The 65,132-nt window shown below is 38.5% G+C and overlaps 2 protein-coding genes and 2 long non-coding RNA genes across 4 annotated transcripts; 2 read left to right on the forward strand and 2 right to left on the reverse strand.

Moving 5' to 3' along the window:
- The first annotated feature begins 1,070 nt into the window (after positions 1-1,070).
- Positions 1,071-2,725, forward strand: LOC145547530 (snake venom serine protease rhinocerase 5-like). The gene is made up of 6 exons (XM_081605283.1): positions 1,071-1,176; positions 1,407-1,593; positions 1,676-1,861; positions 2,181-2,242; positions 2,345-2,469; positions 2,563-2,725. Exons 1-6 carry the CDS (start codon positions 1,137-1,139, stop codon positions 2,701-2,703), a joined length of 741 nt encoding a protein of 246 aa, XP_081461409.1. The 5' UTR covers positions 1,071-1,136; the 3' UTR covers positions 2,704-2,725.
- An 8,199-nt stretch (positions 2,726-10,924) lies between these two features.
- Positions 10,925-12,705, forward strand: LOC103462834 (snake venom serine protease KN13-like). The gene is made up of 6 exons (XM_081605284.1): positions 10,925-11,112; positions 11,332-11,518; positions 11,601-11,786; positions 12,106-12,167; positions 12,268-12,395; positions 12,480-12,705. The coding sequence occupies exons 1-6, from the start codon at positions 11,076-11,078 to the stop codon at positions 12,618-12,620; spliced, it is 741 nt and encodes a 246-aa protein (XP_081461410.1). The 5' UTR covers positions 10,925-11,075; the 3' UTR covers positions 12,621-12,705.
- A 44,320-nt stretch (positions 12,706-57,025) lies between these two features.
- Positions 57,026-58,293, reverse strand: LOC145551117 (uncharacterized). Its single transcript, XR_014086934.1, has 2 exons — positions 57,711-58,293; positions 57,026-57,643 (listed from the first exon to the last, which is right to left on the reverse strand). It is a non-coding gene; the product is annotated as an uncharacterized LOC145551117 (long non-coding RNA).
- Positions 58,294-63,421: 5,128 nt separating this feature from the next.
- On the reverse strand, positions 63,422-64,287 carry LOC145551118 (uncharacterized). Its single transcript, XR_014086935.1, has 2 exons — positions 64,107-64,287; positions 63,422-64,039 (listed from the first exon to the last, which is right to left on the reverse strand). It is a non-coding gene; the product is annotated as an uncharacterized LOC145551118 (long non-coding RNA).
- Between the last annotated feature and the right edge of the window lie 845 nt (positions 64,288-65,132).

The following is a 65,132-nucleotide window of genomic DNA, read 5'->3' on the forward strand; positions in this document are numbered from 1 at the left end:
CTGTTCAATTTTCAAATCACTAACTTTCATACATCCTTGTTGGGCCTCCATTTCTAGAGAATTATCCTTTCTCTATTCTAAATTCATGATGTCTGAGTTTGAAGAAGAGTCAGTGAGTTGAATTCATGAATTCTATTTATTAATACCAAAATACAACTGGTCCATTTCTAATCCTACCTAAAAGAACTAAAAGGACAAAATGGCATCCAAGAACAGTTTGTGATCCCCTTTGTTGGCCTATATCTAAGCCACACCATAAAGAAAGCATTCCCTGGTGTAACACATACTCTAATCTTTGCTTTGAGGGGGTTTCCTAACATGTCATTTCCTTCAGGTTAGCTTTGCAACGAGCTAAAAGAGAGAGAAGAAAAACATAATTATTTATTTTCAATAGAGGCCAGCATAGAAGCAAACATGGAGGTTGGCTCTCCCACAGTTTGAAAACAATCTGTAGAGGGTCATTTTCACAGCTCATCAATAAACACAAAGATTCTAGTTTCAGTAGCAAAGGCATATGTAAATTCTTGTAGATTTTACACCAAACAGTTTTATCTTAGAAAACTCCCTCCCCATCAACTTGAAAACAAGAATGGGTTTCCCTTTCTTCAGAAAATCAGTTTTATTTAATCATTTTTACAATCAAGTTTTCCCTTGAGCAAAACTCTTTGCAAGCTTGTGCACTGCAAAAACAGAAAATTTACCATTTATCTTTAGTCTATTTTCAAGTGCAAATCTCTCAGTTCACTTGAGATAAGGTAGAACTAACTTGCAAGTAACTTCAATTAATAATATCCAATATAGGAGATGCTTGTTTTGAGTAAATTCCAGAATATTGACTCAAAACAAGAAAAAGTTATTGTTTCATTTGCTAATTATTAAAGTTATAAGAGGGGGAAATGTTTTGTTATAAGTGAAATAATCTGTTAATGGAACTACAACTTTTTCAAGATTCTTTAGAACAATGAGATGTTAAAGTTCCTCTGTATGCAGATGACAGAGCAGATCAGTGTATGTCCTGTGATTGGACAGATCAGTGTCTGTCCTGTGATTGGTGGCTTTCTTTCCAGCAGGAAGTTGTGAACAGAGTTTAAAAGCTGCTGCAGGACTGCAGACATTCACAGAAAGCTGGACCAGCAATGGCTCTGCTAAAGGTTCTGCTGCTGCTGCTGGGGCTGGGTGAGTCGGAAACACTGGACACACTGGGGACACTGGAGACACTTCCACTGGTTCCAGGGAGGCCGCTGCTCTCTGTGACTCTCAAACTTCCCTCTGATTCTGTTTCAGAATGAAACTTCTTTGCATATAAACTGTGATGCTTTTTGTTCTTTAATTGTTTATTCTCTTTCTGTTCCTGCAGCCATGTTTGCACTTGATTTCTGAGTAAAGTCCTCCTTTTTCTTCTTCAGGTGTTTCATTGAATTCAGGTGTTTCTCTGCAGAAGAGAATCATTGGAGGTCGAAACTGTGATGACAGGGATCATCTTTATTATGTTCGGCTGGACAGCAACAATGGTACTCATAGGATCCGCTGTGGAGGATCTCTGATCCACCGTCAGTGGATATTGACTACAGCTCATTGCTGGAAGCCAGGATGGTAGGAAAGCGACATGAAGACAGTTTTAACTGTGGATGATCAAGTTTTCTGACTGTTCATTATAATTTAACCTTTTCTTCAGGACTATGGCAGCAGTGTTAAAAGTTCATCCACGGACTGCTGGGGAGCAGAGGCAAGAAATCCGACGAGCTCCTGAGATTTATGCGCTCTTCGGCAAGCAGCATGACATCATGATGCTGAAGCTTGAGACACCAGTATCAGGTGTCCCACTTGCTCAGCTACCAGACTGCAGGCGTCGTCTTAGAAGGTAAGTCTTTCTCTGATCATAATATGACTTCAGGTTTTCTGTCCTGCTCCTCCAGTCCTGCTGCCTCTGCTTCAGCACACCTGAGTCAGGTAATCAGGCCACCAGCAGAACCAGAACCAGTTTAGCTCAGGTGTGTTGGACCAGAGACACATGTAAAGGATGCAGGACACCATCACTCAGGACTGGAGGTGGACACTCCTGTGTCAGTGGATGAAGTCCTTCATGGATTCATTTTATGTTCTTGTTCTTGTTTTTCATAACAATTAATTTTCTACATTGTTAAATTGTATTTTTACATTTTATTCTTATTGTGTTTTAGAGGTGATGTTGTTCAGCTGGCTGGAGAGGGAGCAACGACAACCCACCCCAATAATCAGCGATGTGAGAGAAATATTGAAGTTATGAGAATAAAATCTTTTATTTCTGTCTCTACAGAGAAGGTCAAGTGATGAACATGTTTATGATTCTCATGTTTCTCTACAGTGAGAATTTCTGCTATTCCAGCACATCTTCAGTGTGTCAACATGGATGTTCTTCAGGTTTCAGACGTCCTGCCGGCACGTGGGCATTTATTGTCTGCTCAAGCACCAAACAAGGATATATGCTATGTAAGTTCGTTTCTTCAATATCGCTCCACTATGATTAGAAGACTTTTCTGTTTTACAGCATAAATAAGAATACTGACATACATTTTTCTACAGGGCGATGATGGTGGAGCAGCGATGTACGACGGCATGATTTATGGTGTGATTTCTATTGTCAGAGAAGATGTATGTCGGAGTCCAGTTGCAATCATGGATGTGTGTGAATACCTGGGGTGGATAAAACATAAACTATCATGAAATAAAATTCTCATCAAATTTCCTCTCGCATATAATTTTATAATTGTATCTTCATCAGTTTAATCCACGTTTGTAGAATTAGAATAAATTATTTGTTTTGTTTTTTTCTCACCTGATCTTCACCTCCCTAATGGAGCTTTCTCTTCACCTCAGAAATGAAAAATAAATCAATAAATGCATGAAAAGGAAAAATTTCCTGGCTGATTGTCTTTACATTCATGGTTTAGTTTGTTCAGTTGATATTTTCCCTGAACTGAGTCTACAAACATGACATGAGTTTTAAATAACAAAAGGAACACCAGAAGTAATTTATTTATTCAGCTTTTGTCTTTATTTTACATCAGAAATGAACATACAGCATCTAAACTCTGCAGCTCTGGAGTTGCTATTCCTGATTTAGTTCTAGAGAACTTTAAACTGCAACACGACCAAAGCTGTGCGCAAAAATAATGAAACAGAAGTCACATAATGCAACTATTAACAAATCATAAAATCCTAAAAATTTAAATATAATAGAAAAAACATCACATTATTAATAAAGGTACAGAGAAATAAAAAGTTAAATATCCATCTATCCTTTTTCTTTCGCTTGTCCGGGTTCGGGTCGCGGGGCCAGCAGCTTAGGAACGGAGGCCCAGACTTCTCTCTCCCCAGCCACTCGTTCCAGCTCCTCCGAGGGAATCCAAGGCGTTCCCAGGCCAGCTGGGAAACACAGTCCCTAAAAAAGATTAATTAAAAACATCTTAAAAAGTCAAAATCTGGAATGAAACAAGTTTTAAGAAAATATTTAAAAACAGGTAAAATAATTACCTAAAAATATTTTAAAGTTATTTTATAAATTAAACTAAGAATATCTTTTTTCTGAATAAATCAAACAGCTGTTTGTTACAATCAGTAATAATATCCACTGTCACATAACTAGAAAATAAATGTCTGTTGTGTCATCAGATTGTAACTCATGTGTTTATTTCTGGTTATTAGTGAAGAAAATAATGGATTTCCAATAAATTATTAAATATATTTTTAGTTTTAAAAGCTGTTAAACTCATCATTAAAGAAAACTAAACTAAAATGTGCATCAGACAGTTCATGTAGAAAACAATAATATCTGCATGGATGTGTTGGATTTACGGGCTGCACAGTGGCGCAGCTGTTGTCTAAATAATTAGCTAGCAAGCTAAATATTATTTGCTAACTAAATATTTAGGTTTGAGATAAATAATTAGTTTGTAAACTTAATAGTAATGTAGTTGTTAACTAAATATTTTTATGGCAAGCATTAATGTTCAACAAGTTGTCAAGATCTGTCATTGTTTTGTATTTATTTGTAATTTCTTTGGAAAACATTTGGGTGTCTGATCAGTTTCTCTCAGCATTCCCTTATTGTTGTTGTTATTGTCTTTGTATCAGGAATTTTAATCTAATGTTCACTGACATGAAGAGCTGTTTGAGAGGAACCATTTATTCTGAATTAGTTCTGATTCACTTTTGCAGGTTTCCTAGATTTCCGGTTTGTAAATGCTCCATTTGTTGTGCAATCGTGAACAATGAACCAAAAACTCAGAGGAAATGGAAAGCCAAAAATCCCTAAAGTCTGAATAACTTCTTCACATTAAGTTGCAGATTATTGTAGCTTAAAGACTGAAAACATTGGCTGACAAAACGTTCTTTGATGAATATTAGATGCACTTTTAGATCTAAATAACAGAAACAATGGGAAACAGTCTTAATTTTGTTTTAAATAAAATGTTTACAAAAAAATGTGAGAAAATGTGATAATGTGTTTGTTGTACACAACTGTTTATCTGTTTCAGGAAGCGGTTCATGTGAAGATAAAATGAGAGAAGAAACCAGCTTCTTGGTGGATTGAAAATGGTTGCCTTTTCCACTCTACTGCTATTTAGTGCATATATCTGAAGACTAGGGTTGAACTAATTTTGAACTAACTAATTTCTGATGGGTATTTAGAGGGGAGGTTCAGGTTCATTATTGTCATTCAACCATGTTTCCGTCAGAAATAAAACATCAATATTATGCTCAGTGATGAAATCATTAATTAATAGAGCTTTAACACAGAGAGATCTGGGATTTAAAAGAGCCAGTTTAAGTGACTTTTAACATAAAAATTTACATAAATGGCCACAACAATACTGTAGCATTAATTTGAACCACAACACAATGCCAAACATGTCACAATTAAATAAATCAAGGTCTAAGAACATCAGCATTACTAACTGTGTTTATAGATTTAGTGAAGTCTGTCATAGGGAGGTTAATTGGCTGAGTTTAAAATCAATCACTGATTATTGGTTATTATTTGCTCTCATGTATTTGTGAACAAACCCAGCTCAAACACAAAGATTACACCATATTGTAGCCATGGTAACACAACAATCAAACTATCAAGATGATTGTTTGCATTTTACAAGATAAACGTCATAATTAAATCCTAAATGTACTTTTTTCTTTTTTCTTTGCTGAATGCAAAATAAAATTTAATAGCTCTGTCATTCTCAATGAATGAACATTCAAGTTTTAGAAATATAGTCTGTGTTACAATTCAAGTATTTATAAAGGCCCGGAATGGACCATATGTCAGCAACTACTGATATTTATTTACCCTGTTATCTGAACCTTACAATTCTAGATCTCAGAGGTGCCAACATAGAAAAATGACATAGAGTTAACTCCTTTGAGCTTTTCTGATCTTTAAAGCAGTCTGCAGCCAAGTTGTTATAGAGGATAAACAGTCAGATATTATCAGGGTTTATTTAATAAAATAGCAGCAAATTAGCTTATTTCATAACTTCATAACCAGTAATCTTCTCTCCTCTGGTCTGTTTAACAGCTAGAGTCTCATATCAGCTCAGCCCTCCAGAATATCAGCTGCAGAAACAGCAGCATTAAACCTATCAGGGAAACATAGACTACATTTGCTTTGCTTTGTCCCCACATGATGACAATCATACAGCATGATCCAATTATATATTAGATTCTTGACTAATATGGATTGTTATGTTGTTGCACGACATTTTAAGATCTTGTTCAATGTGCCCCTCTTTAACTTTGAGCCCCTGCCCCTCCAAAGGTCTCTGCACGGCCCTGTGTGAACGTGCAGCTGTGTGCATGTGAGCAGAGAAAACAGAAAAGGCAAATACAGAGTCCTTCTGTCCATAACAAAGTGTTCCTTATGAGTTTCTTGTAACATGTTTTGTATATAAAATCACAAGATTCATAGTTTCTTTTACGAAGGACATTTTAGTTACATTAGTCATTTTGTTTTTCACAATGTGGCATCAGGGTTTTTTTCTATTTTTAATATTCATGTTTGTCCTTAACTTGAACTTTTTTAGCACATTAGCTCCACTTTAAACCAAACTAACTTTTAGCCACATAAAACAGATGTTTTTTTTTTTCTTTATTAGCAGATTAATATGTAATCATGTCATATTACAGACTGTTACTCGCCGGTTCGTCTTGTTACTCCAGGCCACTGTTCCTCTTCCCTTGTCCCTGGTTTCTTCTTGGTCTCTCTGTGTCTCTGGTTTGGGTTTATTTTTGTTTTTGTAAATTTGATTTGTTTTTTTTTTAATCACATTGATTTAGATTTGAACTGCTTTATATTTGATACATTTTCCCTTTTCTTTGACATGTGAATTTAATTTTTTATTTCTCAGTTCCTGGTGACTCAGAGCCATCTGCACCCTCCCAGCCTGGATTGAGTAGAAGACTTGGCCTCGCTTCTGCTGCAACTGGCAGTCAACACTGACCCTCACCTGGGGCCAGCCGACTATAGATTTGCTGTAAACAACCTTCTTCATCTGTGAAGAGAAAAGTCCTGAGTCAAATGAGGCGGCTGTTAATGTCAATTAAACATTTGGAAGTGAGGCCAACACAGACTGCATGGTTTCGTTCACTTCCACTGATGCAGCAGCTAAAACCACAGACAAGTCATGGTTAAATAACAATGCACAAAATCGATGTTATTTTTACACGCACTAGGACTAGTGTCAGTGTTACAGATGCTGATTTTTCTGTAAACAGGATAGAACAATTAGGAGTGATGAGGCAGAACCAAATATGTGCTTCACAAATCCTCCTGGAATCTCTTTCTTGAACAGGTGGACGCCATCGATGTCGAGGCCTACAGGTTTCTTCAACTCAGCGATGATGGAATCCAGAGGCGCTGCCTGGAATCTTGGGCTCCCTGACAAAAAATTTGATTGGGCCCCCTGCGCAGCTGCTGTTACAATTTGAATCTATTTGACCCATAAAAAGTGGCACAATTTTGAAGGCTTGCAACTGACTTGCTTTCTTTGGTTCAAAACTAATAATTAGCACAATATTTACTGCTCATGAATTTAACATCCAACAGTCCACATCCATGCAAGTAGGTTGCTTAAATTTTTTCTATTAGGTTAGATTATGAAAATGTCTCTCCATGAGTCAAAAGCAACGTGCAACTACACATAAAGCAATCCAGACTTCTAAAAATGATATGTAGTTGCATTTTATTCAAGCTGCTGTACCAACATTTTTTCAGGTCAATGTTTTTTAAAATAAAACTTTCACAAAAACTGCAGGTGTGTTTCTGTGTCTGGTGAATGTTTGGTTCAAACAAGCTTGTTCTTCATTTGGTGAAGTTATTCATACTGGATAATGGATCCACAAGTTTTAATTTACAAGTAAGAATAGAAATACTTAATGATAAAATTATTCAAATTAAAGTACATTTATGTCTTTATGTACATTTATGTGGGATTAATCTTTGCTTTGAGATTAATCCCTGGAGATCGGCATCCTGAAATCTATTTTGATCAAAATCTTAATGGGTGTCTTAAGGAATCAGATGGTATTTGACAAAGATTTGTAGTTCTTTAAGTTTATAGCATTGTTTATTTCCTGGTTCGGTAAAGGGATCCTAAAAAGCCACGTTCACAGAAACATCTGCATCTTCCAGCTGCTGCTTTCCCTTGAGAAAAAATATACCGACACAAGTTGGCATATTTTCCCGTCTTGTTTTACTACCTGTATGTGTCATTAGCAGGTGAAGTTATATTGTTGGCTTTACCATGGGATAAACGCAAAACTTGTCCCCTAACTTGTTTCTTGCAGAGGCAGATCATATTTTTTTTTACCTCTAAGAAGCCTCATAGTTTCTTTTACAAAGGACATTTTTGTTACTGACCTTTTGTTTTTCACGTTGTGACATCAGGGTTATTTTACAATTTTTTTTATATTAATGTATGTCCTTAACTTGAACTTTGTTAACATATTGGCTCCACTTTACACCAAACTACCTTTTAGCCACATAAAACTGTTTTTATTAGCAGATGAATATGTAATCACGTCTCTAATTAGTCAAATCTCAGACTGTTACTCGTCGGTTCGTCTTGTTACTCCAGGACACTGCTCCTCATCTCTTCTCCCTGGTTTCCTCTTGGTCTCTTCATGTCTCTGGTTTGAGTTTATTTTTGTTCCTTGGACTTTGTTTTTATTTAAGTTACATTTCTAATTTAATCTACAACAGAACTTTTACATCTCCTGCCTGCTGCATTTGGGTCCACACTTCAACCCCACATCATGACAGATGATGGTAATGAATTGGACTTCAAAGCCACTCTGTCCATCACGGTCAGCTTGGAATGAATATATGTAATGTAAACATTTAAATATAAATAAAAATAGTTTTTTGAAGAACCACAATAAAGTCTAACTTTGTTACAAAATAAAGTGGCAACAATGGACTTTTTTCTTTAAGTTAAGAACTAAAATATAAAAATGTTTTATAGCCAAAATATTTGTTGGACATGATGCATATTGTGCATCTATAGTCAGAGTAATGATGTCAAAATATTGCCACTGATGCATGACGTCCACTTTAGTGGACAGGTGATCATTTGTAGTTTCTCCAAATACAAAGTTGTTATTTGGAAACTATATCAGTAGTTTTAGTCTTTGCTTCATGTCATAATATATTTTTTACCTGCAAGAGTTTCTACAGAAGGAGGGACGGGATATTCCTGAGTGGGTCGGCATGCTTTTCATCTGTCGGCCATATTGGATTTAACTGAATTTTTATGAACTTGCAGTGGATGGCCAGTAGTTAGCAGTGTATTGTATGATGCATTAGTGTCCAGTTCAGTGGTTTGTGTGCATTTTCAAAATAAAAAACCATATAAACACAAGGAAATTACTTTTGGATAGCTGGCCACTGCCCGCTATGCATAAAATGTGTTATTTATATAATGCATGGTCTGAGGGACTAAGAGGGCGGAGTTTCTCAGTCATGAAAGATATTTGGAGTCACAGTTGTGCAGAGGTTTGTGATAGATAGTTAAATCTATCTCAGTGCTATGTGTCCAAAACTGCTATCGTCATGTTTACAAACAGAAAGCTTTAGCGGGTTTAATGTTAAATATATTGGATAACATTTCTTGAGTGACGGGATTGTAGTGGAAGCTTAGGAGTTATGCTTAACTTAGCATTGGAACAATTTATACATGACAAAACCACAAGAATATCACATCCTTCATCTGAATATCCTACCGGTTTAAAATGAAAAGCTATACATGTATGCATTAATCCTTTTATTAGAACGTGTTACCGTTTAAAAATATTTTAAATAAAGAGGCGTTTATAAGAATGAATCAGTATCAGTCAGGGGAAACAGGTTTTTATTGGAATTAAATTAAAGACAATTACAGATCACCGCAACTCTTTTTTGCGCATTAATCCGTTGTATGACAGACTTTATTAAATGCAGCACAGCCACGTGTCCACCGAACTGCGCAGATCACTGAAATGATTGGATATGATTCACATATTACGCGGCTATTACACAGCTCCAATCTCACATAGTATCGCTACCAACATCTATGTATCAAGGTTATTGAACTAAAATATTTTAAATAATACAGACAAAAAGCCCACAAAACAGTGTATTTTGTCCTGATAAACCGCCAAATAATAACATTGCAGACAGCAAACTAAAGCCATTTATAAATATATTTACAAGCTGCCTGTCATGTAAGCTAAAAACATGAAGTAATACAGCAGCTTAATGAAAGCCAGGTATAAAATAAATTAAATAAAACTTACCGTAACAGGTAGGACGTCTTTAAAGGAAATCTGCTGAGTAAGCAGTATGTGACGAGGCATCGATATGCGCATTACCACAAGGTAGGACGGATTTACGGGTAGCACGGATAAACAGAACACCAGCAGACAAGTTGAAGTGTAAAAAAGGTCAACACAAATCTCCAATTCTATATGTTTCCTTGCAGCTATGAACCACATTTCACCACACACACCTACACAAACACCACACTACACACGTGCACACACACAAACCCACTTTTTTGCTACTCTGTTTTCTTCAATGGGAAACTGTGAGAAAGCAGGTGTTCATACAAGTTCTGACAGGAACCTTTTCTGTTCCCGTGTGCAAACTCCACCCACACTGAGTGGACACTCAGCAGACGTACGGGGGAACATAAATACTCTCTGCATGACTAATTTATCTTGATTTAAATCAGCTGGTCAATTTGACCCGGAACAGAATACGTGTCTCAGCTTCAATTATAAAAATCACCCACTGAAAAAAATAAATAATTCAAAATGTAATATAACATTATTTTCAAAACATCAATTTCAAGGATAATTATTGTTTGTTTGTGTCTAGGTTTTGAGTAAATGAGTAAATTGTTATAATTAACCATTTACTTGTGAGAAATAAAAAAAACATTACTGGACAAATATTGATTGAAATGATTAGTATTGGAGTTGATAATCAGATACAAGAATGTTTTCAAATATTTTCTTTGGTTTCTGACACTATTGCATGATTAAACACTTGAGGGTCAAATTGACCCAGGATCGTTATTGCCTTACCTGAGAAACGAACATAAGAGGAGGATTAAGTTATAATAAGGGGAAATGTTTAGTTATTAGTGAAATAATTTGTCAATGGAAGAAGAATCTTTTTCAAGTTTTTTAGAACGATGAGATGTTAAAATTCCTCTGTATGCAGATGACAGTGCAGATCAGTGTCTGTCCTGTGATTGGACAGATCAGTGTCTGTCCTGTAATTGGACAGATCAGTGTCTGTCCTGTGATTGGACAGATCAGTGTCTGGACAGATCAGTGTCTGTCCTGTAATTGGACAGATCAGTGTCTGTCCTGTGATTGGACAGATCAGTGTCTGGACAGATCAGTGTCTGTCCTGTAATTGGACAGATCAGTGTCTGTCCTGTGATTGGACAGATCAGTGTCTGTCCTGTGATTGGTGGCTTTCTTTCCAGCAGGAAGTTGTGAACAGAGTTTAAAAGCTGCTGCAGGACTGCAGACATTCACAGGAAGCTGGACCAGCAATGGCTCTGCTAAAGGTTCTGCTGCTGCTGGGGCTGGGTGAGTCGGAAACACTGGAGACACTTGTGACACTTCCACTGGTTCCAGGGAGGCTGCTGCTCTCTGTGACTCTCAAACTTCCCTCTGATTCTGTTTCAGACTGAAACTTCTTTGCATATAAACTGTGATGCTTTCTAATTTTACTGTTTATCCGCTTTCTGTTCCTGCAGCCATGTTTGCACCTGATTTCTGAGTAAAGTCCTTCTTTTTCTTCTTCAGGTGTTTCAGTGAACTCAGGTGTTTCTCTGCAGAAGAGAATCATTGGAGGTCAAAACTGTGATGACAGGGATCATCTTTATTATGTTCGGCTGGAGAGCAGCAATGGTACTCATATGAGCCGCTGTGGAGGATCTCTGATCCATCCTCAGTGGATCCTGACTGCAGCTCACTGCTGGAAGCCAGGATGGTAGGAAAGAGACAAGAAGACAGTTTTATCTGCAGATCATCAGGTTTTCTGTATTTTCTTTATAATCTAACCTTTTCTGCAGGACTGTGGCAGCAGTGTTAAAAGTTCATCCACGGACTGCTGGGCAGCAAAAACCGGCAATCCGACAAGCTCCTGAGATGTATACGCTCTTCGGCAAGCAGCATGACATCATGATGCTGAAGCTTGAGACACCAGTATCAGGTGTCCCACTTGCTCAGCTACCAGACTGCAACAATCGTCTTAAAGTGTAAATCTTTCTCTGATCATAACATAACTTCAGGTTTTCTGTCTCCAGTCCTCCAGTCCTGCTGCCTCTGCTTCAGCACACCTGAGTCGGGTAATTAGGCCACCAGCAGAACCAGAACCTGTTTAGCTCAGGTGTGTTGGACCAGAGACACATGTAAGGGATGCAGGACACCGTCACTGAGGACTGGAGGTGGACACTCCTGTGTCAGTGGATGATGTCCTTCATGGATTTATTTTTTGTTCTTTCATTGTTCTTCATAACAATTAATTTTCTACATTGTTAAATTGTATTTTTACATTTTAATCTTATTGTGTTTTAGAGGTGATGTTGTTCAGCTGGCAGGAGAGGGAGCAACGACGACCGGCCCCAATAATAAGCGATGTGAGAGAAATATTGAAGTTATGAAAATAAAATCTTTTTTATATTTCTAAAGAGAAGGTTGAGTGAAAAACATGTTTTTAATTCTCATGTTTCTCTACAGTGCCCCCCAATGGTGCTATTCCATCACAACTTCAATGTGTCAACATGAAAGTTCATCAGGTTTTGGACGTCCTGCCGGCACGTGGGCATTTATTCTCTGCTGGAGCGAAGAACATGGATATTTGCCATGTAAATTTGTTTCTTCAATTTCTCCCCACAGTCATTACTTTCCTGTTTTACAACATAAATATATTGATATACAATTTTCTACAGGGCGACTCCGGTGGAGCAGCGATGCACAATGGCATGATTTATGGAGTGATTGCTTTTGGTGGAGATGATGTATGTCAGAGTCCAGTTTCAATCATGGATGTGTGTGAATACCTGGGGTGGATAAAACATAAACTATCATGAAATAAAATTCTCATCAAATTTCCTATCACATATAATTTTATAATTGCATCTTCATCAGTTTGATCCACCTGATCTTCACCTCCCTAAAGGAGCTTTCTCTTCACCTCAGAAATGAAAAATAAATCAATAAATGCATGAAAAAGAAAAATTTTCTGGCTTAGTGTCTTTACATTCATGGTTCAGTTTGTTCAGTTGATCTTTTCCCTGCACTGAGTCTAAAAACATGATACGAGTTTTAAATCACATGAAGAGGAGCAACAGAAGTAATTTATTTATTTGGTTTTTGTCTTTATTTTACATCAGAAATGAATATGCAGCATCTAAACTCTGCAGCTCTGGAGTTACTATTCCTGATTTAGTTCTAGAGAACTTTAAACTGCAACACGACCAAAGAGCTGTGCGCAAAAATAATGAAACAGAAGTCACATAATGCAACTATTAACAAATCATAAAATCCTAAAAATGTGAAAATAATAGAAAAAACATCACATTATTAATAAAGGTACAGAGAAATAAAAAGTGAAATATCCATCTTATCCATTTTCTTTCGCTTGTCCGGGTTCTGGTCGCGGGGCCAGCAGCTTAGGAACGGAGGCCCAGACTTCTCTCTCCCCAGCCACTCGTTCCAGCTCCTCCGAGGGAATCCAAGGCGTTCCCAGGCCAGCTGGGAAACACAGTCCCTAAAAAAGATTAATTAAAAACATCTTAAAAGTCAAAATCTGGAATGAAACAAGTTTTAAGAAAATATTTTAAAAGAAGGTAAAACTAATTAAATGTATCTTCTGTTTGCCACAATTTAACATAAAAGTGATTCACTTAACATTTTTAATTTTAACACTTTATAGGGTGTTGCAACGGACGTCGTAAAGTTAATTATACAAACATGACTGTGCAGGTGCCTGTCCCTGATTGGCTCCCAGAAGACGACGGAGACGTCTAATTGGCTGCTTCCCGGAGGTGACGGATATATAAAGCGGCAGAAGCGGACTTCCTGTATTCCATCCTCTACTCGTCTCTACTGGCCATACCGTTTGTTTGTTTGTTCACATCTTGTCAAATTTCTGGAGTTGTAGAAGTGAGCTTTTCTCCTGTTTTTTCTTAGTTATGGAGGTAAGTTTTTGTCATTTGATTTATTTACTTTCGATTAGGTAAGTTTCGGTTAATATTCAGACAGTTCCCTTTTGTTTGTTGTTTTTGGCATAGCTGACTCTGAAGCCATATGCTCCACTTAAAACATCTTCATCAAAAATACACCTTTTAAAAAATATATATATATATTATAAACTGTTCAACTTTGTGTGTCGGTTGTTGAGATTTGAAGAGGATGGATCCTTCATGTTGCGATCTAGCCACCCCTAGACGGGCTGTAACAAGGATTACATAAAGCTATGAAAGAGAATTGGCTTAAAAACATTAATATAAAAATCGCCTGCAAAATAAAGGAGGAAGTGCAAATATATTTTCTTAAGATCAGCAAGTAAGCGCCTTGTAGGCAGATTGCAGTCACCTGTTGCAGCGCAATAAGTGGAACCTAACCGATGACCTCGAATTAGTGACTTTCTTTTAAGGACAATTACGGAACTCTTGGATTTTATATAAGACAAAAGAACTTTTGTAATAAAATATTTCAAATTTGATCGTTCCGCTGTTTGGGTTTTTGAGTTGTTTGCTCCCCCTTGTATCAGAATGAAGCGTGGGGCCATATTGGTCACATACTGCTAAAATATGTCATTAAATACTTTGTTACATTTCTCACTGATAATATTACATCAGATTAAACAGAAAAGGTTTGCCTCATCAAATAAGATATTAATTCAATAATCACCATCCAAACAATAGTATTAAGTAACAATTTGAACTTATTTCTATGCAACCAGGAATATTTTATTATGCTGTCATTAAATGATACAAACTTTTTCTAGAGTATTGATTTTGTCGTTCATTTTATTCTTCATGCATAACAGACATTAGTTGAAAGTTTTAAATTTATAATTGTACCAAAAATATGAATCTTGGATGAAGATGAGATATATTTCATGCAGCTCTGGATTATTTGGTGATTAAAGTTATTTATCTTTTTTCTGAATAAATCACACGGCTGTTTGTTATAATCAGTAATATTCACTGTCGCATAACTAGAAAATAAATGTCTGTTGTCAGGTCAGATTGTAACTCTTGTGTTATTAGTGAAGAAAATAATGGATTTCGAATAAAATATATTTTTATTTTTAAAAGCTGTTAAACTCGTCATTAAAGAAAACAAAACTAAAATGTGCATCAGAGAGTTCATGTAGAAAACAATATCTGCATGGATATGTTGGATTTATTCTGGTAAATTCTAACAGTTTTGAACACATTTTCTAATGATAACCTTTTCGGTTTTGGAAAAGATCAGAGGAAGCTGAACATTTAGCTTTGCGCTAAATATTTGCTAGTGTAAGAGAATAAAAATCAAGTTCTGGCTCGTTGTATTCTCTTATCCTACCGGATTCAATGATGCCATTAGTGGAAATACAAGCCACACAGAGTTATCAATCAGAGCTCCATGTTATGCATTTTCAGGGTTTATTCCAACATTCAAAAGTATAAAATCACATCAACAACACAGACACTTCATACACATGAAGACAGACCTTCATTCACCTGAGACAAATAGGATAAGGAAAAAATAAAAGCCAAGGCAGGAAAAAGGCAAAGACGTCTTTGGAGAGTTGCAAAACCAAATCCGACTCATTCCTCTGGGGCCTTATTTTTATTCAAAAGGGTGTTTCCTTTGTTTTTATTTTTGCAATTATGCAATTAAGGCATGTTGTTCTCCTTGTATGGATAGACCCACTTTCAAATTACTCAGTTTGGGCAATTTTATTACCTTCTGAGACCTGTTTAATTTCAGGGCTACGGCACTTCTATCTAGACAAGGGAGAGCAAAGGTCATGTACAGCAAGCTCTTCTCATGCCACTTTGAAATGTGATGTTACTCTTAATTCCTGGTTGGAACAAAGCCTCTAGTCTTTTACCAGAGTTCAACCAAAAGTTACCTTGTCTTAAACCTATTTTATTTCCCTGCCGTGTAATTCCTACAAATACAGATCAGTGCAGTAATTTTAAATTGACATGAAGCCTGGTACGCAAAGTGGTTCAGAACTTCGGCATCCTCTTGGACTCCATGTAGTTGTTACTATAAAGCTACAAATTAGACTACTTCAAGTCATGTTAATTTTAACTAGTATTCTACTAACTAAATTGCAATTATTGTTAGTATTGTGTTGTTAGTTTTGTTCTTAAGTTTTAGTGTTTTCTCTGAGGGAGATGACTTGAGATGTCTCCTCGCTCCCTGCTCATTTGAGACACAGCCTGTGTGCCAAAGTTAATTTATGATGTGGTTCCTTACTGATAACAGACATTCTTTTCTGCAGAGCTAACTTAAAGCCCTCTAAGATGTTATCCAAAGGACTCTTGCTTAATCCACTATTTTCACATGTCGTAAGATTTAACTGTATTAAACACCAAGAATATTTATTTTCCTCAAGATTAGCTAAATATTTAGTTTTGGGCTAAATAATTAGTAAACTTAATATTTAGTGTAGTTGCTAACTAGATATTTTAATGGCAAGCATAAATGTTCAACTAGTTGTCAAGATCTGTCATTGTTTTGCATATATTGATTTCTTTGGAAATGTTTGTGTGTCTGATCAGTTTCTCTCAGCATTCCCTGATGATATTGACATTGCGTCAGGACTTTTCATTTTGAAGACATGTTCACTGACATGAAGAGCTGCTGCAGAGGAATCATTCATTCTGAATAAATTCTAAGTCACTTTTGCAGATTTGCTAGATTTCTGCTTTGAAGTCATTTTTTAAAGAAATGCTCCAGTTATTGTGCAAACTAGGGGTTGCACCAATTAGTCGACTAGTCGACTGGTCGATTCTTTTCTCTGCAATGACTTTTTTTTCTGGGCCAGCAATCAGATGACAAAACAGATTTTTCCAAGGATATGAAAGAAGGTGGACTAGGTGAGTTCGTCGGAAAGCTCAAATTGTATAAAAATGTAAATAATTTAACAAAGACAAACTGTAAATTACAGCATAGGCTCCCGCAATAGGGGCGTTGCGCGGCGCCCCGCATATAGAGACTTTAGCAGGCGGCCACTGGGCCCAGGCCTCTCTCCCCCCGCTTCGCTCTCTCTGCCCCCTTACAGTCAGATTGCTGTCCAATAAACTAGTGCCGAAAAAATCCTTAAAAAAACAAACAAAACAACAAAAAAAACTACCGGAGTGCGACGACGCGTTATGATGTCGGATTCCTTTTTATCCCCCAACTGATCCCTGCGTATGGAAGTTTTTAACCTGGCAGCTTTACGCTCTCATAAAAATATGGTTTGACTACATCTGGAAACTAAGTCCAAGCTTCATCCGGAGGGTCTGATAGAGGCGATCTCGGCCGCCGTCTGCATGTCGGTTCAGAGCCGCTGCTGAGTCAGCAGAGCTTCCTGCTGCGCATCGGGCGGAAAAGCAGCAGGAGGTTTCGTTGAATTCAACTGTAACCAAACGGAATCCGTTCATAATACGTTTAGTTTGTGATGTTCCAAAAGCGCCATTGTGGTCAGTGTGATAATTTGACTCCTATACGAGTAACTATCCAGAGATCATCAGTATGAGCCGGTGTTTGGAAAAAAGGAAAAAAGTCAGACCCGACTTTGTGCAACGAACTTTTCTCCGCTGCTCACGAAGAATGATCTGTTTATTGCTCTTTTAATTCTGCATAATAGACTTAGTAAAAGCGGGAGAAGGGGAGTGGGGTGTCGATATTTGCAGTGAAAATAGCTGATAAAGCCTCCAAGTAGTTGTGAAGGGTTTTTGCGCTATGACGTCATTGCGACTAGTCGACATCGACTCGACTCATGATGTAGTCGTTAAACCCCTAGTGCAAACGTGAACAAAAATTGGAAAGGCCAATTAACCTAACAGTCATGTTTTTGGACTGTGGGAGGAAACCCACGCATGCACAGGGAGAACATGCAAACTCCATGCAGAAAGACCAGGGCCGGGAATCGTACCCAGAACCTTCGTGCTGCAAGGCCAACTGCGCCACTGTGCAGCCCCAAACAAAAACTTAGAACAAGAAAATATTTATGACATGCACAAATAAGTTTGTTTTGCATTAGACAAAAATGTGTGATTTAATGTTACAACAGGATTTTTAAGCAAAACTCAGTAGGCTTTTCTCATGGTGACATGCATTAACAATTCAATTTTTGCTTTTGTTTTTTTTCTTTTTTCTGCAGTTCCACGTTAAAGTTTGATGCAGCTCTGCTTTCCTGAATGGACCATCTTCATCTCCACTGCAAGTGTAGCAAACAGGCAGCTCTTTTTTTTATAGATTACAGACAAAATATGTCTGGTGGTCTAGCTCTGATTTACATATCTTGCTAAATTGCGGGTTTGAATATTGCAATACTTTCCTATAACAAAATAGACCTGCAGAAATAAATTACTAATAGAATATCTTACATATTTATAGTTGTATGCTCTACATAGATATTTTCCTTAGCTTTGATTGTATATCTCACAATTTCGTAATTTATCATTATTTATTAAACTCTGAAAGCTGAGTGGCTTTGTTAATATTCTATGCGGTTAGATGGGCCCTTTTTTTGTTGTTGAGTACCTGCCCCTTTAGTGGTCTCTGCATGGCCCTGTTGAGGAGGGAATCTGACATATTAACTAGGTTAAGTTTTTACTGGTTTTGTTTTTAAAACACCATTAACTAAGCAGTGTAACTATATATTGTATATTTGGTGTTTGTCATCTCATGTGTGATTAATTGGAGCGTAACCGTGGAGCATTTATGCGCATTTATTGCCCAGCGCACTGCGCTTGTTTCCGTCTAACGCAGTGGTCCCCAAACGTTTCCCTGTGAGGGCCGGCCGGAGTCCGTTTGTAACAGAAAAATTGTGACGATTGCAGGAGTGCCTAAATGTAAAAATATATTGTTTTCCAGAAAGCCCAATCAAATAACTCTCTCTGGGTTCTTCACAGAAAAAATACAGGAAGGATTATAGTCCGTATTTTCCGAACTATGAGCCGCACCGGACTATAAGCCACAACCCCAAAGGTTTTTTTTTTTTTAAACCAGTAAACAAACACATCTAAGCCGCAGATATCTCTGCCGGTTTTCCACAACGATGCAGCAGCATCAGAGGGGGGCGTAGACACCCATAATCTGAGTCATAACAGGTCAATTGAATATCACATTTATTAGGGTTGAAAAAGAAAAAGTTGCCAAGATTAGATTTAAAAGAACTGATTACGGTAGTTTCCGAACGGTAACTGTAACAGTAAACGTGCTGATCATTCGTGTTGCTACTAGCATGTGCTAAATCAGTGGTCCCAACCTGTTTATTACCGCGGACCGGTCAAGACTTGGAAATTTTGTTGCGCCCGGGGGAGAGGTGGAGGGGGATGAACAGTCAGATAAGGCTTCTGCATGTTGGTGTTCCCACTAAATACTGAATATGCCCTATTTGGGTTGTCTTGGCCCTTTTATCGCAGCCTGTGGGGTTTTTCCTGTCTGGGAACGAGAATACGACCTGTTTAATGGGACAGGTAGCCAATCAGAAAGCGCGGTGACGTAAGAACAGAGGGGAATCCCAAACAGCTGACATATCGCGCAACTGAGAGTCCGGTGAATATCGGAGATGTTATGTGGAAATGTTTATTATTAAATCTAAAGGTCATTATTATGTTTATTCAGTTAAAAATGTTAACTATGGAAAAAACATATTCACCTCCAAATTATAGTGCAGCAAATAGAGCGGCTGCTCCCGTCTCTTTTATCCACCGCCTTTTCTTTTTGTTACGTCTTTTATTTCTTAAAATGACTCCACAAACTATCACTATTGCTTCTACATAGTCATCCGTGTTTGCTTATTCTATATTCCCGCTATGTTGGTAGTTTTACTGGATTATCCTCTGGAATGGGGATGTTCGTGAGTGTAATCGGTTCGTGCCCCGTGTGGTTGAACACCAACCGATCGAACCTGTTGAACTTTTATCAGCTCTGTGGTCACAGAGGTTTGGAGAATCGGCCGATAATTCTTAAATCTTTCCGTCTAAACCAGACTTAAGACTCAAAAGCTCTACTCATCTCTCGACCACTGCCCAAATGCTCTGACTCTGGTCGCTTTGGTAACGTTTATATATCCCTTCAAAATAATATACAGAAAACGAACATTTTACTTTCGTGAAAATTTTAACTCACGATTATGACTAACGGAGCCCTGAGCTTGTTTCTCTGCAATGAGACGGTTCCATCTGGGAGTGATGAAGAGAGACAGTAACACCCGAGGTGTTGCTTATATCCACAGCCTGCTTGGTCTCTACATGGCTAAGACGCTTGAAGCTTCATTGCCTCATTAGCAGCCGGTTGCCGCATGTTACGCAGAGCGGGCTTGTAATGTGGGACTCACCTACCGGTCCAGGATAAATCCATTCTCCTGTCTCTTCTCTGGGCCTTTTCCCCATTTGCAAAGAAACTTTCCAAAGACATCTGATCTGTTTCTTACTCATTTTGCTGCTTGTGGGTTCAATGTTGGCACACAAGTAACCAGACTTCCAATGGTTCACTTTCTGCTAAAGAGCCCCCTGGTGGTTGAAGAAAATCCACATATAAACGGCGTCTAGTCCAGAAAATACGGTAAATGAAAAAAACTGAATGCTTTCTGGTATTGTTCAGGGGGCCGGACCAAATGTGGAGGCGGGCCGGATCCGGCCCGCGGGCCGTAGTTTGGGGACCAGTGGTCTAACGAATCTGCACTTTAATTTCTTTCCTCCCTCAACAGTCAGCTGCTACTCCTCTATTTAAACTACAATAAGTAGTTCAACACAACTTGATGACACATTCTCTTTAGTTTTTCTCTGTGTGTTGCAAACTCATTAAACGTAAACTCATGAGAAGCCCGAACCACCATCAGGCAAATAATTCTGGTCTGACCAGAATTACTTTTACCTGTCAAATTACCTGTCAAAACATACTAACGTAGACTATTTAGCTGCATTTTTATGCGGTTTAGTTAATATTCACCTAATTGAATCCAGAACCCATCACACATAAAGCAGATAAATGCATTTAACTTTTTCTCCCGTAGTGACACCAAACCACTGACTGTGGCTCCAATAACTTATAACAAATTAAATTAAGCGACTCCACTTAAATTACATCACTTCACCCGCTGGGGTCTGAACACTCAGCTTCTCAAATTCTTCCTGGTCGCATCTGCATCTGCAAACTTGCGCTGGTTTATCGACAGTTGGATCTGTCTGAACCAAACCGAACAATTGAACTCTGCGAGATTTTTCCTTCTTCTTCTTTTTTTTTTTTTTTTTTAACCCTGTCCGCAGTTCGGGCGTGCGTTTTTGCCAGGATTTATTTTATTTATTTATTTTTGCATGGTTTCGCTTCTCCAAAACGGACAGATGTTACGTCTGCTCCGCTCCTGAGCACCGCTCTCCTTCTGGGTGCGGAGGGTAACATCTTCACCTCCATTTGTTAAAACTGTGGGGCGAGTTACGTCTAATTCTTCGTAGCGGCGGAGCCTCGTCCGCATTGTTTGTGCAGTGCACTGCGCATGGATCTAATTAACTTCTGCACCTTTAATTTATTTCCTCAAAGTAAACTGCGGCTCCTCTGTTTAGACTGTAAATGGATAGCTTTACGTTGCATTCTCTTTAGTTTTCTCTGTTCTGTACTGGAAACTGGAGTTAAAGGCGTCGTTTCAACTAAAGGCTTGCAATGAGCCTAACCAAGGTGTCCATAACTCTTCAACACACTGTCAGCTCCCGGTGAGAAAGACGCATTTAGTTCAGTGTCCATGAGATGATATTCAGAAAGGATTTTTTTATTGATTGATTTTAGTTGCCTCTGTGATGAACTCTTTGCGTAAAGTCTGTCATGACTCCATGTGCACCAGTCAAAGGTGTTAATTATAACCTGTCAAATGACAGAAGGGCTTAAAAAAATAACCAAATATTCAGTTTGGTTATTTAAAAAAAATTATATATATATATATATATATATATATATATATATATATATATAATTGGCTGATTCTTACAAGACAAAGAGACATGGACCGGCCCGACGTAAGTCTAAGACATTACATATGGAGGCAATAAAAAAACAAAGACAGTATTTATTTTTTCAGACTGTCAATCATGCTAGAGTGGTCTGGGACCCTGCACTCAAGCCTAAAGGTATTTTTGGAGGACATTTAAATATAAGAAGTCTCTTACCGAAATGTGAGGAAATAAGAACATAGTTAATGGGATCTAATTTGGATTATCTAGGTGAAACTTGGCTAACCGACAACATTCCAACTATGATTGATGTACCTGGATACAAATGTTTAAGAAAGGATAGAGTAGTGGGGTGAGGAGGGGGAGTATTAATTTACATAAAAGACTCATTTAACCTCAATGAGAGTCATAGACGAGCATATACCAATAGAATCTATATGTTTAAATGTTTGTCTTTCACCTCGTATGAATTTTAACATTGTGGTGGTGTATAATCCACCATCAAGTTGTAGCACAACTTTTTATCATAACTTAAAGGAATTGTTATCAGGATTTAAAAATAACAGTGAAGTAATCATTTTGGGAGATTTTAATATAAACTGGATGGACAATAAATTGAAAAAAACACTGGGAGAACTGACAGCAAAATTTGATTTTCACCAGTTAATTCAAGGTCCCTCTCGTATCACTAAAAACAGTCAAACTTTAATAGATTTAATTTTTTCTAATAAACCTGATTGAATCATAAAATCCTATAACTTGGTGTGCGGCTTATCTGACCACAATATTACTCTCATTGCCAGAAAATTGTCTCAAAATTGCTTTGTTAATCGCCATAATACTCAAAAACGGACCATAATACAAATTCCTAGACAGAATGTCCCAAAATTTGAGGCAGAATTAGCCAAGATTAATTGGGATGATGTTTCCAGCCGTAATCAGATAAATGATTGCTGCAATACATGCATTCTCAAGGTTTGTAATACTATGAATACGTTTCTTAAAACCCATACAAAGGGCCGAAGAAAAACACAGCTACCTTGGATATCGGATGACATTCGGCAGCTAATGAGAAAGAGAGACTATGTTTTAAAATCTTTTTTTAAAAATAAAAGGACCACAGATTGGCTGCTTTTTAAAAGTTTGAGGAACAAAATAGTTAAAGAAATGTACAAATCCAAAGCTAAATATTACACAAAATTCCTTATCAGAAACTAGAGGGAATGGTAAGACGATTTGGAAACAACTAAACAGTTTACTGAATGTCAATGCACACACTAAACATCAATATGAACTTGCAACAGCAGGAAAAATCATGACTGATCCTGCTAAGCTGGCAACAATGTTTAATGATTATTTCCTCTCTTCAGTTAAAGATTTGGCATCTCAGTTTCAGCCACCTCCAATGGAAGCACACCGCATAAAACCGACCAAAAACTGTTCTGATCTCTTTGAGATTAAGGAAATTCATTACTCTGATGTTCAAAAAGCCATTAACAGTTTAAGTAATTCTCACGCAAAGGATATGTATAATTTAGACGCTATGTTTTTAAAAAAATACAGTAACATTTTAGTAGAACCTTTAACTCATATAGTCAACATTTCCATTAGAACAGGGCAATTTCCCGATGCATGGAAAAAAGCTTTGGTGAAACCAATATTTAAATCAGGAAGTCGACATGAAATCAGCAACTATAGGCCAATAAGTCTGGTTCCGGTCATGTCAAAAGTGCTGGAGAAAATTATTCTGGAACAACTATTACTATATTTAGAAAGTAATAGTCTTCTGCATCCGCTTCAGTTTGGTTTCAGGCGTCAATATTCCACAGAGACCGCTATAAGTTTGCTGACTGAAAAGGTTAAACTATCACTTGACAAGGGACAAATTACTGGTGCAGTTTTTCTTGACTTGAAAAAGGCCTTTGATACAGTGAACCACAATTTACTAATTTCTAGGCTTTCATCATTTAATTTCTCAGAACAATCATTGCTTTGGTTGAAATCATATTTGGAAGATCGTGAACAATGTGTTGTCATTAATAACAGCAAATCTGTCTTCTGCAAAATTGCTACAGGGATTCCGCAAGGAACCATCTTAGGTCCAGTCCTTTTTAGTTTGTATGTTAATAGTCTTCCTGACATTTGTCCTGACGTCAATTTGCAAATGTATGCTGATGACACCATTGTTTACACATCGGACAAAAGCGGTACTGTTGTCAGTGAAAAACTTCAGAGCAGTCTGCAGAGATTATCGACATGGCTAAAGAACTCTTGCTTAACTCTAAATACAAACAAAACAAAGTGCATTTGCTTTTCAATTAGGAAAACCGCATTACAGTTTTTGAATATTCAGATCAATGGGGACCCTATTGAACAAGTATCACAAGAAAAATATTTAGGAATCATTCTAGATGCTCAGTTAACTTTCAAGAGCCATGTCGATAAAATCTGCAAAACTGTTAGATCAAATATAAATTGCTTTAAAATTATTAGACATTGTTTGACACTTCACTGTGCAGAGATGTTTATGAACTCACTGATCCTCTCACATTTTGCCTATGGAGCTACTGTCTGGTCTCAAACTAATCAAACTACTCTCAAACTTATAGCAAGTCTTTATAATCGGACCTTAAAGGTTTTATATCAAAAGCCAATTAGATTCCATCATTGTCGCATTTTGGCTAAATTTGGAATTTTGGATTTTACAAATTTCCTAAATTATAACGTTTTAAAACTGATTTTTAAGTGTTTAAATGGTCTAGCACCAATGCCATTAAGCGATTGCATACATACATTGCAGGGCAATAGCAGATCTACCAGAGCAGCCTTGGAGGGAAATTGTAAGGTTCCCTTTCGAAGAACCACTTTTGCTCAAAGTGCACTGTCTGTGAGAGGATCTGCAGCTCGGAACTCACTCCCTGTTCACTTAAAGTCTGTAACCAGTTTTAGTATGTTCAAAAATCAAACAAAACTCTGGTTATGCCAAAAACAGACCTGTACTCATTTTTTATTTTTTTTACACTTCTCTGAATATATTATGTCGTGTTGTTTCAAATGATTTCACTTCAATTTTTAGAGTTATTATTTTTAGAAAAAAAAGCCCATCTAGGGACAAGTGCTGCGAATTACCTGTTGCTATTGCACCATGATGCTAACATGGACTGCTGTTTGTTTCATTCAGTTTGTCTATGTAAATGTGTGTCTGTCCCTATCAAAAAAAAAAATAAATATATATATATATATATATATATATATATATATATATAGTGTGTGTGTGTGTGTTGAAGCAGGGAAACATCTAAAACGTGCAGGTTAGTGTTCCTTGAGGACCAGGGTTGGGAAACATTGGTTTGGAGTTCACACTGGAGATCGCATTAAAGTCGCATACACGTTGGAAGTGTGAACGACCACGTTCACACTTCCAATGACCAGTGTGAAAAGGTGTTGTCAGTTGCTATGGCAATGCGTGTGTAGCGCAACTGTCAGAGAACGAGAAAAAACAAACATTAGGATCTGCTTAGTTAGGGGAGGTGTAAAGCTGGAAAAAAAAACGGAGACAATTAGAAGTCACTTATAATTCACCAGCAAAATGTTCCTCTTCGCTTTGGTGCTTGGAGTGCTGTTTCTACCGGAAGGCAAGTTTTTGATTACGGTTGATATTATGGTAACTTTGCATTTAGTGTGATTTCATTAAACTTAATTTTCTTTCATTAAAAAACTACATTAATAATCTAATTTATTTTTCTCCCCACTGATTGTGCTGATGTGATTCTGCCAATGTTTGTTGTCTTTAGAACAGGATTTTGTTATTTCATTTTCATACTTTAAAAGTGCATTTTCTTTGTTTGAATTAGCTAAAAACATGAGATGTTTTCATTGTTCGTCGGGCTCCAATGCAATTTGCACCGGGAGGAAAGCTTCATGTCACTCACATGAAACTCATTGTTTATCATCAACACATGTCGAAATTAAAGGTACGTCTTTGCCTGGTTTCTAGTAATTTAAGGCGTTTTCGCACTGCAAGGTACGGAACGGTCCTCGTGAAACGTCATCGACAGCGGCCCAAGTACTGGCACGAACATAGACATAACATAAGATATGTCTATGGGCAAGAACGCTCAAAGTAGCCGGATGTGTTCTTGCTCCGCCCATTTTATCAAGGATGCATCAATGCATCCTTCTGCGGACTTGAGGCAGCAAGATATCCCAAAATGCAATGCGCCACCAGCAGCGGTAAATAGAGGTCAGTACAGAAATGTATTGCATTTTTATCACCATTAATTGCCACGAAAGCTCATTTAAATTTGTTTTTAGGCGAGAAAGTTTACCTTATAGCTTCATCTATCCACTCAGTTCATTCAGAATATTCATACTTTAGTATTTGCTCCGGAGTTCTTGGTGGGAAAGGGTGGAAAGAAGCAGCGAGCTGCCGAAAGAAAGAGGAAATGAGGAAAGCACTGAAGACACCGATAATAACGGAATTGAGGAAGGAAAAGAAGCACCAAAAAGACAAAACCTGAACATTATAATAAGATTAGATGAAGGAGAAGGAGTCAAAAAGATTGATCCAATTAAGCTAACAAAAGCACTAAAAACACATGGTGGGGAAATTAAACATGCTAAAATACTGAGAGACGGAAATCTTTTGATTGGATGTAATTCGGAAGGGCAAGTTGAAAAGGCAAAAAAGCTTGGATAGGTGTGTAAAGTTAAAGTCAGAGCAGTTGTTAAAGTGGGTGAAAAAATAAATGATGAAAGCAAAGGAATTATCGCAGGAGTGCCGTTGAGTGTTAACATGAAGGCCTTAGTTGAGAATTTGAAAGAAAGAAACAAGGAAATAAAAGGAGCACAGAGATTGACAAGGGGTACAGAAAAGGTTGAAACAGAAACTGTGTTGTTGGAGTTTGAAACAAAAGAAATGCCAAAGGTTTTCTTTGGTTTGATAAGATTTAGTGTCAGGGAATACGTGCCCAAACCAGTGAGGTGCTTCAACTGTCAGGAATTTGGCCATGTTGCAAAAATGTGTAAAGGAAAAAGGAGATGTGCCCGTTGTTCTGGAGACCATGAATATGGTAAATGTGGAGTTGGAGTTAATCCAAAGTGCTGTAGTTGTGGAGAAGAGCATAGTGTTGCTTTTTGGGGATGCGAAGTAATGAAACGACAAACAACTATACAGAAAACGAAAGTTACGCAGAAAGTAACATATGCAGAAGCGTGTAAAGTAGTTGAGAAAGAGAAACAAAATGGGAAATCTCTAACAGGTGAAAAGCAAATAATCTCAAAAATTATGGAAATGGTTGAAAAGAAAATAGAAGAGGAAAAAAAATAAAATAGTGACTTTTATTGCAGGAGTTATAAATGCAACATCGGACGTGAAATCAAAAACGGAAAGGATTCATATTATTGTGAAGGCAGCATGCCATAGCTTAGACTTAAAGAATATTCGGTGGGAAGACATAAGGGGAGAGCTATATAGTCAAGAAAGTCAAGAAGGATAGTCTCAATCTTACAATGGAATGCGAGGAGTCTTTTGTCAAATGGACAAGATTTTAAACAGTTTATTTATGAATTAAAAGAGAAACCTGATATAATCTGTATACACAAAACTTGGCTGAGGCCTTGTTTGGATTTCAAAATAGATGGATATATTGCAGTTAGATATGATAGAGAAGAAGGAAATGGGGGAGGGTGTCTTTCTTTGATTAAAGAAGGTATTCCATATAAAATTATCTTGGAGTATGTTGCAATTGAAATATGGGTGGAAGAGAAGGTAATGTTGATTTTCAATTTTTACAATCCTTGTAAAAAGCTTGAGTTAAGCAAACTTGAAGAGATGGATATGAAAGGAAATGTTTTTTGGTGTGGAGATTTTAAAGCACATCATTCATTATGGGGTAGTGGAAAAGTAGATTATAATGGGAACATTTTAGAAGAATTTCTAGATGGTAATAATCTGGTTTGCTAAGAAGACAAGAATTGATATAAATTCAGGTAAGGAATCTGTATTAGATTTGACATTTGTTTCTAGCTGTTTAGCTCCATTATGTATGTGGCAAGTTAAAAATAAGACATTTGGTAGTGATCACTACATTATAATCAGCAAAATAAGGATGGGCCAGGTGCATAGACCTGAAATGATAGGAGGAAAGTGAATTTTTGAGAAAGCAAATTGGGGGGAATTTTATAACTTATGTGATAGGAAAATTTTAAACGTTAAAAATGATCAGAGTATTGAAAGTATGAACCAAGAGATTAGTCAGGGTATTTTAACCGCTGCTGAGGAGTCTATTCCAAAAACATCAGGGGAAAATAGGAAAAAGGTAGTCCCATGGTGGAATAAAGAGTGTAGAAAAGCAGTTAGAGAAAGAAATAAAGCATTTCAATTGGTTAAAAGGTCTCATAATTTTCAACATTTAATTGAATATAAAAAGTCACAAGCAAAAGTCAGGAGAACAATAAGAAGCACAAAAAGAGAATTCTGGAGAGGTTTCTGTGACACAATTGGCAATAGTACAAAACTAGGGGATGTTTGGGGGATGATCAAAAAAATGGGAGGAGATGGAAGGGAATGGAGTTATCCTATACTAAATAAAAATGATATAGCAGCTGTAACTGAGAAGGAAAAGGCTGATATGTTAGTGAGAGCATTTGTAGAGATTCATAGTGGGAAAAATGTATCAGTTAATGAAATAGAGGGAAGGGAGAGAACTAGAAAGGAAAATGATGGAATCTTAAGAAGAAAGGAGAGTAATAATGATCTGATGAATTATCCTTTCTCTATTGGAGAGCTGAAAAGAGCTTTGGATAGAACTAGGAATAGTGCTCCAGGTAAAGATGAAGTGTGTTATATTATGTTAAGACATGTAAGTGAGGAAGTTTTAAATAAATTATTGATTTTAGACAATAAGATTTGGAAGGAGAGGAGACTGCCTTGTAAGTGGAAAGAAGCTATTGTTATTCCGTTGAAGAAATCTGGGAAAGGTCATAGTAACCCTGGAAATTACAGACCAATAACATCTAATTTGTGTAAACTGATGGAAAGGATGGTGAATGAGAGATTGACACAATATTTGGAGTCAAAACATTTAATTGCTCCTTATCAGAGTGGCTTTCGTAGAGGAAGAGGAACAATAGATCCTATTTTAGGTTTAGAGGATGATATTAGAAAAGCTCAAATTAATAAGGAAACTGTTGTTGCTGTGTTTTTGATGTGGAAAAAGCATACGATATGCTATGGAGGGAAGGGTTAATGATTAAATTACATCAGATAGGTATAGAAGGTAATATGTTTAATTGGATATGGGATTTTTTACGGGATAGAAATATTCAAGTTAAAATAGGATATCATGTTTCTAAATTATGTAAAGTAGAAAATGGAACCCCCCAAGGAAGTGTGGTAAGTCCAACATTATTTTCAGTTATGATTAACAACATTTTTAAAGAATTATCTATCGGTTTTGGTAGGTCACTTTTTGCTGATGATGGTGCACTATGGAAAAGGGGAAGAAATGTGGAACATCTTATTATTAAACTTCAGGAAGGTATAGATAAAGTGGGTAAGTGGGGGGTAAACTGGGGCTTTAAATTTTCAATTGAAAAGACAAAAGTAATGTTTTTCACAAATAAGAAAATAGGGGTTGATAAAAAGTTGTATTTATATGGGAAAGAGTTAGAAAGGGTTGATTGGTTTCGGTTTTTGGGTGTAGTTTTTGATAAGAAACTAACTTGGGGAAATCAATAGAAAAGTAAAAAGTAAAAAGGTTCTAAACATTATGAGGTGTTTAGCAGGATTGACATGGGGTGCAAGTTTTGATTCCCTAAAAAATATATATGTGTCACTAATTAGATCAAGAATAAATTATGGGAGCATGGTGTATGGATCAGCAGCCAAAACTAGGTTAAAAAAGTTAGATGTGATTCAAGCCAGAGCAATAAGAATTTGTTTAGGGGCAGTTAAATCAACGGCAATATGTGCTTAACAAGTAGAGTCAGGAGAAATGCCATTATGCATTAGAAGACATCAGCTAATGGTCAATTATTGGGTAAGTTTAAAAGGACATAATGCAGATCACCCGGTTAAGAAAGTATTAGAAAAGTGTTGGGAAAGAGGAAAGAAACAAATTGATAGCTTTGGGTGGGTTGAGGATGATAGAGCGGAAATTTGTAATGTATCTTATAAGGAATTTAGTCCAACTGTATTGTGGCCTTTGAGACCTACATGGACTTGGAAATATATTAATGTAGACAGTTCACTAACACATATTAAGAAAAGGAACACACTAGATATTTGCCAAGAATTTTATAATCAAATGCAGAATAAATATAATGACTACTTGCAAATTTATACTGATGGGTCGAAAGACCCTAAAAGTGAAGCAACCAGTATAGCTATAGTGATTCCTGAATGAAAGATTAGTATTTCAAAAAGAACATCTGATTATTTTGAGTGTATTCGCAGTGGAATTATGTGCTATTTTAGTAGCTTTAGAATGGGTGGAGGAACCTAATAGGAATAAAATAATGGTTTGTAGTGACTCTCTATCTGCGTTGATGAGTATCGGAAAGGGATGTACAAAAAATCATCAAAATATTCTATATGAGATTATGGCGGTTCATCATAGGCTATGTGAACAAAATAAAAATGTTACATTATTCTGGACTCCTGCTCATGTAGGTGTTATAGGGAATGAAAGAGCAGACAGGCTGGCTAAGGAGATGATTAAAAAAGATGATATTGACATGCAAATAAAGTTATCTAAATCTGAAGGTAAAAGTATAATTTGGAAAGAAAGCAAAAAGATATGGGAAGCTAGGTGGGTAAATGAAATAAATGGTAGACATTTATTTAGGATACAAAATACAGTCGATGTAGAAAGGATCAGAGGAATAAACAGGAGGGAGGAGGTAATTATAAATAGAATAAGAACCGGGCATAGTTTCCTAAATGGAACTTTTTTTAAGATGGGGAAACACCTTACTGGTTTATGTAGATGGTGTGATGATGTAGAAACAGTGGAACATGTTTTGATTAAATGTAGAAAGTATGCGAGCCAAAGAAGATTATTATAAACGGAACTAGGTGTTAGTAGGGAATTGGAATTTGAGAAGGTGATCGACCAATTGAATAGTATTTAGGGGAAAAATAAGATTTTTCGTTTTTTAAAAAACACTGGGATCTTTAAGAGAATTTGAGGGGTAGATGGTAGGAGTCAATAGAGGGCAGTAGTGCAACATAAATGGATGCAAGCTGCCGTTAAAACCTAAAGAAGAAGAGTTTCGATGGCGCCCTCGGTGTATATGCAAACACAACAGGGCTGGAACGGTTCTGTTCCGTTTCGTTCCTTGAAGTGCGAAAACGGCTTTAGTTTGGCACTGCCTCACTTTAAAATTTGTTTTATTTGACTGTAGATGGCAGAGTGGTTTCTGTTAGGAACTTGAAACACTGCACGTTGCCTGACTTTTGTATTGATGCCTCCGTCTCCTTCGGAAATTTGAGAGAGCTGAAAAATGCAAGTTGCTGCAAAGAAGACCTATGCAACACTCAAATACCTGGTAATCAAGTCCCTTATTATATTTTTCAATACTTTGCACAACTTGAATTTACAGTAATCACAAACGTTTTGCTTCTTAAAATGTAGAACATTTTAAACGATGTTCACCAAACATCGAAATTAAACGCTTAAATAGGTCTGTGGAAATGTTAATATGGCAACAATTTTCATTGGAATGTTTTCTTGTGAAATGTAACCTGCACAAAATAATCAACCCGTATTTTATTTTGGCGGGTCAAACTGACGGCACACCTTAAGTTCCGGGTCACAGCTGTGGCTAGCTGCTTGTGTTGGCGTCTTCCAAATTTATGGAAGAATACGGCTGGATCGAGGCTTATTAACACAGCCGAAGGATTACATTGGGTGTTTTCTGTCTACCGCTCGATGGTGAGTCGTTTGTTTTAATCAATCAATCAATCAAATTTTATTTGTATAGCACATTTCAGCAGCAAGGCATTTCAAAGTGCTTTACATAATTAAAATAGAAACAGAAATAAACAGAGAGAAAGAGATAAAAAAAATAAAAAAAACATTACATCATTAAAACGTCGAAAAGAGAGAAAAAGAAATTAAAGACATAAAAACATGGAAGACATCAAAACCCGCACTCTAACCCTAATTTAGCCATAAGCAACTCTAAACAGGTGGGTTTTAAGTTGAGATTTAAAAGCACCCAGTGTTTCAGCTGTTTTACAGTTTTCTGGAAGTTTGTTCCAAATCTGTGGTGCATAGAAACTGAATGCTGCTTCTCCTCGTCTGGTTCTGGTTCTGGGGATGCAAAGCAGATCAGAACCAGAAGATCTGAGGGGTCTAGACGGTTGGTACAGTAATAACAGATCTTTAAGGTATTGTGGTGCCAAACCGTTCAGTGATTTATAAACTAACAACAGTATTTTAAAGTCTATTCTCTGAGCTACAGGGAGCCAGTGTAGGGAATTTAAAACTGGTGTTATGTGCTCTATCTTCCTGGTTTTAGTGAGAACTCGTTTTAAGTACTTTGCTTTGTTTTTTTATTTATTAGAAATGCGGTGGCGACACTCTCACTCAATTTATGTATTAATGATTGAAAAATGGTCTTATTGATTAGAAGGTCATTCGCATTTGAAAGATTCCTGAGAAGTATACCTTGTACATCAGTACAAGGTATACGATTGTGGAATAATCTGGAAAGTGATTATAAAAATGCTGGTTCGATAGATATATTTAAGAGAATGATAAAAGTTAAGTTGTTGAAAGTATATTCAAATGTATAATGTGCAATCATAAAAGTTGTTGTACAAGAAGGAGCTGATGTTTATTTTTTTTCTTTCTTCACTTTTTTGTAATGCTTTATTAATGGAAAACTATTATTGTTAGAATGTGTTTATTGGAAAAAAGGGGCAGATATTAATAATTTTATTCTTCTACTGCTACCTTTCATTTTATTTTTTATTTTTTGATTTGTGTTTTGTATATTCTTTTTGTATGTATAGCATCTGTTTTGTTTTAAATGAAATGAATAAATTTATTTAAAAAAAAAAAAAGAAAAAAAAAAAGGAATATAGCTATTTTTTGTAATTATTGAATGTTTAGTTATTTTGGATAACAGTTTAACCCTGTTTAAATATGAAAGCTAATTTGTTTTTATTTTTATTTATGGCCTTGTTTAGGTCTGGGTTTTTTTTCCATCCCCTGTGTCAACCCAGGATGGCGAGCTACAGGATTACCGCAGGTTTGCGGTAGGACTTAAATGAACCACACTACTTTCTCATTCTGGACATATTTGCATTGGATCATGGACTAAGGATTATTGATTGATGGACCATTAATCACGCTGGATTCACGAATGGACTCAAAACAGAAAAAAAAACTCTTGGGTGTCATCAGGGTTTATTGTTTTTGTTGTTTTTTTCTTGTTGTGTCTTTTGGCTATATTAATAGAAAATCACTGTTATTATAAATATTATCTTCCTAAATATATCAAAACCATAAGCTTGAATACAATAACTTCGATTTACTTTCTGTCTGATGGTGTTTTATTCACACACACGGGCTCCATAGCTGAACCTTTTCTGACTGCCTATTATCATATTTGGCTGTAGTCTATGGAGATCCATTTCAGCCAAAATAAAATAAATCAATAAATGGGTGAAATAAATAAAAAAGAGTAAAATAAATCAATAAATGAAGAAAAGAAGTGAAATAAATACAAAATTAGTTAAATACATTATTTAGCTTTTTCATTAACCCAATTTTTCATTTCTTTATTTTTCATATCAATTTCACTATTTCCCTTTTTTCATGTAAAACATGAGATTTGATTAAATTAGAACTTCATAGATGAGAAGGAACACAGATTTCATAATAATCAGTTTGTTTATTCAAAACGGTAAAATACAGACGGTTCATGCATATCAATGGTATAAGAACAGCCACATTTTTTAAAAATGAATGTGTCACCAGTGCATTTGGCCGGGTGTTCCTGCTCCAGAGAGGTGAAGGTCATCCTGAAGCTGTGAGCCCACTGGGAGTCTGAAGGGAAACACTGAGACTAGAGGCCTGCAGGATGGACTGCATCTGAAAACATACATGATGGAAACATTAATGAATGTACTGCGCCAAAAAGCTGTACTTTTGACCTGGTGGCGATGGAACCAGTTATGGTAGATCTGAACTTTGGTTTGATGACCTAAATATGAGAAACTTCAGACTGACAGAAGTTAGGTTAAAGCCACATCTTGTGAAGTTGGGATATTTTTCCTCCAACAGGATCCAGAGGAATCGCAACAAACCAGAAGTTGGACTAGAATTTATTTCAATGTCATTTGTGAATGTCAGCTTTTCATTTTCAACAGTGGAGCTTTAAAAGTTTAAAGGTTATTTTGGAGAGAGTTTTATCGCATCAATATTTCCACTAAATAAATAGCATGTTTGATACAGGAAAAGCCTCTCAGACTCAAAGCAAGATGCCAGAGCGCACAAAACTTTAAAAAAATATTAATTTAATTTCACATAATTATCGCGGTAGAAGCCATTTGTTACTTAATGAAATACAGCCGCAGACGAACGAGGTAGTTAGTCCAAGTTTGTCGTTTATTGAAAGTTCATAAACTACAGCAGGTGTGATGCATCCCAGCAAAGGTAAACAAAGGTAAAACAAGGCGATCGACTCTAAACCTCTAACTTTTTAATGTCATTTAATAACCTGTTGCCATGGCAACCGCTTGCGCCCCACAAACCCAGCAGAGATTAGCTAAAAACACAAAAGATTCAATCCGTTAAGATATCAGGCTTCATATTTACTGCTCTGCTCATCAGGGTCTTTGAGTCCCTTTTTATTTTTGTAATGGTATCGAGGCGCAACACCCTGTTTAAACAATAATTACTGAGATTAATTTTGTTGGGCCATTAATTTGAACACGTTTTGTTGATTTTATCCTTAAGATGTATTGGATCAGAGGACGTGCTGGTCTCAACATCATGGAAGCGTTCAGTTTGTCACCTACTGCCGAGATCAACTCAAAACCTTCCGAGATCGTAATTGAGCCCTATTGATTAAATATGACTGTAGTTGGAAAAACATCAGCGGTAGCTTACTGTGCAACGTCTGGGCAACCGGAGGATCCTGGACGGACAGCAGTGGTGCATGTCTGAAAGATGGCCTCCGACGAAGATCTCCAAGGCTTGTCACTCATTCTTTCAGCTTGATGCTCCATAGATATCCAGCAATATCCAGATGCTGCCTCTGGATATTGCAGTTCACTTACGATGTACAGTAAAGTCTGCTCCTTATAGTTGGATCACAGCTGGTAGCTACGAAGGTGTCCCGAACCTTCAATCGTAAGCCAACTTCAGCGGCCGCTTCGTCCAAACTATAAAAACTCCCGACGGTGAAGTTCTGAGTCCATGAGAGCCGCCAACTGAAACACGTTCTGTCTGAGCGGCCACACGAAAACTAAAGTCAGGAGTAATAACACTATTTTCTAATGAAGTTAATGAGCTTCAGCTTATTGATAACCCGTTAGTAGGTCGCCATCTTTCTTGAAGCAAAGTATGGGTGTGACGCTAACCAACCAATTGGGGAAGTTGTAGCCTGACGTGCCTTTCCTCATTTGCATTTATTTATTTTTCTAAGTTTTACAGGGAAATAGAATGTGATAAGAAAATAAGGAAATACTAAATGAATAAGGGGAATTGGAAAATGGGAAAAGTAAAGATTTTTCAAACAAATGTTGAATGAAAAATAGATAAAAGAAAAATGGATAAATAAAAAAAGGATATATTAGAAATTGATTAATGAAACTGGGAAATAGAAAATCGGATTAATGGAAAAAGGATATCAAAAAATTGTTAAATAAAAAAAAATAGATTAATGAAAAATGGGTAAATAGATAAAGGGATAAATGAAAAATGGACAAATGAAAAATAAATTAATGAAAAATAGATAAATGAAAAGGAGAAATTGATATGAAAAATAAAGAAATGAAAAATTGGGTTAATAAAAAAGCTTAATTAAAAAATGGTTAAATGAAAAATGGGTAAATGAAAAATAGATGCATGAAAAAAGGGAAATGGTGAAATTGATATGAAAAATAAATAAATGACAAATTGGGTTAATGAAAAAGCTAAATTATTTAACTAATTTTGTATTTATTTCACTTCATTTTCTTCATTTATTGATTTATTTTACTCATTTTTTATTGATTTCACCCATTTATTTATTTATTTATTTAATTTTGGCTGAAATGGCTCTCCATAGTAGTCAGGCGCCTAGCCTTAGTTAGCGTTACAGAAACAATTGTCTTCCATTTCCAATGGAGATTAATCCAGTCTTGTAAAAAATTGAGAAATTAATGACAACCTTAAAACACTTTGCAAAGAATTTATTAATTTTATAGCATTAACATTAAAGACTACCAAGATAAAATACCATTTTTAAAAAGGATAACATTTATTCCACTATAGAAGACATAAAAAACCCTCCATAAAACAAAATGTTACAGTATCAATTTTAATACAGTAGGTTTTCAGAAAAGACATTCACAATAATAATAATAACAACCAGAATGTGATACTAATAAATATGGAAACCTGTAACCCAGTGGTCCCCAAACTATGGCCCGCGGGCCGGATCCGGCCCGCCTCCACATTTGGTCCGGCCCCCTGAACAATACCAGAAAGCATTCAGATTTTTTTTCATATATTGTATTTTCCTGTTTATATGTAGATTTTTCTTCAACCACCAGGGGACTCTTTAGAAGGAAGTGTGTCCTGTAAACTGAGGGTGTTTTGTTTTGTATGACGCATTGCTGCCATCTGTTGGGTAGAGCAGATGAACACACGTGTCTGTTATGAACGCCGCATTCCGGTCGAGTTCTTCGAAGCAATGCCTGTAAGTAGCAGCTTATACTTCAAAATGAGCCTTTATGTTAACATATGATAAAATAAGTAACTTGTTTATTGAATTAGTTTTGGAAATACCTGCGGGCGATTTGATTATGTGATACGTCATTGCTAACTAGCAGGCTGCTAAGGTTTCTCAGGTCGCTACGTAGCATTGCCGCTCATAGCATTCTGAGGTAGCTGTTGTATCAGTTGTACTTCTAATATCTGTATCTGAATGTAAAAACACTTCTGTAAGCTGCTCTGAGCTCATCCTGAGTTTTTTGTGTTTTGACAGTTTCACTCAATTCTACATGGAAATAAAGGAAGAACTAATTAATCCAGATTTGTGTGAAAGGAGTTTGGCTGATGGTTCGTTTTGGTACAAGACACCATAGTGAGACCATTACAAAGTGAATCATTGGAAGTCAAATTGTGTACCGTTACTGTGTAAACACAGATCGTAATCAGAACGTTATCGTGTAAACGATCCAACAAAAACAGAACAAAAGTGCCGTTTTTGTTGGATCGTTGACGTGTAAACGCCCCCTTAGAAATGACTATGTTAATTTAAAACTAGCAAGAACGATTCAAATCCAGTAATAAAAAAAAAAACAAAACAAAACAAAAAAACGATCGGACACGTCAGCTTAAGAGTGTGGCTGGGAGGAGCACGCTGCATTTAATAAATGGAAATCAGCTGTTTCAATGGAAATTTCGTATTATTTCCATCACTCTTGTTTTTATTTATAATAACACCACACCAAATCTAAAACATGGTCTCTGAAACAAAACAAAGGCCTTTCAATAATATTTGTCCAACAAAAGGTCCGCAGTTATGTGCTAAAAAATGGGGGAGTAAATCCTTCCGTGTTGTTGGCTCGAAGAACGATTAATGATAAATGTGCTGTGTTTTGTATAATTTAAATGATCCTGATTAAGATTTGGTTTAGAGAAAAGCTGGAACGTTTCAGTATTATTTTAAATTTCTATACAAACAGTGGCTGTTGTGAGGAAAAGTAAACAAACAAGAAAAGTAGTTTTTATGACCAGAACCTTTCAAGTGTTTGTCTTATCGAACGCCATTTTGTATTAGTGAAAACTACTTTTTACTTGGTACATTTCAAAACTTGTACTTAAAAAAAAACAAAAAAATAAAGTTTGAAAATGTACAGTTCAAGAGTTGTTAGTACCCCCTGGTGGTAGAAAGGGCTTACACCACCCAGTATCCTCAAGTTGTCAACAACCAGGCACGTGCTGACAGAGGGCGTGGGGGCTTTTTGCCCTTTCTGCTCCTTGCCCCCCAAGTGCCCTTTTGGTCAATTTTCTTTTTTGGTATTTTTTTATTTTCTAAGCCCTCTTCTGACACAACATATACAAAAATTATTTGTTTGTTTTTTTTGTACAACATAATAAGCCCTCCGGTCACCTTGTTACCTTTGACCTTTTGCCCGTGACACATGATGCAGTTGCCTCTCGCGCAGTGAGATAAGGCGGCTAACTGGAGCTCAACGTAGCGAACGTTCCAGATTAGAGAATAGTTTTTGGTGAATTTAAAAAAAACATTTTTGGTGAATAAAGTGGAGTAGACTTGTTACTTGTCAGATGACAGAAAACGTTGAAGTATCGTTTCTGCTTCAGCACGGAGTAGCGGTTTAAGCAGAGAGGTAATGAAATACAACAGTCACTGACAGGCCTCTGCGTCTGCCTTTCTCTGAAGAACTACTAAACGGAAGGAGACAGCCAGGTTCTTATCTATCGATTCAGTATTTTTATCATACAGACATTAGGCTGTTGTTGATGTGCTATTAGCTAGCTGCTAGCTAACGACTTTGCTAGCAAAGTCGTTAGCTAGCAAACGACTAGCAAAGTCGTTAGCTAGCAGCTAGCTAATAGCACATCAACAACAGCCTAATGTCTGTATGATAAAAATATACAGACATTAGGCTGGATAGCTTTGTCCTATGACAAAGCTGGATAGATGACTAAAAAGCTTCTTCAATGAGTACGAGGCACATCGCCCGTCCAAAACTTATCTCCATAATGGATATATGTCCGATCTTCTAATTTCCTTTGCTGCATAACGTACATTGCATTTATTCTAGCGTTAGGTAAACGTATCTTGAAGGAGAATGACACTTAAATAAAAGTCCAACAAGGATACTCATTTACAATTGAAAATAACTCCCTGAATTACCAAGATAGATATAAAGTGTGTAATTAATGAAGGGGAAAAAACTCAACCCAGACTTTAAGTTTAGGGTCTGGTTTCCAGAGTGTGCAGTTAATTTTCTTCCCCCAATTATTCAATGGAAGAAAAAAAACAACTAACCTCAGTTAAGTAAAATAAAATTGTAATGATTTATTTTTTTTAAACAAATTGTTGTGTTTAAAAAAATTTTTTTTAATTAAATAGCTAATTTTTGTCTTGTGAACTTAAAAAGTTATTTGCCAAACATAAACTTTTATTTGCACACATCAGAAATCTTTTGTTGTGATTTTGGGCCCTGCCCATGACTCATGTGAGAATCACAAGCAAAACTTTGAGTCAAACAAAAACATGGAATATCAAGAAAATATTTCTGACATGCACAAATAAGTTTGTTTTGCAAAAGAAATCACTTCATGAGACAAATGTGTGATTTAAATGTTTATAAAAGTTTAAGCAAAACTCAGTAGGCTTTTCTCATGGTGACATGCACTAACAATTCAATTTTTGCTTTTCTTTTTTCTGCAGTTCCACCTTAAAGTTTGATGCAGCTCTGTTTTCCTGAATGGACCATCTTCATCTCCACTGCAGCAAACAGGCAACTCTTTTTTAGGTCCACTAAAAGGTTGCATTGTGCCCTTGTTTATATTTTCAGTATTGTAATTCTGTAAAGACAAAATATGTAAATCAGAGCTAGACCACCAGCTCTGATTTACAAATTTTGCTAAATTGCAGGTTTGAATATTGCAATACTTTCCTATGACAAAATAGAGCTGCAGAAATAAATTACTAATGAAATATCTTACATATGCATAGTTGTATGCTCTCTATATTTAGAGATTTCCCTTAGCTTTGATTGTATATCTCACAATTTTGTAATTTATCATTGTTTATTAAACTCTGAAAGCTGTTTGGCTTTAATATTCTGTCCTAGAATGCGGCTAGATGTGCCCATTTTTTTGAGCACATCTAGCCGCTTTAGTGGTCTCTGCACGGCCCTGTCAACAACACAATAAGACGTGAAAATTACCCGACGTAAACACCACATAAACCTGTACTTGACATGTGTGACTAGCCGATATCTGATTTTATTCCAGGCTTAAAGACATTCTGTAAATAATTCATCAAATTGTGCTTGTTTTAAACCAGAGATTGAACACAGATTAAAGATGCTTTTTGTGCCAAATGATTGCAAACAGGATTGAAAATAATCATACCAGATGTGTTTGATGGGAGAAGTTAAAAACTTGGTGATTAATTTGATTCTTATTGCTTGTTTTTTGGATTGAATGTCAACTAATTTAAAAGGAGAGATCATCGTTTTATGACTGACTAAATTGCTCCTGCTTTTCCAGATGAATGTTGAGATTTGACTCTTGAGTTTATTGAGTACTTGATGTCGCAGGTGATAAACACTGAGCGGATAAATGATTTTTGATAGAAGCGAGCTTTATTGAATGTTATCTCCTTTTGCTCAACTTTATCACACACTGAAAGCCAACATGAGTGTAACCCATGCCAGGTTTAGATTTGACATTATCTTCATTCAACCAAGAAGAAGCTTTTTTCTCATAGAAAGTTGAATCTCTGTCTAAAGATAATAAGACAATGAAAAAGGCCTAATCTTGAAAAATATCATTGATCTGTTTTTTTTTGTGACAAAAATGGCATAAAGAAAATCATTCACAGCCTTGCCATTAATCAATATTTATTGGCAGCATAACAGTCAGAACCTACTTATAATTTCTTAGCAGCAGGTTTCCGCTGTTGTTTTTTGTGATGAGCTCCAATGCTCTGAGGTTGGAGGGCCACCATGTCATCACCCTAATCTGCAGCCAGCTCTCTTGTGGTATGTTAAGTGGTCGAGCAGTCATAGTGATAGGACCCCAAAATGACTTGGGAGTAAAATTAAAAAGTCGTCACTAAGATAAAGTTTTTCCAAGTACAGATACCTGAAATGGAGCCAATAGCGAAAATTCAAGCTGGAAGACTCCGCCCCCTCCGTTCGCCCATCGGCGTCATGCTCATCTCCGACCTCAGCGCTGCCTCACCCGGCGCATCCAATCATCAGTCAACTCTGCATAAAAGGATCCACACCCGAGCGGTCAGCCGGTTCCCAGCTGCGTTCAACCCACCACCTCCCCTTCTCCACCCACATCCTTCGGCTCTCCAGGATAGCACCCTTTCCCGACCTCCACCACCAGTGTTGGGCCCCGGGGGAGAGCATCCCTAATCAGTTATCGGCAGGGGTGAAAGTAAGGGGGTACGGCAGGGTACTACGTACCCCTAAAAGATTTAGCGGGGGTACGTAGTATGCAAGAGAAGGGAGCGGCTGTCTGCTGTAAAACTTTTTTTTTAAAAATCAGTGGGTTCACTGCAGCCGCGAGTGCGCCAACTAATTAGCCTGACTGATTAGTTTTTCAAGAACAATCTAAAACATGACTTATTCAGTTAATAAATAACTTGTTTCCCCATTTCATATTGTTTCTGAACTGTTTGTGCTTTGCTAGAGCAGGGCTGCAACACGTCGATCGCGGAAGGTTTTGAGTCGATCTCGACATAGGAGACCAACTGAACGCCGCCAGGACGCTGAGACCAGCACGTCCTCATCTGGCTTGCTTAAAACGCCCATAACTTAAAGAACAACAACAAAAAAAATCAACAAAACGTGTTCATATTAATGACCCAACAGCAATAATCTCAGTGATTATTGTTTTAACGAGGTGTTAAGCAATTCTGTGCGTTTCGGTTCCATCCCAAAATAACTAGCAGAGCAGGAATTTAAAATTAATTAATAAGCGCTCCCTGAACACCCGCTGCACTGTAAAAAAAAAACAAAAAAAAAACGGGTAAATGTACTGTAGAAATTTGAAGGAATTTCTCCGTTTTTTAGTTTTACAGGTATTTGTACCGTATTTTCCATTTTACGCATTGCATCATGGGAACAAGAACCTTCGTGAAGCGCAAAAACTGGTCAGACGACATTTCAAGCTCTCTAACCGGCAGTGGCGGAGCCAGAGGGGGGGCCAGGGGGCCAGTGCCCCCCTGTCATCTGATTGGCCCCCCAGTGGCCCCCCAGATGATTGACATGTAACAGCACCAGGTTATTCCTGTACATTATTTGGAATCATTCTAAGTCAACCTAATATCTAAAGAAGAAAAACAATAATAATATATCAAAGAAATGTATAAACTTTATATAAGTCCATGTGATGACATAAATAAATAGATTTAGATCAGGCGCGATACCAGCCTCCTTTGTACTCATAAAAACAAGCTGAAATTCTTGTCCTGGGTGTTTCAGTTGTGCTGCGCTGTGGTGCAACTCAAAGGCTAAAGCACTTCATACCTGGTGGTTGTAAACACCAATAAGTTATTTATTGATCCTCCGCAAAAAAAGAAAAACCCGAAGAGGGGCCGACGATGTTCGTAGTTTGGAGGAGAGGTGGCGCTAGAGTTTTTCGTTGTCCGTCAAAGAAAAAATAATTTTATTTCCAATTTGTAGTCATCAAACGAAACATTTATTTCTCTGTTAGAACGTTTTTGAAATCAGGTAACAATTCACGAAATGACGTGATTAGAAGACGACAGAACTCTGATCGTTTCCTGATCCCGCACTGACTTCCTCAGCGGGAGAAAACTCCGCAGAAGCGGATCAGCTGAGCTAGAAGCTCCAAAGTCTCTGGTCCGTTAAAGCGTTCAGATCAGAGATGATTCTCTGACTGATATTGTTCTTAGTATGATTAATAATGAGCTCCACGATGTTCTCTGTGCGTAAAGTTGAAACTGTCTGCGCACCAAGTGGTCAGCTGACCACAGTCTGGACAGAAACCAGCGGACTGCTCTCTGTTCTTATCAAGACGAGGCTCAGGAGGGAATCTGACATATTAACTAGTTTTTACTGGTTTTGTTTTAAAACACCATTAACTAAGCAGTGTAACTATATATTGTATATTTGGCGTTTGTCATCTCATGTGTGATTAGTTGGAGCGTAACGGTGGAGCATTTACGCGCATTTATTGCCCAGCGCTCTGCGCTTGTTTCTGCCTAACGGATCTGCACTTTAAATTCTTTCCTCTCTCAACAGTCAGCTGTTATTCCTCTACTTAAACTACAATAAGTAGATCACATTCTCTTTAGGTTTTCTCTGTGTGCTGCAAACTCATTAAATGTAAACTCATTAGAAGCCCGAACCACCATCAGGCAAATAATTCTGGTCCGACCCGAAATATTGTTACCTGTCAAATTACCTGTCAAACCAGAGCTTCCTAACCAAGGTGTCCATAACTCTTCAACACGCTGTCAGCTCTCGGTCAGAAAGACGCATTTAGTTCAGTGTCCATGAGATGATATTCAGAAAGGATCTTTTATTTGATTGATTTTAGTTTCCTCTGCGATGAACTCTGCATAAAGTCCATCATGTCTCCATGTGCGCCAGTCAAAGGTGTTAATTATAACATGTCAAATGACAGAGGGGCTTAAAAATAACCAAATATTCAGTTTGGTTATTTTTTTAAATTATAGATAGATAGATAGATAGATAGATGTACACACACATTTTAAATGTTGCCCCCCCAGAGGTAGTCCTGGCCCCCCCAACTTTAAAAGTCTAGCTCCGCCACTGCTGACCGGACCCTGGAACATATATCTTTTGGACTTCGTTCATCAGGGGAGAGACGAACGAACGTAATGTGGGGGCGGAGGGAAACCGTTATACCGGTAAGAATGGGGTGGGGACGGCTCGTGTTTCAGCGTTAAATTTGTTCCATGATTGGTGCTCTAATCAGGCATGTTGAGATTAAGTTATGTTGATAAACCGTTACAATGGGTCAGAAGCTTTTTGCCTCATATAAATTGTGGATTGTACATAGAGATAATTTTCATATTTCTGAAATAGGAACAAACATCACAGAGTAAATAAAAGTGACGTTTGCAAAAAAAAATCCAATTGGGAGTTTTTACTGAAATGCCTACTTGCAAACTCATTTGGTTATTGTAGCTTAGCTTAAAAACTATATAAATAGTACTGTTCTAAATTTGTTGTCAGAACAAAATATTTCATTTTATTATAACAAAAAAACTGATTTAATTATTGGAAGACTTGCATGTTTTGGTGTTTATTTCTTTCTCCTTATATGGTTATTTTGTTTTCTGTCCTCAACAGCTGCATCCAGACACTCCTGAACTTTTCTTGGAAAGCAACTAGGCATCTTTAAAATAGGTGTGTACATTTGTTTTTGTTTTACTCGACCTGTTAAACCTTTAAATTAAGAAATATGCGGTGTTTTCTACAATAACATAGGCATAATGTTTTGTTATGCGTCTTTCTAATAATATCTAATGCAGCACTATGTTACTTATGATACATTTTTTTTACATATATGTTGAAACAGTCACTGTGGTGCTGCTCATCCCACTCCTCCCTGATCTCTTGCATTTGGCTACGCTGCAGCTAACCGAACCTCTCATGAATGTTAAGGCTAGTTAGCATGGACACCGATGACAGTGGATAAATGGTTTTCCTGTAATGTTAAGTTGATTGACAGCATGAAGAGGTTGATTGTCAAGTTACTTCCGGTTTGGTTTGCCGTGTGATCCCCACTTGAAAGGGATCGTTTCCACTGTGAAGTTTGAACTGGATTTCACTCAAGGAGCCTTTAATTTAGTTGACTCATCTTTATTTTTGTATGATGGTCCACATAGCCCAATAGGTGAAAAACCTCAAAAGAAACAGAAACACATTACATTCTGAAATTAACAAGATAAATACATTGTGAATAATCAGATTTCTACCCCTTTAAACTAATTATTTCAAAAGAATAATAGCAAATATTTTATAGTAAAATTCAACAGTAATAAATAAATTAGCATTTATCAACATTTTGTTAAATATTTTCACAAACATTTTGACCAATATTTTTTTCTTCTTTCTACTTTAACCAATAAACACCAAGTGTATTTTTTTCTTTTTTTTCTTTTTTCTTTTTAACTTACTAACTTGACTTCAGTAAGATTAAACAATTTAGTACAACAATCAATCAGAGTTCATTTGCTGCTCCAATGAAATTCAGCAATGAGCAGCAGCATTGTGAGGCTTACCGGCCGTCTTTCACAGTTTGTAGAAACTTTTACACAGTTCTGAATTTGCATGCTACCAGCACTGTTTGCTTCTCATGCTCTCAAACAGGAGTGGCAGGTCAGACACACCAAAAGTAGCTGCACTCTGATTGCTAGGAGATTGAAGATTGAGTCCACCTGGTTCTCCTCGATAATAGGCAGAGAGGAGCTACAGAAAGGTGCAGCAAAGGGGAGTGGCGGAGGGGAGTGGTTACCTAAAAGTTCACCGGAACATTGACAGTGCTAAGACTATCCTCCTGTCTCTGATTGGTTGGTTTTGGTTGGGAGTGATGGAAATAGTAGCTCAGGAGAAATGGAGGAGTTTTTATTTTCACAAATTATACGTCTCGTGACATAAAATCATGACATGGTGACTTTATTTTAACAAATATGCAAAAATCAGTGTATGTTTTTATTTTCAAAAAAAATATTTGTGTATTGTGTATGTTAGGGGTGCACCAATAAATCTTCCCCAAATCCTTAATTTTGAAGATTGGTGATCCACCAATACATGTGAAAGTGATTTCATCCACTGATCTTATCTACCTCAGCAAAGATCTAAAAATCAACCGCTTTCCTCTCCTGTTTAACCAATAGACTGGCCCACCAAGTCATGTCTCCATGTTTGCAGTTATCAATAGTCACCCCACTGTTGCCAACCCACTGACGTTTTCTGCATTTAGCAATATTCAGACAAGACGATCAGTATCGGCCAAAATCAGAATTGATGTCAGATTTTTAAAGATTGGCCAGAAATCTGCAATTGACACACTCTTAGTGTAGATTGTTTTATCAAAATTACTCAATGTTGTTTGTGAAAGAGGTATTAGCAATTGGTGACGCTGATGAGCAAGGTGATGTGCTGCTGTAATGTAATTTAGAAGCGTTTTGTAAAAAGTATGTTTATAACACGAAGTTTTTCTGTGTTAAACTTGAGTATCCATTCTTTTAGTTTATAGATTTTCTGGGCTCAAATCCTGAATGAGGTTGACTGACATGACGCAGACGAAGGTGAAGAAGCAGCTTTGCATTCCAACCAGATGGTTCAAGTCCTTTAATGAACTGAATGACTGGGAATCCATGGAAAATTTGAGCCTTTTGAAGTTTAAACGTGATTGATCATCTCATCAAACCTGGTGCACCAAGAACCTTTGCAAAACAAGAACTGGTCACAGAACATTTCAAGCTCTTGGTAACTGGACCTAAGAGTTGGATTAACCTTTTTTTTTGCAGAACAAACATAAAATGGACTGTTGTTTTATGTTCACAGTGACTAGAGGTAATGAGAGAACACACTCGTGAATCCAGTGTCTTCCACTGCCTTCCACTGCCGTTGGCATTAGGCTGTGTTTATGTAGCATTTGATTTTTAACTAAATATTTATACCTGTATTTCATTTATTTTTTTGCATTTATTTTGAAGTATGTTGGTCCTGTTTACAACTATGATTTTTATGTTCCAAAGCAATTTTTTGTATGTTCCATCTTATAGTAATTAACAAAACTGTTTGACTACAAAGACTAGAGTCAAGATTGCTTTACATTTAATTTATACGTTGAAATTTGTATAGTAAAATGCAATAAATTAGTTTGATGTGGAGAAGATAAACATTAGCAAGCTCAAGAATATGTTTAATTCTTAATATATAATAGCAAAGGTTAGTTATAAAGACTAGATAACATCAATTTATGGTCTTAAATTGCAAAATAAAGTCTGCAAATTGATTGTAGAATGGTTTCATTTTTACATCACTTTGCATGATGAGCTACTTTCAATCTAAGTGTTTTGTGTTCTACAACTACATTTACTGTGGACTTAGAATTTAGTTTTGTTTCAAAATTATGTTAAGAATATATTAAATACATTAACTTTTAATATATTTTACACTATAATTAATATATGGTATAGAATACAGACTTCAATGGTTTGGAAGACAAAAGTATTTGGAAATGTCCAAAGTTTTAAATAAAAAGTTTGTGAATATATCACAAAAGAGTAAAAAGACAGAGAATTTCAGTTTTGGGTTAACAAAATATTGATAAATTTGACACAAAAAACTGTTAAATTATGGAAAATATTTTGATGGAAATTCTGAATTTTTTTTTTTTTAAATACAAAAAATGTCCTGGTAATTCTCTGCCAGGATATTTTCCAGTTTTTTTGCAAAATTTCCATCAGAAGTTTCCCGTAATTTAACAGTATTTTATTTAAAATTTTTTTGTAAAAAAAAAAACAGGGAAATGTCCTGGTAATTTTCTGCCAATGCATTTTCTGTTTTGTTATGGAATTTCCAGCAGAATTTTCTGTAATTTAACAGTTTTTTCCCCCGTAATTTAACATATACAAACTGTTAAATTATGGCCCAACACCACCCCTTCTTGCAATACGCTGTCGGTCCGGCCCCCCCAGCGACCGACGGTACGCTAGACCGGCCCCACCCTCTTCGACCCCTCACACTTCTAATGGTACACTAGCCTCCCCTCGATGTCTCTCCTTCGCTCCGTCCTTCTTTGCTTCCCCCACCCCTCTAACGATACGTCAGCCCCCCACCTTCTCTCCTTCTTCTTCGAACCCCTTCTAATTATACTCTAGGCCCCCAGTCCACAGATTAACGTCTCTCCTTCGCCCCCTTCCTTCTACAGCCAGACCTCCTCCCCCTTCTTGCAATACGCAGTCCGTCCGGCCCCCCCCAGCACTCAACGGTATGCTAGACCGGCCCCACCCTCTTCGACCCCTCACACTTCTAATGATACACTAGCCCCCCCTCGATGTCTCTCTTTCGCTCCCTCCTTCTTTGCTTCCCCCATGCCCCCAGCCCTTTAACAATACGTCAGGCCCCCACCTTCTCTCCTTCTTCTTCGAACCCCTTCGAAGGTACTCTAGCCCTAAAATCCGCCACCGTTCCCTCGGCCCCCCATTCTGACACTTCGGTACGCTCTTCCCACCTTGCTCTGACAGTAACAGCGGACGACTGAAGGTTTCCGGTATTCTCTGAAAACTTGTAAGCACTCTTAAGGCCATAATCATCCACACCCGCAAGTTGTTAAGTTCTGCTGAAGAAACGCATTCAGTTTTGACACTTCTGACAATGTATCAATCCGTTGGTGAGAAAAAATCCTGAAAACACCGTTAGGCATGAGGACGGAGGCAGGTCCTGACTCAGAGGTCTGTCCTGACTTGGAGGCGGGTCCAGACTCGGAGGCGGGTCCTGTCTCAAAGGCGGGTCCTGTCTCGGAGGCGGGTCCTCACTCGGAGGTGGGTCCTGTCTCGGAGGCGGGTCCTTTTTCGAAGTCGGGTCCTTTCTGGGAGTCGGGTCCTGTCTCGGAGCCGGGTCCTGTCTCGGAGGCGGGTCCTGTCTCGGAGTCGGGTCCTGTCTCGGAGGCGGGTCCCGTCTCAGAGGCAAGTCCCATCTCAGAGGCGGGTCCCGTCTCAGAGGCAAGTCCCGTCTCGGAGGCGGGTCCCGTCTCGGAGGCGGGTCCAGACCCTGAGGCAGTTCCTGTCTCAGAGGCAGGTCCTGTCTCGGAGGAGGTTCCTGTCTCGGACGCGGGTCCTGTCTCGGAGGCGGGTCCTGTCTTGGAGGCGGGTCCTGTCTCGGAGCCGGGTCCTATCTCGGAGCCGGGTCCTGTCTCGGAGGCGGGTCCTTTCTCGGAGTCGGGTCCTGTCTCGGAGGCAAGTCCCATCTCAGAGGCGGGTCCCGTCTCAGAGGCAAGTCCCATCTCGGAGGCGGGTCCCATCTCCGAGGCGGGTCCAGACCCTGAGGCAGTTCCTGTCTCAGAGGCAGGTCCTGTCTCGGAGGAGGTTCCTGTCTCGGAGGCGGGTCCTGTCTCGGAGGCGGGTCCTGTCTCGGTGGCGGGTCCAGACTCTGAGGCGGGTCCTGTCTCGGAGGCGGGTCCTGTCTCGGAGGCGGGTCCTGTCTCGGAGGCGGGTCCTGTCTCGGAGGCGGGTCCTGTCTCGGAGGCGGGTCCTGTCTCGGAGGCGGGTCCTGTCTCGGAGGCGGGTCCCGTCTCGGAGGCGGGTCCCGTCTCGGAGGCGGGTCCCGTCTCGGAGGCGGGTCCCGTCTCGGAGGCTGGTCCCGTCTCGGAGGCTGGTCCTGTCTCGGAGGCTGGTCCTGTCTCGGAGGCGGTTCCTGTCTCGGAGGCGGTTCCTGTCTCGGAGACTGGTCCTGTCTCGGAGGCGATTCCTGTCTCGGAGGCGGGTCCTGTCTCAGAGGCGGGTCCTGTCTCAGAGGCGGGTCCTGTCTCAGAGGCGGGTCCTGTCTCGGAGACGGGTCCTGTCTCGGAGGCGGGTCCAGACTCGGCGGCGGGTCCAGACTCAGACGCGTGTCCTGTCTCGGAGGCGGTTCCTGACTTGGAGACCGGCCCTGACTCCTCCGAGTCAGTACCGGCCTCTGAGCAGACCAAACTTTGAGGCCCAACTTCGCGTGGACTGAACACAGCGTTCGGTCCACTCTTGGTGGGTTCTTGCCTCGCTTCTTCCTCTGAAGCATCTTCAGAACACAGCGCCTTTTTGATGTTCCCCCATGCCTTTTGAAAAACGGTATCTCTGAGAATGACTTTCCGCGGTCTTGCCAGGGTTCTTCGGAAGCATTGGACCACCTTATAAATAACGATTGGGTTGTCGCTTCTGATCATTTTGAAGAGCAGTTCTCTAACTGCATCTTCATTTCCCCAGAGAAGTTGCAAAATGTCTCTGCAGATTTTTTTTTCCATTTTGTCAAAAAAGACAAAGTCTATGTCCTTTACTTCTTTCCAGATTTTCGGAGCAAGCTTTCTCTGGACTGGTTCGGTGTGCTTCCTCTTGTAATGCCCATAGGTAGATCTGTAACTGGACTTGTAAATCAATCTCCATAGGATGTTTTCCACCATAACTCTCCTTTCTTCTTCGGTTCCTCGTCTGAAACCCATCCTGTTTGCGTCCCTCAAAAACTGTTCAGGGTCCATGGCTGCCTGAGTATAATCCTCACTCAGGCAGTTTTCATCTGCGTACAAGTCTTCAGTAGGAAAAAATGTCTTTCTGAACTTTCTTTTTGTAGACGCAAACATTTTCTCTTTAGGAACAGGATTCTCCAGGTGCTTTTTGAATTTCTCCACAATTACTTGGTGTCCTTCTGGATGTTCAAGGAGTGCGATTAAATGCAGTCCACTGGCAAAGTGAAATGCATCTCTCGCAAGACTCTGGAAAATCCTTTCTCCTAGCTCTTCTGACACCTCGGAGAGTACGTCCACGTTTAATTCTCCAGTTTTTCTCAAAAGCAAGATTAAAATTTTGCTGTGTTGTTCCTGAAAGGTGTGTTTGACAAGATGCAGAGTTGGTCCATCTGCAGCCTTTTCAATCACTTCCCACAGAAGTTCACTGAGAAAGTTTCTCTTCTTGTAATCTGGGCTTCTTTGACCAGGGTAAACTTTGTTGGACAATGTTTTTTTCACTTTTGTCCAAAAAGAAACCTTAGGCTTCACATGCTTTTCTCTCTGTGGGCTTTCGTCGTTCATCTTTATCGAGTTGAGCTAAAACGTCCAAATGAATCTTGTGCTGACTGACTTAACTGATTTGTGTTGACTGATCAAAGAATTAACTGATCAGTTGGTGATATCATGGCCTCTATGACATCACAAAGTCAACCTCAGAAGGGCCTCATGACACAGACATCATTTGAAGTCATGCTGATGACATCATTGTCAGCAGCATGGCAACTGTTGCTAGGGCTAATAACGCGCAGTGAGCTTGCGCTATGAAAAAAAAATAGAATCTGTGGGCACTAAATGCATTATTCTCTCAAGTCTGAACTGGCAGTGATTTGCGCAGCGAAACAGGACGGCCAGGGAACCATTGGCCCCTCCACTTTACCGCCCTACCCATTTTTATTTGTTATTTGGGTTCCATCTCCTAACAGGCGTAGGGCAAAGTGTCAATGGAACTGCTACATGACCTGGTTGTTTTCTATGTTAAAAATGTAACATATAAAAACTGTTAAATTACGGGAAAAATTCTGCTGGAAATTCCGTAAAAAAACAGAAAATGTACTGGCAGAAAATTACCAGTACATTTTCCTGTTTTTTAACGGAATTTATTTTTACTGTGTGGGTGTTCAGAGAAGGTGGGGGGCTGACATATTGTTAGAGGGGTGGGAGGTGGGGGAAGCGAAGAAGGAGGGAGTGAAGGAGAGATATTGAGGGGGGACTAGTGTACCATTAGAAATGTGAGGGGTCGAAGAGGGTGGGGCCAGTCTAGCATACCGTTGAGTGCGGGGGGCGGGGGGGGGCAGATGGACGGCGTATTGCAAGAAGGGGGAGGAGGTCTGGCTGTAGGAGGAGGAGGACGAAGGAGAGACGTTAATCCCCAATGACCGTATAAATGCCATTTTATTTATATAATTAGGGCTATTGTAAACAAATATTTTAGTAATTGAGTAATCTATTGATTATTCTTATGATTAATCGAGTAATCGTATAAAAAAAATGGACAAAATGAAGTATTGGTAAATCTGGCATAACCGCATGAATATCAATATCAGTCCAAATTTTCATTTTTGAGCTTCCCTAACAGTTACTTTTTTGTAGTTTAGAAAACTAACCTGTAATAATAACAGCTCGCTTTCTAAGTTAACCTGAAAAAAAGTTATACAAAAATCTGACATTATTTTCAATTTAATAAAAAGAAGCAGGCTCACAAATACGCTTATTAAAAATGTCTATGATTTTAGTTTATGTATTCATCTTCAGTCAGTTTAATAGATGAACTCTCACGTTGCCCCATACTTGTCAAGCTTTGAGTTTGAGAATATGGGAAATGTCGCCTGACATGGTGGTGGGCCATAATTTAACAGTTTGTTTAAGTTAAATTACAGGGGAAAAACTGTTAAATTACGGAAAAATTCTGCTGGAAATTCCGTAAAACAACAGAAAATGTATTGGCAGAAAATTACCAGGACATTTCCCTGTTTTTTAAGGAAAATCTTTAAATAAAATACTGTTAAATTACAGGAAACTTCTGACGGAAATTCTGTAAAAAACCTGAAAATATTCTGGCAGAGGACATTTTCAGCATTTTTCATTTATTTTTTTTCAGAATTTCCATCAAAATATTTTCCAGAATTTAACAGCTTTTTATGTCAAATTTGCCAATATTTGTTAACCCAAAACTGAAATTCTCTGTCTTTTTACTCTGTCTTTTGTGATTTTTTTCACAAACTTTTTTTTCAAAAACCTTGGACATTTCCAAATACTTTTGTCTTCCAAACCATTTAAGTCTGTATTCTACACCATATATTAATTATAATGTAAAATATATTAAAGTTAATGTATTTAATATATTCTTACCATAATTTTGAAACAAAACTAAATTCTAAGTCCACAGGAAATGTAGTTGTAGAACACAAAACACTTAGTTTGAAAGTAGCTCATGCAAAGTGATGTAAAAATGAAACCACTCTAAAATCAATTTGTAGACTTTATTTTGCAATACAGGTATAAATATTTTGTTAAAAATCAAATGCTACATAGACCCACTTTATTTGAAGGGGGGTGAATAAGATTGACTTGACATCGTCATAAACACCTGTCATTACCATCAAGAAGTCTTCATAAATATTTATGACTGTTGTCATAAAGAGTCATTCGGTAAATCATGACACTTTTGATATAAAGTTGATATTGAAAATGTCTTCGTTATGACAACTTGACATTACTCTAGACCAGGGGTGCTCAATACGGTCGATCGCGATCAAAGGTTTTGAGTCGATCTCTGCAGGTGACAAACTCAGGACGCTGAGTCCAGCACTTCCTCCTCTGCAGGCTTATCAAAAATATTCACTAAGATCCTAAACGTTTGTAGCTTCATTAAAAAAGAATAATTATAAAAAGTCAACGAAACATGTTAAAATTAATAATCTCAGTAATTATTGTTTCAACAAGGTGTTGCGCAATTCAGTGCGTTTCGGTTCCATTAACAAAAAAAAAAAAGAGAGAAAAAAAGGCGACTCAAAGACTGACTGAGAGGAGAGCGGGAGTTTAAATTAACTACTCAGCCACCGCTGTGTTCATGAGAGGCTTATTAATAATCGAGAAATAAATATCAAGCCTGGAAACCTGATATGTAACGGACTGAATGTTGTGTTTTCAATGTAATCTTTGCTCGGCTTAAGCGCAGGTGGTTGCCACGGCAACGGGTGTGCTTAAACGACAAAAAAGAGAGAGAGAGAGAGGAGAGATAAAGAGGGTAGTAGTGGTTTTGAGTTGATCGTCTTTTCGGATTGTTTTACCTTTGTTTACCTTCGCTGTGGCTCATTACATCTGCTGTAGTTTCTGAACGTTCAATAAAGACAAACTTGGACTAATTACCTCGTTCGTTTGTGAGCATACGTCACAACATCAAATAGGACAAATATATTTCATTAAGTTTTAACAAATTCTACCGTGATAATTATGTGAAACTAAATTAATTATATCCCGACTTCAGAAGATTTGCCTTTACCTTTACTGGGCTCTTTGGTTCCTCCTATCAGTCTGTAGTTTCTCATATTGAGAAAAATCAAATTTCAGATCTACCATGACTGACTGACACCTGCTGGCATCAGGTTTGCAACCAGCTTCTGACTGAGAAACCAGTAAGCTGCTCCCAGTGTCAGAATCTCACTGAGGAAGGAACTGCATTAGGTTCTCTGTCACTTTATTATTTCTGCTATAACTGATGTATATTCACATATAAAATAAGTCAATAGAGTTTAATTAGCTATTTTTATGTCTTTGTGTCATGAGGTAGATATCAGGCGGCTGGTGAGAGAAAAAGTAGATCTTGGTCTCAAAACGTTTGGGCACCCCTGCTCTAGACAAAAATGATTAATGATTGATAAACAGTATTCAGCAGGTTGTTTTCTTGTCAGCACAAAGACTGTACTCTTATCTTTCATGTGACATGATAAGTGTCAATAAAATGATAGTATTATGAAAAAAAAGCTGTGGTCAATAAATCCCCACATATTTGTTAATTATTTCATATGTAAATCAATGATTTACTTATGAAATGATGTATTTACAATATGTAAATAAGTTACCAGTTCAGACACTGTTAGGATCCTTTCATTGCAATTTAGATTGTGGTGATTTTGATCGTTTCTGCTGAGTTTGCATGTATTTCTAGAATGTGTAATATTACCTTGACTTCTATAAACCTATGTCCTAATTTTTTACTTGAGAAGAATTATCAGGATAAATTGTAGAAAGTTTTACATTCAATGAATACAAATTTAATTTTGATTAAGTATGGAAAGCAAATGTAAGGTATCTTTATAGTGATTGTTGTGTTTATGATATTCTATTTGGAAGCTTGTTTTTTCACCAGGTTCCAGTTTTGTCTCAGACTAATTGTGGTTGACAGTAGATTTGGTGTGAATTATATACATGACTGCCTCATAAGTTTTAGATAAATCAGTGAAATGTTTGTAAGCTACTGGTTCAGTGGCTAATTAAGACACTTTATTTTATGTCTGGAATTTACAAGGTGCAAGTAGTTTTACAGTAGAGACACTTCACTGCAGATATTTAGACAAACCACATTCATAAGATGATAAACATCCAAGGATAGCTTCAATTTGAAAAAAACAAACAAAAAAAAACACAGGCATGTTCTGAAAATCACTTTTTTATTGCACTCATCACTTCCAGCTTTTTTTGTAGACATGACCCTGCATGTTTTGGTTTTACTTTTATACTGAAGCTTCTATCCAGTTTTTACCGCTTCGTTATTTCACAGAGTATTACAGGTTACATTTTTTGTTCAATCCAATCTAGTTTTGCTTAGATTTAATGCTAGACTTAAACCTATTCAGTTTCCTAAGTACAAAAATGTAATACTGCATCTTTCTTATCTTTATTTAGATTGTTTTTCTTACTATACATTATATATTGGAGTTGTGTGTTTTAAAGTATCTGCTTCTTTTTTAACTATCGTTTTAACAATCTTCCAAAAAATTTTTTACATAGGAAAGCAACATAAAGCAAAAACACAACATAGAAAACATGTGTTCTTAATGTAAAAATAATACAGCATATACAGACATAATCTACTAAAACAAGAGCTAAAACTAAAATGTTTGCATTTATTAAAACAAAAAAAAAATTATATTTCACACAAAGTTACAGAGTCTTTCTGAAACCAGAAACCTGCAAAGAGCGCCTTTGTGAATTTTGCATAGAAGGTGTGAATCAGCACCCGAAGCGGGTGGTCCGTTACGATATCAGGTTTGCAGGCTTGATATTTATTTTGCGCTCAATAATAAGCCTCCCTGAACACAGCGGTGGTTGACTAATGTAGCTCTGCTAGTTATTTTGGTAATGGAACCGAAACGCACAGAATTGCGCAACACCTTGTTGAAACAATAATTACTGATTTTGTTCGTTGGGTCGTTAATTTGAACATGTTTTGTTCATTTTTTGTTGTTGTTGTGATCTTTAATGAAGTTACAAAAGTTTTGATAAGGCGTCAGAGGAGGACGTGCTGGTCTCAGCGTCCTGGCGGCGTTCAGTTTGTCACCTAATGTCGAGATCGACTCAAAACCTTCCGCGATCGACGTGTTGCAGCCCTGCTGAACAGTTATTGAGAACAGTTCAGAAGCAATATGAATTGAGAAAAAGGGTATTCATTTACTGATTAAGTCGTGTTTTAGATTGTTCTTGAAAAAGGCACGGCTGATTGGTGGGCGCTCTCACGGTTGCACAGTGAACCCATTCATTTTTTTACAGCAGACAGCCGCTCCACTCTCTTGCACGTATCGTACCCCCGCTAAATCTTTTAGGGCTACTCCCTTAATTTCACCCCTGCCCCTAAGTGATCATTCAAAATGCGCAAACATTACAAGAAGCAGAACATTAAGTCCGTTACAGTATTATGTTTTTAGTCTTGATGTGTATTTTGTCAGCGTCAGATTTTTTCCATCTACATTCATTGAGGAAATGAAAATAAAGTTACCATGCATGTTTGGATCTGGTCTTAACATTCTTCTGTGGATAAATATGAAGTACACAAAACCATATTGTGCTCTTGTTGCTGTGACGCAGTAGTTTTCATTCCCTTCACAGTTAAGAGTTTTCATGAAGTTTTCTCCCTCATACGTGAAACAATTTTTCCCATTTGGAGTGAACTTGTACTATAAGACACAAAGATAGTTATTACATTGAAAAGAAATTTAAAATTATCGCATTTTTTGTTCAAAGCTTTCATTTTTTTGTCAACATGTTTCACCTAAAATATCTGGGGAAAAAATTGTAACTGAAAAAAAATCTAAAAAACTTTGAAACTAAAAACGTTTTGAAACAAAAAGAGAAATTCAGAACTACTCAGATTTAAGTCCAGATTCAGTTCCAGATTATTATTATTATTATTATTATTATTATTAACAGATTCAAACTTTTGCCCTGTTTTGGGTTGCGATGTATAACAGGGATCTGAAATCATGACTGACAGTTCTGCAGGACAGGACTGTCAATCATGCTGTTTAAATCTGAAAAAACGTTGAAGCCTGAAAAAAATAAAAATAAAATAAATGACCTCGAATCCAAGAGCTGTTGCCTTGCAGCAAGAAGGTTCTGGGTTTGATTCCCGGCCCGGTCTTTCTGCATGGAGTTTGCATGTTCTCCCGGTGCGTGCGTGGGTTTTCTCCGGGTACTCCGGTTTCCTCCCACAGTCCAAAAACATAACTGTCAGGTTAATTGGCCTCTCCAAATTGTCCCGGTGTGAGTGTGTGTGTGCATGGTTGTGTGTCCTGTGTGTCTCTGTGTTGCCTGCGACAGACTGGCGACCTGTCCAGGGTGACCCCGCCTCTCGCCTGCTAAGCTAGCTGGAGATAGGCACCAGCACCCCTCCCGACCCCACTGAGGGACAAGGGTGTAAGAAAATGGATGGATGAATGGGAACCTCGAATCCAAAAAGTAATTTTGAACATTTTGTTTCTAAATCTTTTTTCAAACTTTTTTATGGCCCCAATTTAGCTCCATAGAATCACGAAACTGTCTGTAGTCTATGTGACCTTGAGTACCGCTCTAAACCCTCTTTTTACCAGATCACACAGATAAGTTTGTAAACATAGACAGAGGCACTGCTGCAGATTACAAACAGTTTATTGAATTCACAAAGTTGAGCAAAAATAAATAGTCACTTTATTTTATTTACCAAATGACCACTCTAAAAGTGGGAGTCTATGCTGGTCCTGAGATCCTTAAAGCTGAAGAATATTTAAAACCTGATTAAATAAAATTAGACTGTTTGGGGGAGGAATAATAAAGAAAACACATACAACTAAATACACCCGAGTGTTCCCCAACAAAAGCACACTCACAACAATTCCTGGTGAATACAAAGAAATGAAAAAAAACTCCCCTTCCACTAGTCTCAATCTAAATAAAACAGCCTAGGACCCAGGGACAGCATAGGTCCCAGTTTAAAACAAGCCAGGAGGCCACAATAGAAACTCCCTTTCCCTAAACAGCAGCAACACAAGGAAAGTTCTTTTAAATCAACAATAACCATCTAAGGTAACAAAAGTAAAACAAAGAAATGAAATTGAAACAAATCAAAAACTGAAACAGTAGCAGGCCAACCTACACACAAAAGAAATCAAGTTAGACAAGAACATTAAGCAGCCAGAAAAATAAGAAACGGTTCGTACCTTCTCTAAAGTGAAACCAGTAAACGGCGCTCGACGTCACCAAGTGCGTTTCCTATAACCATCAATGGCAGAATCAGACATCAATTCTAAACCCACCTCGCGATCAGTGTTAAACATACCTCTATACGAGTCATCAGCCTGCATCTGATCTCCTCAGCGATCTACCCGCTTTTAAATGTAGATGCCGATTACCTGTCTCCCTAACAAGCCAGCTGCGCTCCGCCACAGCGTCTTCCATATATGGGCAAGAGGAAGAGGGCGCAGCAGCACACCTTCGGGCGGGACAATATGCCCCGGCTACAATCTACCCCAGCTTTTGTATTGACGTCCCGTCAATATACAGATTTTCTAACACCATGGTCGAAAAATGTCAGTCGTGCTGCTGCCAGCACTAGTGATCTGAGAGACTGTAGCCCCTTCTGCCCTACATCTTGGCCTCTCTGGAAGGTGATGGGGGTTTGAATGATGACCGGCCGTTCTCCTTGTTGTCCTTCGGAGGGGTCCCAAACTTTCTCCAGTCTCTTGAAGAGCAACTGTAGGGGCAGATAGAGAAAGGACAGGGAGAGTACATTGATTTTCGGCCTTCTGAACTGTAAAGGCCGATTCCTCCACACCCGTTGACCGAGTTACCACATAGACAAAATCCAGCTCTTCGTCCACATCTTCTTCCCTAGTGTTGGATATGTCCTTGGCTCTCCTAGGCTCTTGAGGCCAGAGTCCCACAGGAACTGGTTCAACATCAAACGGTGGACTGTCCTCAACCTCTGACGGTTATCCAGGGGTGCCACAGTGTACACAGAACCTCCAGGAGTTGGAGCTTTAATCACAGTATGGATGATGGGATTCCATACATCCTGAATCTTACTCCTCCCTTTAATACTGTGATCTTTAACATAGACCAGTTCATTTTCAGACAATTCAGTGGTCAGGCCTCCAGCATCATGACGCTCCTTCCGACGGTCAGCAGCCATTTTCAGGCGATCTTGAGCACCATCAAAGGCGACCTGGAGTCTGTGCCTATGCTCCCGTACCCAGTCCTCCACCCGCCCCTCTCGGATATCTGGAACCCTTCCGAGGAGAAAGTCGACAGGTAAACATGGCTCTTGGCCAAACATCAGAAGGTAAGGAGACTCACCCGTGGCCTGATGGACTGTGGTGTTGTAGGAATACAGAACTTGAGGCAAATACTGAGGCCACAGTCCCTTCTTCTCGATAGGTAGAGTTCGCAGCAAATCATGCAATGTTCGATTAAATCTTTCACATTGGCCATTACCTTCAGGATGGTACGGGGTGGTACGAGTCTTCTGCACTCCATACAGCTCACACAACTGGTGGATCAAAGCGCTTTCAAAATTACGGCCCTGATCAGAGTGTAATCTTGCTGGAACACCAAACTTGTAGAACCAGTCCTGTACAAGAACTTTAGCAACAGTAGAGGCCCTCTGGTCTTTGGTTGCTACAGCCTGGGTAAATTTTGAAAACACATCAGTCATGCTGAGAACATTTTCCTTACCATCTTGTGATGGTTCCAGCAAGGTGAAATCTATCGCCAAGACTTGGTTTGGTCTTGAGGCCAATAAATGGCCCATGGCCACCCGTGCCTGGGGGTGAGTAGCTTTAGCCAAGGTGCAGCGTTCGCATTGTTGGCACCAATCTCTAATCTCTTTGTACATCAGAGGCCAGTAACACCGCTCCCTAATGAGCTCCGTGGTCCGCTCCACTCCCTGATGCCCATGACTTTGGTGAAGCTGTCTCATCACCTCCTCCTTCAAGGAATCTGGCAGCAGCAACTGATGAATGTCCTCAGCCCCATCAGGACGCTGTGTACGGCGATATAACAGGCCATTCAGCTGGACCACCTTGCTCCACTGTCGAAGCAGCTCCAGGACCTTTGAGGAGAGACTGGCCCTCTCTGCTTTATCTGGACGTCTCTGTGTCCTCCACAACTTTAGAAAAGCACTTATAGTAGGATCAGCTTCTTGGAGTGCAATGATGTCCTCAGGGGCGTGAGCCGGGAACACAGACACTGCAGCTTGGAGCACATGTTGGGTTACATCTGGACAGCTCGGCTGCTTCATCAAAGGAAGCAGCCGAGCAGGCTGACATTTCCCAGGCAGAGAAATGTCAGCCTGTGTTACAGCTGGTGGCTTCCTTGAAAGGGCATCCGCATTCACATTTGACCGGCCTGATCTATAACGGATAGAAAAGTTGAAATCTGCCAATTGTGCTGCCCAGCGCTGTTCAGTTGCCCCCAATTTAGCTGTGTTTAAGTGGCTGAGGGGATTATTATCAGTCCATACAATACATTGCTGACCCAGCAAATAATCTCGAAATTTCTCCGTCATGGCCCACTTTAATGCAAGGAACTCTAACTTCATGGAACTGTAGTTGGACATGTTCCTCTCAGCTGGTCTGAGTCCTCGGCTAGCGAATGCAACTGGGCGGATCTTCCCTTCTTGCTCCTGAGAGAGTACTGCTCCTAGGCCGCTGTAACTGGCATCTATTTCAAGGATAAATGGCAAAGAGAAGTTTGCATATGCCAAAACAGGTGCATCAACCAACCTGTTTTCAACTGACTGAAGCCTTGTTCACAGTCTTCTGACCAGTGGTCACTCAAGTGCTGTTGTCGCTGACGACTTGTGTCCTCTGCATCTCGGCAACCAGTCGATGGAGTGGCGCTGCCAATTTGGCAAATCCTTCAACGAATCGTCTGTAATAGCTGGCAAACCCCAGGAAGGATCTCAGCTGTGAAACTGTGGTGGGATGAGGCCAGTCCTTTACAGCAGAGGTTTTATCTGGGTCTGTGGACACCCCATGGCTGGAAATAACATGACCAAGATACTTGACCTCCTTCTTAAAGAAAGCACATTTATCGAGCTTCACTTTTAATCCTTCCCGTTTCAAACGGTCTAGCACAGCTTCCAAGCGTTGCAGATGTTCATCGACTGAAGAAGAGAAAACCACAACATCATCCAAATATAACAACAGAGACTGACAATGTTGGGACCCAAACATTCGCTCCATTAATCGTTGAAATGTACTAGGGGCATTGCACAGACCAAATGGCATTCTATTGAATTCAAACAAACCAAAGGGTGTACAGAAAGCAGTCTTCATCTTATCAGGTTCAGCCACTGGCACTTGATTATATCCACTTGCTAGGTCAAGAGTGGAAAACCACACAGCCCCAGACAGAGCATCCAAGGTCTCCTCTATTCTGGGTAGAGGGAAGGCATCACGGCGGGTCTTACTGTTGAGTTGTCTATAATCAATGCACAGGCAGATGCTCCCATCCTTCTTCTTGACAATTACAACTGGGGAGGCGTAGGGGCTACTGGTCTCACGAATCACCTGGCTATCCAACAGCTGCCGAATGTGGGTCTTTACAGCCTCATATTCTGAGGGAGGAATCCTCCTGAACCTCTGACGTACTGGTGCATCATCTAGCAATGGTATTTCATGGGTTATCAGATCTGTGCAACCCAAATCACCCTCATGAGCAGAGAACACATCCACATATTTCCTTAACAAAGACCTAACTTCTCTTGTTCTGCGTCATTCAAAGCTGACAAATCCAAGTCCGATAATGGGTCTGACAAAGGTGCAACGGAACTGAGCTGAGAAGAAATAGTAGCTTGCACTGAGCCAACCACCTCTGTAACACCTTCTGGGAGATTGACAATGTTAGTAGGGCCTAAAGTCCCTATTGGAGTACGTGGATGAAGAACCACATCCACCTGACCTACATTAACAATAGGGATGTAAGTGACCCCCCTAACCACTGTCACTAATGCTGGGGACACCAACACCCCTGCTGGGAGGCAACTTTTATGAACAAGTGGTTCAAAGAGTCCAGATTCCATAGCGTCAAACTCGACTCGAGAACAGGTAGCATCAATAACCCTTATAGTGCCAGCAGGCACCCTAACTGGCCTGCGACCCCTTAATCGAACCATTCCCATTTAGGGCAAACAGTTTGTACTGGGACACTTTGACAATGTTGAAAGGCCATGCGCCATGAAGATCCAGCCTGACTGATCGTGGGTAATTCAAACAAAGCAGCACCATGTTGTTTAAAGAGCTCATTATAACATTCTCTAATAACATCATACCCAATACACCCGGTACTGTAGACTGAGGGAATGTTCCACTGGGTCCTTCACAACCAGAACACCACGTCTGGGTACCACCCTGCCCAACACCTCTACATCAGTTTCAAAATAGCCAACATAAGGATGCTAAGCCCATTGGCTGCATGAAGCTCAAGCCAAGAGCAGGCCTGCAAAGGGCCCTGACAATGTTGGCTAAAGAAACTCTGCGTAACCGTTGTCACCATGGAACCAGTATCCAAAAGACACTGAAGTGGAACATCCCCCATTTTCACCAGCACAGTGGGACACTGGCCAACCAACAGTGACCCTGAGCATTTATTTTCAAGACCACTTGAGCCATGACCGCTCCCTTCTGAATTGTGGCTCAACAAGACAGAAGGAGCTAGTTCCCACCTGCTGATAAGCAGTTGCAGACTCTCCTTGCAATGGAGTTGGATGCTGCGGGCAGCGTTCACCCTCGTTGGTTACAGTTTCTGGCTATATGACCAGGTTTCTGGCAGCGCCTGCAAATAATAGGGGTTGTTCTATTTGGGTGCGGAAACCTTGAGGTGGATTGCAACAACAATACATTTGAGAGAGCAGATTGATCTGTTCCTGTTGCTTTAACAGCATTTTCTTCATTTCTGACAAATCAGAAGCCCTTGAAGCAACTTCTAAATCTGGTCTACTACTTTGGGATCTGTGTAAGGCACAATATGATGGTACAGAATAGCTTCTTTTTCTGACTTCAGCTGGTTGTCCTTCCTGTTCCCACCTAATTGCTTCCCTCCTAATGTCCAAAAGTGTAAACTCTGGGTTTTCTCTAATGAGCTTTTTCAGTTCCCTACGTAAGGTAGGATCAAGAACATGTTCAGCAAACTGACCTCTCAAAAGCACAGCATCATTAGCAACAGCATTTGGTGCATTGGCAGTAATCTTTTCCATTAAACAAAACAGTGCATGAGAAAACTCCTTTAATGATTCACCCTCTTCCTGTCTTCTAGAAAAAAAATCTTCCTGCAAAGTTACATAAGACTTAGAGCAACCATACAGTTCTTGCAAAATGGCAAAAATGCGTTCAGGGTCCTCTCTGTCTGCCCGGGGTCTATATCGTATCTCCTCTTTGGCTTCACCTTCCAGGTGATCAAACACAAAATAGGCTTGGTCTAGAAGAGATAGATGTCTGGCCCGTACACTGGATCGGACCTCCTCCATCCAATCCGTAACCCCGATCCCAACATTACCTCTGAAAACAGGACATTTACGTTCCCTTGGGATGTAAAGAGCCGCTCCATCACAGGTACTTCCGCTGCAGAGACAGGTTGGGGACACTTCCCTCTCACACCACTAGAGGTAGATGGTAAAGAGTCTTGATCAGCCATAAACTTTCCTTAAGTTCTTGGTTCTCCACCTGAAGGTGGTGCATCATGTCCTTCAGCTCCTGAAGTTGCTCCTCCATGGTTCCTAGCGTAGTGTTCCTCTCACGTTCCACCACGGAACGATCAGACTCCGTGTCCCTGCCGAACCTGCTACCGTTTCAGTTAAAGAAAAAAAAATAAAATAAAAAAAAAAACTCCTACCTAGCCCTACTCAACTTAATAAAACAAACCCCTGCAAGCATGTGCCAGTGTCTTACAAAATCCTGCCAACAACGCCAGATTGTGACCTTGAGTACCGCTCTAAACCCTCTTTTTACCAGATCACACAGATAAGTTTGTAAATATAGACAGAGGCACTGCTGCAGATTACAAACAGTTTATTGAATTCACAAAGTTGAGCAAAAATAAATAGTCACTTTATTTTATTTACCAAATGACCACTCTAAAAGTGGGAGTCTATGCTGGTCCTGAGATCCTTAAAGCTGAAGAATATTTAAAACCTGATTAAATAAAATTAGACGGTTTGGGGAGGAATAATAAAGAAAACACATACAACTAAATACACCCGAGTGTTCCCCAACAAAAGCACACTCACAACAATTCCTGGTGAATACAAAGAAAAGAAAAAAAAACCTCCCTTCCACTAGTCTCAATCTAAATAAAACAGCCTAGGACCCAGGGACAGCATAGGTCCCAGTTTAAAACAAGCCAGGAGGCCACAATAGAAACTCCCTTTCCCTAAACAGCAGCAACACAAGGAAAGTTCTTTTAAATCAACAATAACCATCTAAGGTAACAAAAGTAAAACAAAGAAATGAAATTGAAACAAATCAAAAACTGAAACAGTAGCAGGCCAACCTACACACAAAAGAAATCAAGTTAGACAAGAACATTAAGCAGCCAGAAAAATAAGAAACGGTTCGTACCTTCTCTAAAGTGAAACCAGTAAACGGCGCTCGACGTCACCAAGTGCGTTTCCTATAACCATCAATGGCAGAATCAGACATCAATTCTAAACCCACCTCGCGATCAGTGTTAAACATACCTCTATACGAGTCATCAGCCTGCATCTGATCTCCTCAGCGATCTACCCGCTTTTAAATGTAGATGCCGATTACCTGTCTCCCTAACAAGCCAGCTGCGCTCCGCCACAGCGTCTTCCATATATGGGCAAGAGGAAGAGGGCGCAGCAGCACACCTTCGGGCGGGACAATATGCCCCGGCTACATCTACTTTTTGGCCACTTCTACAATGGTTGCTTAAAATGCTCTACGTTTAGAGAAGCAAAACGTTTGTGAGTATTGTAAATTAAATTTGTGCAAAGTATTGAAAAATGTCATCAAGAAATTAATTAATTACCAGGTATTTGAGCGTTGCAGAGGTCTCCACTGCAGCAGACGCCATTTTTCAGCACACTGCAAGTTCCGTAGTTGATTGAATTTTCAACACCATGTTCAGGCATCATGCAACCTTTGAAGTTGACAGTAGGAACCACTACGCCACCTACAGTCAAATAACACACATTTTAAGTAAGACGTTGCCAAACTAATAACCAACAACTGGAAACCACAGAAAGACGTACCTTTAATTGCGAGTTCAGTTGTTACTGCTGAACAACGATCATTCTGTGAGGGACACTCGGTTGTTTTCTCAGTACAAATTTCAGGGCTGCTTGATAAACATAACATTTCAGGGTGTCAGCTAATTAAAAAAAAGAGAAAAATGCACTTTTATTGTTAAAGAAAAGGAAATAACAATATCCTGTTCTTATAAGACAAAAAATGCTGAATGTATACAGAGTGGGAAGTAAAAGTTTGAATGGCTCAGCAGGAAATTAGGTTATTATTGTAATTTTTAATGGGAGAAAATGTAAATTAAATGAGAAAAACGCTAAATAACAGAATAATATTAAATGTGATTTTTTTTTTTTTTTTTTTTTTTTTAAACCTTGCCTTCCAGTAGAAACTGCACCCCAAGCATCAAAGTGAAGAGGAACATTTTGCTGGTGGATTACAAAGGGAGTTATAATTTTTTCAGCTGAAAAAAAAAAAATACTGAACATTTTTTTCTG

The sequence above is a fragment of the Poecilia reticulata genome, chromosome 3 (assembly GCF_904066995.2).
Source record: "Poecilia reticulata chromosome 3, P_reticulata-male-v2, whole genome shotgun sequence".
Classification (NCBI taxonomy): domain Eukaryota; kingdom Metazoa; phylum Chordata; class Actinopteri; order Cyprinodontiformes; family Poeciliidae; genus Poecilia; species Poecilia reticulata.

Excerpts from the sequence above, each read along its gene's own strand:
- LOC145547530 (XM_081605283.1), top strand. The coding sequence starts at position 1,137 with ATGGCTCTGCTAAAGGTTCTGCTGCTGCTGCTGGGGCTGG. Across the intron at positions 1,177-1,406 it reads GCTGCTGCTGCTGGGGCTGG|GTGTTTCATTGAATTCAGGT; the intron begins GTGAGTCGGAAA and ends TTTCTTCTTCAG. Across the intron at positions 2,243-2,344 it reads CCACCCCAATAATCAGCGAT|TGAGAATTTCTGCTATTCCA; the intron begins GTGAGAGAAATA and ends GTTTCTCTACAG.
- LOC103462834 (XM_081605284.1), top strand. The coding sequence starts at position 11,076 with ATGGCTCTGCTAAAGGTTCTGCTGCTGCTGGGGCTGG. Across the intron at positions 11,113-11,331 it reads TCTGCTGCTGCTGGGGCTGG|GTGTTTCAGTGAACTCAGGT; the intron begins GTGAGTCGGAAA and ends TTTCTTCTTCAG. Across the intron at positions 12,396-12,479 it reads AGAACATGGATATTTGCCAT|GGCGACTCCGGTGGAGCAGC; the intron begins GTAAATTTGTTT and ends AATTTTCTACAG.